The sequence below is a fragment of the Brachyistius frenatus genome, unplaced genomic scaffold, assembly GCF_029030835.1.
Source record: "Brachyistius frenatus isolate BFR_SWC_R1_liver_20210118 unplaced genomic scaffold, ASM2903083v1 Contig_110, whole genome shotgun sequence".
Classification (NCBI taxonomy): Eukaryota; Metazoa; Chordata; class Actinopteri; family Embiotocidae; genus Brachyistius; species Brachyistius frenatus.
The window spans coordinates 1,028,454-1,100,542 of NW_027210709.1; the positions used below are offsets into that span (position 1 = coordinate 1,028,454).

Here is a 72,089-nt window from a genome sequence, read left to right on the forward strand (position 1 = left end):
TCTCCGGTTTCTTCTGGAGGCGCAGGTCGCTGCCCTCACCGCCCGGCTTTTTTTGGTTTTTTTTTTTTGCTCCCTTTATCCAAAGGTGACTTTCTTTTCTTGGACTTCTTCCAACCTTTAAGTTTGTTTTCACTTTTCAAGTGGGAACTCCCCTCATCCAGCACACTGCAGCGAAGCCCCCAGGACAAATCTGTAAAACAAAGCCAAATCTGTGGGACAAAGTCAAACTGTAGCTCCAACAGTTAACTCCAAAACAACATGTTTCCACATTAGCTCAACCAGTAAATAGAGCACAGATTAATCTGCAGCAATTACCTCTTCATCAGAGCATTTCAAAGCTGCATTCCTGCAGGCGTCCCACAGATTTGTTGTCATTCTTCATGCAAACAAATCAGAAAGCAAAGTGGCAGCATATGGCTTGATTAGGGCTGTTATTATGAGGATGAATGGAGGGCGAGCAGAGGAGCAGTGAAACCTCAGAACATCACTCTGACATCGGTCTTATCTGGAGGAAGTTGCTGAAATGATGAATTGTATAACCAAAACCAAAACTTAACCAGTGACAGTTATGTTATCTATAAAGCAACAAGACAACGAAAGCCATAGCAGATCTGAGAGGCTCAAAAACTCCAGAACAAAGTGATCTTGTTGTGAGATTAGATTTTTTTTTTTTTTTTTAGACTTTTATCTAATTCATTGGTTAATCCTGGTCAAAATAAATCAAAAAAGGAGTATTAGAACACAATACAACACTGCCACAGCCACTACAGGCTGCAACTATGACAAATGTAATATTTTTTTGTTTACTTTGATTGAGGTATTGTAAAATGTGCCGAGCCAAACTTGTGTAAAAATGAATTTGTACTGTCCCCTCCTCATACTTCAACCTAAAGACCATGTAGCTGTCTGACACTTACAGATGTCTTGCTACTTGTCTTTGAGTGCTTGTTTGATCTCTTTCCATCTCAGCAGTGCAAACAAACAAAGGTCCCGACAGCTTCTAACAACTCTGTCATCTGTGAAACTTATTCAATTTCAACTGCAGATCTAGAAATAATCAGAGAACAAGTTCAGAAGCGTGACGTGTTCAGTTGTTTTCTATTAGAACATGGCAGGCCCGTAGGTGTGTCACATGCAGAGACAAAAGGTAAACTGGCAGAATGTGGGACACGGTGGGGCAATGTTGTTTTCCTTCATCTCAGCTGACCCTGCACCAAGTAAACAGAAGGGGAGAGAAAATGGTTTCCGAATGGGTGTTTTCTCTCCTTTTTCCAACTCTTTTTACGAGGAGTTTAAATTTCAGGCCCGGAGGTCGTGGCCTCTCCGTTTCAAGCCTTCAGAGAGGAGGTGGGGCGGGGGAACCTGTCGCTGAGAATAAAAGGCCCGTCAGCTGAAGAGGTGCAGCCGTGTTCGTACCCCTGCCTCGCCGGACGTGAACAGGAACGAGCGCCTCCAGTCAGCTGCCTCGGGGAGATCCCAGGTGGCAAATATACTCCTGCTGAGGCGAGCGAGCATTCGATCCCACCCAGCGGAGGTCAGGGAGTCTTTCGAGACGGAGTAGCCAGAGCTCGGTGGTTTAGGTGACCGGCGAGGCGTGACTCGTTGAGGCGGAAAGTTTCTGGCACCCCATTAACAGCAGGATGGGACGGTCCAGAGGGGCTTTAAGGGCCCTCAACGTCTCGTCTCCTTTCACCTCACACCGGCAGCTGGACGGCTCGCTCTCGCTCGTTCTCAGCAACCCTCCTCTGGTTTATAATGATGTTTTGCGGGGCGACGAGAGTTTCAAGGCTGCAGCTGAAAGTCCTGTGTGTGTCAGAGACTTGTTACACACACACACACACACACACACACACACACACACACACACACACACACACACACACACACACACACACACACACACACACACACACACACACGATAGATGGGTCCCTGGTGGCTTTCTGTGAAACATGATCCACATAAGGTGAGAAAAAAGAAATACACAACACGGATGGGAACTGAGCACAAAGTAGAACGAAGGAGAGGTGTGGAGTTCGGGAGACAGCCGAGAGTCAGAGCGACATGGTCGAACACGAGAGAAAAGGAGAGTATGTTGGGGAGGAAGTCGGTGGATGGAGGATTGAAAAATTATTTCCCCTGGGTCTGCAAGTTGGAGATACAGCACGCAGAGCAGCAGAGGAAATCCCCCTCTCCAACGGTGCTCCATCCCATCCCTCCGTCATCTGTGCTGGGCTTCCTGCAGGTTTGGAGCCTCTGAAACAGACTGAAACGCACACAGAATAGCACCTGACGCATATTGCACATAATGAGGCCTCCTCCGCTGTAATAGACACTGAAAGCCACACAGTCAGCAAAAATATCCAAACCACACGCTGGGACAATGACAGAAAGCATAAAGTAGATTAAAAACATCAAAAATATTCACTATAAGTCAGTACAGAAATATTTATATACAATAAGACAAATACAAACAACATGCACAGGCAAAGATCCATTACAAATGTATTTATTGATCTGCAGAAAGTCAGTTATAACTGGTAAAAAAAAAAAAAAAAAAAAAAAAAGAAACAATAACACTTCTGATCACTTTGACTTCCCACTGATGGTGAAATGTTAAAAATAAAAGGTTCATAAATATGATGAACAATACAAGCAAATACATTCTGCTTCATTGTTAACAGGTTAGTAGAAGAGGCGATTTGGGTCCAATCCATTTGAACTCCTCCAGCATTCCCAAAAAAACAAAAGAAAAGTCAAAACCTAAAAAAAACAACCCAGAGAAGGGCTCACTTCAGTGATTGATGTGCCAAGTCTCAAAGCTTTGGAGCTGGTAGGTTGGTGTGTTTTGGCCCAGAGTACAAATAACACATGTTTTACACGGTTAACGAATACTTTCAAAAGATGTAACCTTCCAAGCAGCTGCTGGTTTTTTAACGATCTCAGCACCCTCTTTGTTTGTGGAAGTTCAACACGTAGCTCCTGGGCTAAAACAAAGAAAACCACCAGTCTGAGGCTTCAAGTCTGCCTGGACTGTATATAACACAGGACACGCATGAAATGGACTGGTTCCAAATCACAGAAATGAGGAGCGACCTGTCCTGACCCAGAGGTGAGCCTACAAACTGGATCAGCTGCCGCCACTTCCTGCGTCCGACTCCTCGCCACAGTTTACAGGTGATGAGGTGTAAGGCACTGACAGCACCTCGTGGTAGTGCAATGGTCAGCGGTTCCCTGTACCTTTGCTTTAAAAAACAAAACAAAAAAAACAGGTTCTGGTTTTTCATAAAGTGATCCGTTTCTTCAAAACCAGTGGAACCTTTCTAAAGGGTCGAGAACCCGGCAACGTCTGATGAAACTGATAAAGAAAAATGAGCACGTAGTGGAGCAATGGAACAGATGCAACAACAGCAGCAGCTTACTGATTGAGAGTAATGCAAGTGTGTGTGTGTGTGTGTGTGTGTGTGTACAATGTACAGTAAATACACACTTCTACATAAGAAGTCAAATTAAAGAAGCAACTGTAAAAAAAAAAAAAAAAAAACCCTGCTTTGGTAAAGCAGTATGTAAAAACACTCCATCACTGTATAAAGCTGATTATCGCATTCACATGATAACATGACAAGCAAATGTGACATTTGACATTCTCATACTTTTGTTGTTTTTTGTTGTTTTTTTAAAGGGAGGAAGAAAAAAAAAAGGAGAAGCGAAATGTTTGATTGTGTAATAATTAACACTTTTTATGTTAAAATACTGACAAGCATGTGTCAGAACCTTCGTCTGCAAAGTGCAAAGGCCCGATCAGCACATGGAATAGTTATTTGAGATTGAGCATGGAAACGATCTCCGAGTGGAAAGAAATTTAAATGAATTTCCATGTTGTGTCCTCTGTCACAGAAGAGCACGCGCGGTATGTGTTAACCAACACTGTCAAGAGAACACCGAAATCAAAGAGTTGCAGACATTTAACACAAAGCCAATTTCAAACCGAGTCATCAGTGGACTCAGTCACAACACTGCCTCCGGCACGAACGGGAAAAGGACGACGCGTTCTCTTGAGGAAGAACGCGGCGGCCGAGACCAAATCCTAAAACGCAAACTCTCGTCTGTTACAGAAAGCAGGCCCGCCTGTGACCGAGACGTAGGGACTTTGTAACAAAATAAATAATTAAAATGAACCTAAAAACAAAAATATATATATTTAAATTCTACAATCCAAGATTTCACCATTTACCGAAGAACAAGAAACTCTGGAGGCTGGAAAAAGGGATCCGACGCACAGTCTCCGTTCTCCTCGACCAGGGCGGAGCACGTCACCGCGGCCCGAAGGCTCACAGCTGACGAAGCGATGAAGACAATACTGGGACGTGAATGAAACCAAGAGGAAGAGAGAGAGAGAGAGAGAGACGCAGCGTCCGAGTTATGGTTTGGAATTCACCTGCCAGAGCCGGATACAAAATAAAGTCCTATAATGAATACAAAAGGAAATTAGACTGAGCAGAATAATTAACTTCCTGATTCGTGCTTTCAGTCATCTTTAGCGTCGACTCGTACGAAGCTACAATCATTACCAAAACAAAACCAAAAAAAAAAAGATTCAGAGTTTTAATTATAACTTCACTGCACTTTAACATAATTTATTTGTATTAACATTTATTTTCCTTCTTTTTAGCGACCTCTTACCCGATGCAAGCGGCCACGTGCGGACGATAAGACCGTCCGGATACGGGAGTATATTGCTACCTCTATTCAAGCGCCGTGTCCCACTGAAGTCGCTTCTAGTGAAACTTCGCTCGGACCTCTGCTCCGGGACTCGGATTTTTGAGTAATTGGTACTGACCCCGAAGGCCGAGTGGTTGGGGCGTATTTCTGATGGGTGCAAAAGGAGCGAGTCCGTGGTTCGACGTTTGTGTCGCAAAGTAATACTTGTCTGTGTGTCAGGTGACCCTCACTGATGTCATCTGGCTTAGCAAGCGTTCATTTTGGACCCAGGACAGAAAGTAAAAAAAAATAAATTGAAAAAAAAAAAGAAGAATTTAATGAACGAATGGCAGGTAGGTGATTTTTTTTTGGGGGGGGGTGGGGGGAGGGGAGGGCTGCAGATTGTTAAAAAAGCACAGTAAAAATCTTTGATATTTACACAGGAAAGTGAATTACATTCAGGCAGCAAAAAGGAGAGGCTGATGGCCTCCCCCCCCCCCCCCCCCGTGTACGAGGTACGTTTGGCACTGCTAATACTCAACCCATCCCCACACACACACACTCTCCGTGACAGTCCCGTTTCATCCCTTTGTCTTCTGTCCCTTCATCAGGTTAACCTGCAGGTCAAGATCAACTCTGACTGCTGCAGGTCTACGTGTCACTTCTGCTCATACTATTCATTCATGTGATACTCGGGTGGGGGGGGGTTTGAAGTGGTAAACGTTGAAGCGTGGGGCCAGTGGCGCTTTCCTGCGACTGTCTTTTGATAAGACGGGAACCAGGAAGATCCAGTCCTCCCCGTGCCCGTCCCCCCCGACCCCGTCCCCCCCCCCGTCCCCCCGCCTCAATCAGCAGGAGTCTTTGGTTCACAAGGCACATGTGTGTGCATCTCTCGACAGAAACCCTCCTGTATTTCATCCGATTCTTCTTTTTTTTTTTTTTATCATATTCTCCTTTGATGTGAAAACCCCGGCAGTGCGCAGGCCACTTGAAGTCCGAGTTGGTTTTTTTTTCCCCCTCCACAAGTCAATCCATTTCCCAGCATGCTTCCTGTTTCGTAGTCCTTTGGGAACGGCGGAGGGAGACTAGGTGGGTGTAAACTCAGATGCCGTTGGTCAGATCTGTGATGATGTTGGCCTTCACCAGCTTGCGGAGGAAGTCCTTCTCCTTAGATATGTTGTGCGTCCAAGACTGCGGGAGGATCGGGAGAACAGAATAAAGTCAAAAAGAACGATACAACATCACAGATTAAGCACCTTTTCCAAAAGCACAGTGACGTCCACTAATCTACAAGCCTGTAAGATTAACGGCACACCTGGAATGAACAATTTGCTCCGGGCGATCCGATCACAAGTGACCAGCTTTAAGCCCGGCAGTTTACGGCGTTATTATGCGTCTCAGTTTGTCTCGAGTGACAACTGGTGAGCAGATCTCCCGTCCCCGCTCTAAACGCAAATAAACACGTGCAATCACGAAAATAAAGTAAATTAGCACATTAGTCAAAGCAACAGGCGGTTAACACAAAGAGACATCTTTGCTCACCGGAGGTATAGAGAAATTTACGGCGTATTTCACGCGTGTAAATGTCTGGGAGGTTTAGAATGAACAACCTGGACCGTCAAGTTCGGGGTCCGATTATTTAACGAATCCAGCGGGTTCGAGGGTCGGGGCTCTCGAGCCGCTGCGAATAAATAAACTGCACAAGAGGGCGGCGGCTCTTCCACAGCTGCGGGTCGGATGCGTGTCAGAAACTTGACGAGATAAACTAAAAGAAAGGAGAAAAAAAAAAGCTAAACCCAGAGGAGGGTTGAGTAAAACATGCGTCTCACACAGGCTTGTGTTTCTACCCACTAAACAGCTGCTTTACAGCAACAAGTCTGCAGGTAAGTCGCTCCTGCGTTCCGTACAGCGCAGCCGCGCTCGGCAGAATCACGCAGGAAATAAACGGAACGCATGAAGAGCGGGCGGAGGGTCTTCAGGTGTCCGAGAGGAGGAAAGAAAGCGTCCGGAACCAAATGAACCCGACGTCACGTGACGGTAACACTCGTCAGCACGGGGTCAGATAAAAGCACAGGAACATGGCGACCGGAGCTGCATTCATTTTTTTTAATTGCTCATTCAGCCGAGTAGCTTCTAATGTGACGCGGGACGCGTTGCGTTCACACCGCTGAACGGTGGTCTGAGCAGATGGGATCTCATCCCGGGTGCATTCACACCTGCACTTCCAGCCGACCACGTGCGATCCGATCTCCGCGGACGGATGTTTAATGCCAGGTGCGCGGAGCCTCCCGAGTTAGTTTAGGATTCATATTCCCAGCGTCTGGACACGTGGGTGTTCAAGTGTGCAAATATACATGTGTATATGTTACACCACGCCGGGTCAGTTTTCCTCCCTGCTGTGTTATGAGAGTTCAGTCCAGCGGGCCGACGTGTAACCAGAGCCGGCGGTTCCTGTGTGGTGCTTTGGGATGAAGAGACAAAAGAATGGCCAGGCAGCAAATAAAAGAGGTAACGGGCTGAGAAAGAAAACCGCACAAGGGGGAATAGGAGGAATAGGAGCGGTGCTGTTCAAACAGAAGGGCCGATACAATTCGGCGTCTGCATTTGCAAACATATTTTTTTCTAAGATGTTCAGTTTGCCAAGACTGACAACCTAATTAGCCATTAGCAGTGCACTCCTCCTCCTCAACCCCCCCCCCAGTCAGCTGTTGGTTTAACAGCTTGTTTAGAAAGCCGACGTCCAACACAAGACGAGTCCTGTTCTGATTAAGGAGAAGACGGCATTTGCTGAAAAGCTCACGTGGTTTGTGGCTTCCAAATCATTTTGTGATGAAAATAATCTATTTGTTGGGAAAGAAGAAAAAAAAAAAAACCAAAAAAAACCCCCCCCCGCTGTGACTGGAATGTGCACAGACTGGCGGCAACGTCATGACGCCAAAACCATACATTACTTCATTTTGGGGAAAGATTCTCTTTCCTCAATTAAAAAAAATAAATACAGAACATGTAATTTACAAATTAGATCCGTATGTGGTTCCAGAAGAAAATAGTGCAGGTTGGTGGCAGCGAAAACTAAACTAGCTACGCTGACATGGTATCACCTTTAAAGCTGATGTGGATTACTTATGAGCAAACAGATGGATATTTATATAATGAGCAAACAGGAGGGAGACCGAGCATTATTTTGGGATCATGTCTTGGGCTACCTTCTAAATCAGGGGTGTCAAACTCATTTCAGTTAAGTGGCCACATACGGCCCACTTTGATCTCAAGTGGGCCAGACCAGTAAAATCGTAGCATAATAACGCATACGTAACGACAATATTTCTCTATGTTTAAAATCATTGGTGAAGGTTTTTGGATGATAAACCCTATTTTAAGGTCTTTCTACAATAAACTAGAAACATAAAAGAGCAAAAACTCAGACATCAGCCCGCTGTTTATCTGCCTGGGCTCCCCTCTGCAGATTCCCTCGCTTTGTGACGCGGTTGACGGCCAACGCGTCACAAAGCGAGCAGCGAGCAGCGAGCGCTGCTGCCTCCGGAGCAGACGTCGCATTTACGCCGTTTTTGAAGCAATTACTGGATCGATTAAAAAAAAAAAAAAAATTACAAAACGTTTGTACTCACAAACCTCCGTATTCTCATAGAAATGCAATTTACATCTTTCTGTAATTTTCACACTTAGCAAAGTCATCCGGCGGGCCGAGCCGGACCCCCTGGCGGGCCGTATGTTTGACACCCCTGTTCTAAATACAATCCTTAAATTCACACCTCTATTTCTCTGTTTGGAAGTGAGTGAAAAGTATTAAAAATAGTGAAGTTGCAACCATGAAATCAAAACTGAAGATGAGCTGAAAGATGCCAGCAGCTCCACGGTGTTGGGTGTTTGTCGATGTGTGACATCTTTTCACATTCAAGTAAAAAAATATCGATCATAGTGTATTATTTGATCCTTAATTATGTCATCTCAAAGCGTTGGAATCGATTTAGTCAAACTGCTGTCTAAACTGACCTATCTAACATTTTGTTATTAACTTCTGTATAGTTGCTGTGGTTACATGATTTCCATGGATGATTTCACGGATGTGTGGTTCTAGAAAATGAAAACAACCCCAGGGACGGGCAGTGGTTGAAGTGTTCCAAACAAAAAAAGCCAAAAGTATCCCATTAATTAGCCGTGTGTGGCTGATGATGACAATGTTGATGAAGATGATGATAATAAATGCCAAAGGTTCACTGAGAGTTTAGACGAAGGTTATCATCATACTGAGCTCATGGTTTACACACGTCAGCACATGGGTGACATCTCTGATTCCACTGGGTTTCAGTGTAAACACGGCGAGGAAGACGTGACGGATGGAGCGGAGAGAGATCGGTCACGAGGACGTTTTAAAAAATCAGCGTTCAAACGACACATGTTGCTGCAGTGACTGACCAAAGATCAGCGCCGCTTCGATCTGCCGATCTTACAGATTTCATTTGATGCTGTCATTTTTCAGCATGAACTGAATTTGATATATCACGAAAAAAAAAATTGTTTTGTTTTAGTAGAGTTTTTTCTGTTATTTATTTATTTTTTTAAATCCTTTTTACTGGTGTTTAAATCAAGAATAATCTTTGTTCACCGGTCACTTTTGCTTGCGTGCTTACAATAATATTTCCAGTCAAATATTATTGTCTAAAAGGCCTCTGGCATGGTTACTTGGCAATGATACAAAAACTATACTGGGTAGCAATTTTCTAAATTAGACAAACCATTCACAAATCCTACAAGACAATGCAATTTATATGAACGTTCTGAGTAATGGGAGACAGTCATCAGAGCCGAACAAGAATATTTTAACTAATGGTACAATTATCACCTAGAGTACATTTCGAGGTGATAGTAACACAAATCTTTCCTTCCAACTATACAGATTTAACCGCACCAAAGTGGCTTCCCTTCAACTCTCATATCTGAATAACCACCACTTAGCAGAGTACGAGGAGCTGACTGACAGATCCAATCACTGCACCTCAAAAACTTTTGCCACAATGTTCATGGAACTCCAAAGTGACAGATTTTTGGTCTGAAAGAAAAACGCTGAGAGAAGTTTAACCCCAGCAGAATTCTTGGACTAATATTACCGTCAAGCCAAATTCTGAATGCTTTGTAGTGAATGTATTTTGGCTATCGTCCAGTTCAAATCCCCCCTCGGCCTCCTTCACAGGAGTGGTGGTCTCTCCTCATCAAACACTACACTTATTTTGTTTCTTCATTTCTGCGTGGCCAAAGCGGGCGAGGAAAAGCCTTAATATATTGTTCTCATTAACAGCGAGACAAATGTCATACCCATATTTCATTTAAAAAAATTAAAAAAATAAAATAAAAAAAAACTGCTAGTCTAAGAGCGGCTTGATTATTCGATAAGTTTGTAGTGAATTAAGTGCTCGTGTTTGAACTCTCACCTCTTTAATGGCAGACATCTTGACCGTCTCGTAATAGTGCAGGGGTGCGTGAGGCATGTTCATGTCGTACCCAAAACCAGCCACTGCCACCTCGTCACAGTTATGCAGCGCCATCGTTATCGCGACTGTTCCCAAAGTTGGAATGTTCTGCAGTGAAAACAAACACACACACACACACACACACATATATATACAGAAATAAATAATAAACATATTATATCACAGTAACAGGAATGATTACAGAGAATACAGTATAATTATTGTGAGTCAGTTTTGGAAGTGATCGTGGTCTGTGGCAGTGCTTCAGAGACGGATGCCCTCTCACTCGTGTATCCGTGTCCCTTCCTCCTTTGTGTTTCTGTCTTTGTTCTGCTCCACTGCTGCTAAATGACTTTGAGCTCTTGGTGATTAACTATTACCTTTAAGACGCAACCCTTGCAGACCTCTGCTACGACACAGTGATCTACAGGGTCGAACTGCGCTTCCTAACTGCCCTGGGCTGCCACAGATCTGGGTACAGGGCTGTGTGTGTGTGTGTGTGTGTGTGTGTGTGTGTGTGTGTGTGTGTGTGTGTGTGTGTGTGTGTGTGTGTGTGTGTGTGTGTGTGTGTGTGTGTGTGTGTGTGTGTGTGTGTGTGTGTGTGCGTGTGTGTGTGTTGCTGTACAAGAGTGAAAAAGAGTTTTGCATTGGAAAAAAAATTGCAGGAGCAGAAGAAAGAGTGGAGGGAGGCCCCATTTAAATCATTACCCTGATTTGCAGCCCTCAGGGTAGGTGGAGCTGAACTAGCAGCTGGCCAACCCCCTACTGTGTGTTCTAATACAGATTATTTTACACAAATGCTCCCACACACACACTCAACATAAACACATGTATAACAAATAGACCTCCTCATTAATTTCCATGTACATAAACATACAGTGGGATGGTCAGAGGAGAAACAGCGAAGTGTTCTAAAGGGTCAAATTGTGCCAAATGATACAGCCTGTGTTGTACGAGACGGTGCTGCAAACACACACACACACACACACACACACACACACACACACACACACACACACACACACACACACACACACACACACACACACACACACACACACACACACACACACAGAACCAGATGCCCACATGTTCAGCACATGTTGGAGAGTGGAGTTCATGCAGGGGTGCTCTGGTGGCCCCAGAGGGGAGAGTGAGGGTGATACACTCCCTCATGTCCCCTCCAATTCTCTCACAATATTCCCTCTACTCACCAACACCACACACAAACAGTGTATCCGTACGCAACTGTATACGGAGTGTTTAGCTTCAAATGCTCTGGGGTGTTTAGTTTGCAATTTCTCTGCTCTATGCTTTGTTAAGCGGCGAACAACTATTATTTCCTTTTTTTTTTCCACAAACAAATTGTTCTGTGGTAAAGACCTGAGACGGCAGTCGCAGGTTGCTAAACAAGGTGGGGACATCAACTTCTGAGATCGAATCACAGCACATACAAAACAACAAAATTCAGACTGGTCAGGGTTGCAGCAGCTATTCAACATTTCAGCAATGTAAACAATACAAAATTGTTTGGTATTTCTATTTAATGTGGTTTCTTTATCCGTCTCTGTATTTTGAAAGTGTTGGAGGTGCACTATTGTTGTGCAGTTTTAAATACAAATATACTAAAGTAAAATGCAAGTGAAAAGCAGGTTATATACATCTGCTATGAAAAAAGTGCATTTTGATAAAAAAAATTTAAAAAAATGTATACAACTGTTTCATAATAAGAGCCCTGTTACAACAGTGAAGAATATTAATGAATTGATGAAAAAGTTCTTAAACGACTCCAGAAACGGCAGCTTACGTAACATTTGTATATTTTATTCTATTAGGTAGTTTACAAGCATACTATTGTGCGAGGAGAGCAGTGTAATGTAACTGTAATGATTATGTTTCTCAGCTCAGAAACAAATTCTAAATGCTGGGCTTGTGCCCTTTTTTTTAAATTATTATTATTATTATTATTATAAAGATATTCAACTAAGCAAATTTTGAAAAATTCAGTAAATGAAAAGTCAGTGCATTTTCATCAACTGGAGTTGTTCAAATAACTAACTTACTTGTTTTTGTTCCTTTGGACAAAGAGCCAAATGAATTTGATGAGAAGAAGGAACAATTTATCCAATTCAAATAAAGAGCTTGTATTGCTGTAAATCTGGTCAAATTAAAATAAAAAAAAAAAAGCCATTGTGAATGTGTGTGGGTTTGTGTGTGTCGTACCCCTTTGCCCATTAGGCCGTTGTTGAATGGGAGGCCTATGAAGTGGAAGGCAGCCTCCTGGATGAAGTAGGGGTTGAGGATTCTCATCTCGGTCGGCTCCCTCGGCACATAGTGGGCCACCGACTTCCAGAAACCCTCCGTACCCCTCTGAAGAGATAACACAAACGGAGAAGACAAACAGAAAACATTTTAAGATTAACAATAAACTATGGTTTCATGTATATAACACACATAAACTGACACATGATGACACCTCCTCTGGGAAGAGCCAACTGAAATTGACCTGCCAAACATCAAAGAGAGATTATCCTGTGACATAAAACGCAGAAGCTAACCAGGAGCCAGACTCTTTCTGATTAGGGAAATGGCTTTTGGGCCTTAAATGGATGAAGTAAGGGCGAGGGGTTCGCAGGACATCAGTAATTATGACCCATCAGAAGAAAAGTCTTGCAGGGCCTGTGGGGGTGAGGGAGGGGGTGGGGGCGCAGCTGACCTTTGAATGCCAACAAGGCACTACATTACAGTCCCCCTCTTCAAAGTTTTACTAGTTGTAGAGAAGAAACTTTTGGGAATACAGGTGATAAGATAACCCAGATCTTAGCAGAACACTGGCATTACAGTCATTTGTCTACATTTCGCAAACAAACTCATCTTAATACACATTTAACAGTGTTTCTCAAAGAGACTTCAGTTAATAAGTGCCACTTTAACACCATCTTACTGACAAAAAAAAACCATGACAAGTGAAATATGACACAAGAATGAAGATGATGCTGCCAAAACTGTTACTCAGAGCAAAAGTTTTATATTCAATGGCAGGGACTGGTAGACGTTGGTGTAATATTACTCTTCTAACGGATTACATGGATTTGTATTGAAATGTTGTGGCAAGGTCTGCATTTATCTCTTACAATGATGTGCAGGTCAAGCTCTAAGACTGGATCTCCCGCCAACATCTGTGGTTAAATATGGTATTAAAAAGGAAATGGTTCAAATCACACCTTGACCTGAGGGTGTTCTGCGAGACCTCAGCTCTTTTTACACAAAGCAATCATCATCAGCCGCTACGACAAACTGTCAGACAGGCCGGCAACACCACCTGAATAAAATTACGTAACTCTAATGAAACACATTTGTTCCCTTCAGCGATACCAGAACAGCCACAGGATATTAGGAAACACTCACAAAAAGGTAGCCCTGAAAAAGTAAGTGAATACCCAATACTGAGTCGTTCAAATCTAACCGACACAATTTCACTCCAACAAATCAGTGCTCCTCAAACTATAAACCAAATGGACACACAACACACCAGCGGTGCGTGATTGACTTGCCTGACAATGTGACTTCCTAAAAGGCATGAAGCCAACAGGGTCAGCAGATGTAAATGGGAATCACCTGTTCAAATAGTGAAGCACCCGCCCGGCCACCTTTGATACATCAGTGCATGACTCTGTGTGTGTGCGTGTGTGTTTGTGTGTGTTGGCAAAGGCAGTAGCAACAAGTCTGCTGGCTTTGTGGCTTCGACAGCGGCAGCTCTTTTTGAACGCGGGCCCGGCTCTGAGGCTTCGGCAAGCTGCAACAGGAACGGCAGCTCATCTCTCCTGTCAACACAGCTTGTGTTTGCCAGGAATCTATTTAGCAGGGCTGTTTGGATGTGTGCACGTCTGTGTACGCTGAATAAAGAGAGTGATGCATTTTTTTTCTTTCTTTATTCTTGGAAGGAGAGAAGCTAATAACACACAACATGCACACGCCTTTGCTTTACATAGCAATGACCTGACATGTACATAGACATGAATGTCAAAGGGTGGGGAGCTCTTTGAAGATCTTCAGTCAGTACAGGTGGCTTTGAGAAATGTACAAGCAATTAGTATGTAAGGATTCAGGGCTGTTAAGAGGGAGGGGGTTGTGGGTGCTGTTGTGAGTTTAGGAATGTGGGAAGTTGCTTACATTAAAAGGACCAGTTAGCATGAACAGGACAGGGAAAGTTAAAAACACTCCACCCTCTTTAGACAGCATCCACCAGGGTGCTCTGAGCAAAGTATTTAGCCCTCAAACTATTCCACAAGAGCCGTGAAATGACAGCAATGAAGAATACGTTTATAGGGAGTTATTGGCTGAGTATTGGTAATACTCTGTATTTATTGGTAATAAAAAGTGAGTTTTAATATGTTTTTAATCAAGCCTTGTCTTGGTTGTTAAATAAGTACAGAAAATGTTGAAAATCAGAGGTGAATGCTGCAAAATCAGTCCTCCAAGCTCTTGCAAATAGCCTCAAGGGAACAGGATGTGGCTTCCACTGCGGACTGACCGCTAACCTCTGTGTGAGTGCGTATTAGTTTGTCAAGACAAATCCCTGCAACTGAGCCATTTGAACATGGACAGAACAGGAAACTGCAGAATGGTCCTGCGCCACTTACTCAGCAAGACCTGACACACACACACACACACACACACACACACACACACACACACACACACACACACACACACACACACACACACACACACACACACACACACAAAGGTGAACAGAAGTGTGTTGCTTCATCTGCTTTGGCTGTCGCTGGGCTGTGGTCAGACAGGAAATGACTGTTTCCCTTCTCTTGCGACAGCTTTATGGTTAAATTGGTCAGGATTATTAGATTTAAGTGTGCGCACAAGGCAGTGTGCTCCAATAAAGCACCTGTTAAAACAACCTCCAGCTCAGAGACTTATTATTCGCACTGCAAGGAGATAGACTGTAGAGTAGTCGGCATCAATCAGTCAGAAGAGCTTAAAGTCAGCTGTGTGGTAGTCTGTTTATAGTGCAACTTATCACATTTTATATTTTAGACGGTGAAGTGTCATTATCATCATTCTATCTTTAGCGGCTGATCCTTTATTTGTGTCAAGGAATTTGACACTTTTTAGTATTTTCCTGCCTACATAAGTAATTTGCGCTTTACAGGTGTTGAACATACTGTACCAAGCTAGGGTGAGGAGCTGTAGTGGAGATGAGAGGAAATATTAAAAGGACGGTCCTTGGACTGAAGACTATAACTTATACCCGACACAAAGGGTTGCTTTGAGTTTCAGACTGACGCAATTGTCATTTTCCCGTCAAGCCCTCAGGTTGTTTAAACAGGAAATGTACTTGCACCCATATGCGCGCCCATTGGTGTATTAGTCTTAAAATGAGGTGTGACCTGTAGCTGAAAGTGATTGGCCAAAAAAAAAACCTGGTCCTAAGTCAATGGTGCAGTATTCTACTGCTATTTTAAGGGCTCTGAATTAAGATAGTAACATGCGCCTATATAGGTGGCTGAATCATGAATTATGTAGAAATGCTCTGCTTGTTACACAGTTCACAAACATGCAAAATACTGAAATCAAAAATATGCAAAAGATTATTTTTGTGCACATCAATCAGCTTCATCTGCACACAAGCAGATATATTTCCTCTGCAGAGAAGTATTCTTTCCTGGCAACTTTTCCATTATAATAGAGATTTGTCATGGTGAAAGTGCACCTGGCTTTATAAGTAGACGGTAGATGACACTCTTGATTGGTTTAATTAATAATACAATCAAAACACACCTACGATTATTTAAAAGACAAAGCAACCGGGCACCTTACTTTGTGCTTAGATTGTGCTGCACAACATCAGGAGAATACGTCCTCTTCTCACTCAGAAGGCGGCGCAGGTTCTGGTCCAGGTTCTGGTCATCTCACGTCTGGACTACTGTAACTACCTCCTGGCAGGTCTACCTGTTAGTGCTATCCGACCTCTGCAGCTCATCCAGAATGCAGCAGCTCGACTGGTCTTTAACCTCCTAAATTCACTCACACTACTCCGCTCCTCCGCTCCCTTCACTGGTTACCAGCAGCTGCCCGCATCCGTTTCCAAACATTGGTACTGAGCTGCAAACAGATCGGGTCCAGTCTACATCCAGGACATGGTCCAACCTGACATCCAAGCACTTTGTAGTTTGGCTTTCTTGAAGAAATTGTATTTTCTTGATTCTTGTTGTTCTGGGTTTTGTACCCTCATGGTTGAAATGCACTTATTGTAAGTCGCTTTGGATAAAAGCATCAGCTAAATGAAATGTAATGTAATTATCCCCCGCTAAAATCGCAAAAGTTAATTTGGACATGTTTTTAATGCATTAGCTTTATGATTTTCAGACTCTGTGCTTAGATCATTAAAATAGAACCCTAAGAATCATTGAGGAGGAAATGTACAGAAGCTGTGATGCAGTAAATAAGAGGGAACAAGCAAAGTGGCCACAGTCCCTTACTTTATATATATATATATATATATATATATAAAGCCACACCAAACAATAGGTACTCCCAGTGAGGTTTCCATTAGCAAGCTTAAAATGGAGCAGGTATTTAGTGTGTAGTCCGAGAAAAGGGTGTTCACCAGAGTAACATCAAAGCTCGCAGGTTTTAAAGTAGTGAGCTTCAGAGAAACTGAGTTTAAGACTGGTTGAGTGCATCTAAAAGTGGATTGGAGTCCAAATTTGTGCATTTTCAGTACATCTACTTTATATCTGAGTGGTTATGAACCACAGTAACATTCACAACATTTACTGAAAACCAACTGTAAACATGGTTCCCCAGGCAAAGCAGCGAGCTGAGGAGCCGAGTACATCCGTGTTTCAACATGGTACAATGTCTGATTAAAATTACACAAATAAACATTCATTGTATTTGATAAGGTTGCTGTTGGGAAGTTCAGGGTGTACCGTTAATGCATATGTCAGACAGTAGATGAAAACACTTAATTTGTTCTATGTCAGTGTTGTCATCTCCAGCTAAAGCTTTACAAAGGCTAAGTGTATTTATTCAGTGATTTCATAGCTGTAGGAAAATCACAGCTACACAAACCATCAAAAAAAAAAGAGCTTCAAGCAGTGGATTACAGGAAGACAATGCAACAGGGTGAAAATCTGCTGTAAGCCAGGAGAAGTGAGGGATCAAACAGATGGAAAAAGTGATGTGGACGGAGACACAGAAGGTTAAGAGCAGTGACAAAAGGAAAACTATAACGGAAAAAAAAAAGGTGATGTACATAACTACTAAAAATGTCAGAAAAGTGCGTCTTGGTGAAATTCTTAAATTAGACTGGGCATAAACATGATGGCATGTGACCTTTTTCCCAATGGATAAAATTGAAAATACAGCTCAGTTGCAATTCACTGCACAGATGTAAAAATGCCTAAATAAGAAACAGCTTGGGTTAGAGCCTGACGTTTATAGTTTTCACTGTGGTTTGGTTTCATTGTGGCTTGAAGCACAAGCCAATAAAACTTAGCTCACCTTCAAACTAACATATTTCTGTGTTGAATGAGGCCGATAGCTCGGTTTATAGCTCCTGGAGGACTGAGAGGAAAGCGTAGATGTGCTGAATGGGACTGAAACACGAGGAGTTAGAGAAGGACAGCGCGTTTCACATGACGTGTTACTACAGGTGGCTTTAAAGCCTCTCGGCGTAAATTGACAAACAAACTTCAGCTTCCTGTCGGCCACAATTAGTGAAGCCAGACCATCTTGTCACCAGATACAAAAGATGCAAGTTTTGACCAAATTTTAACAGAAAAATCTCATAATACAGCTGGAATGACACTTCCTTGATGGGCAGCTATCCTGCAATTTGGCTCCATCAGGCTTTTTGAGTCTTGTAAACGGCCGTGTGAGGATGTGGTTGTTTGATGTTTTGTGGAGTGGAGTGGAGTGGACGACTCAGACGAGATGGACTGGATTCCAGAAGGCCAACTTATAGCAATTTAGGGACAAAAACGGCAGCTCCGAACTGCAAACAATCACAATTAAGGTTGTCTGGAGGTCATTACCACCGTGTTCGTGTTGGGGCTTTGAGTTTACTAGTTGCAGCGGCTCACCACATAAGTGCTCCACTGGAGAGGAAACATTTCAGAAGGAATGTTAGGTAGGAGGTAGAAGGTGAAGCGCACACTAGAGCATTGGTACGATCCAGAGAGGTAAAGTTCTGCTTCGGTTATTTTATTCCCTTTTGTTCGCCAGGAATCTGAAACACTCGCCAATTTGTCATTCGCCTCTCTTGACACATACCATGACCTCTGCCCCCACTGAGGTCACAGTGGTCTCCCAGTTCCTGGCCTCTCTGAGGTTATCCGGTGTGTGAAACCCTTGTCTCCACACTCCCATGACGGCAAACGTGGAAACAGTGCCAACACTGTGACCCTGAAGACTTTTATGTGCGGCATGGTCTCTGGGAAAAAAACAGGTGACATTTTGGAAGGTCCCAAGGAATATCATAAAGTCCTGCTGGGACTTTCGAATGACCTATTACGAAATTCTCCTTGAACCTGTGTAAATACTTAATTACCCAAAATAACTAAAGGAACCCAGTGTTCAGGTCTGAGTGTTAATCATAGCAGGCTAGGTAGGTGACTCATTCCTGAAACACAACACTCCTGGTAATCAGTGACATCCGGACACTATGTTAGTCACTTGGTTCATGTTCAAAATCCATGTTTACAAGTATGTAAATGTTTATGGATGCACGTATGCCTACTACTAGGGTGTTATCCACAGATGTTTGGGCTTAAAAAAGGAGCCATATAGCTGCCGAACGTGTATCTTTACTGATAGGGTTACAATGAAGTCTGAAATTACACATCTACAAACCAAGAAATCTGGACTTTACACAGACTGAGCCCAAGACGAGTACAATGTTTTTAAAATACTGGCTTCACAACAATATTTTGATACTTCTCAGAAAGAACCCCTGGCTGTATTTCTATTAAAGGAGAAGTACTCTCTTCCTCAAAATTGTCCGCATCCATCATTTATCTTTCTGCCCTGTAGCGAGCAGGGAAGGCTCCAGTAAACAAACGGGGGAGATAGAACGCCGACACTCCACCTTCAAACCCCGTGTTTACCACCGGCTGTATATCCTTCACTGGCTCTGTTTAAAAATACCCCCACATATACAAACAACTGCGGCTGTGTGTGCATGAACCGTGAGTGCGCGCCGTGCATGAGGGCAAAAATCGAAATGAGACGTGGGGGGAAAAAAAAAAAGAAAGAAGAAAGAATCAACAATCGTGGAAATCATGTTTGAGCACATTCGTAAACAGCATGTAACGCGGCAATCAACCAGGCTGCTGCACATGTGGGGTCAGACTTTCAAGCAAGAGTGATAAAGTTGAGTTGTAATCACGTAAACCTGCGGTAATGAGGGATTAGGGAAGTTGGAAGCCTTGTGATGATGCGGCACTGTGATTGTATATGTAGTCGAGGACAGACACGTTTGTAATGAGAACTGCCTCTGAAAGCCGAAGATCTGATCAGGACCAAGGTCAAATTTGCAAATCTGGATTTAGTCAGAATTTTCCCCAGAGGTGTGCGTGTGTGACAGTGTGCAAAACACTAAAAAAACAGAATGTCAAAATGCCTCGCTAATTTGTATTCTGTTCGGCCCATCCAACACGACACTCTAGGCATTTGAAAAGCCACAAAAGCGCAGGAGAGTCAAACACGCTGACCGCTGGCCAAATGAGTTACTTGCAACTGCACAACTGTGCACCACCCACTAACCTTTTAGAAAACATGAAGAAACAACACTTGCTTTCATAACCGCAGAAGGCGAGTGAAAAGGCTTTGCCTCCCTTCCAGCTGTAAGCGTGCAGGTTACACAAAGGAATCCCCTGCTGGACCGACAGATGTAAAAGTTCCCAAAGTACAACTGTACATGATGTTTCCCTCCAATATGGACAAAATGGATAGAGCTAAAGGAGGAGAGCTTGCTGCTATTCGATGAGGAATTTCTGCTGCATATCCTAAAGTCTGGGGTATCTCTCTCTGTACCAAAAGTCTCTATTAGTTTCATTGGTTCAAATTCCTGTTGTCTAGTAATAAATGAAAAAATAGTAAATAATTAAATAAATCAATTGTTTCCGAGTGACTGCTTTTGGAAATGTGCCCTGACACAGGAGGCACACCTAAATATCTCTTCATGTTTATGTTTCCACTGCATTTGTCTTTGCTGGGTGTGAGTCAGATACAATGAAGATGAGATAACAGCCTTTTAACAGGCCTTCAGTTCTTTTCACATTGTTGCCAAAACTTAAAATCCACTCGTCAATCATTTTTGCATTTACATGGTACTTATTAAGCTACTTGTACATTATATTTACTTACTTAATTTGCGAGAAACCAATTAATGGCTTGCACCTGCACGTGTTCTCCTAAACTAATAATATTTGTGGACCGAGTTCCAATTAAGCCAGTTGGCCATTAGAAGTAGAGTAAATTGTCCAGGAAACATAAACATAGACTGGTACACAGTATTTATAAGATAATAAATCATACACTGCACATGGATAGTGTCTACTAGAGGTCAAAACTGGGTCTTTGCACATCTGTCAGTTCTCTTCTACCATATTATCATCAAGGCCAAAACCAAAAGACACTGATGATTTTTTTTTTTTTTTTTTGTCCCCTGATTATTAACCCATGAGAAACATTCTTCCTTCCTCAGCAGATCAAAGAGGGCCGAGTCAGACGCCAGGGGCCAGATCAATTATCCCAGGCAGCCATTTCCACTATCCTCTCCCTCTGACACACCAGAAAAATCTGGGCCCTATCAAAGGCTGAAGGGGCCATCAGCCAGCCAAGCAAGCTATTTTCCTCTATCGTTACCTTCCACTGCTCATTTTCTTTTCCCCAGCTATTATCCCTTTACCCTATTCCACCTCATCCTTTTCGTTTATCTATTTCTCTTGTCCTTTAATCCACATTCGCACCGTTACTTGGTTTCAGATTGCCATTCTTTGCCCTTATTATAGCTGTAATGTCATTTCCCCTTTTTTTTTTTTTTCATCTCCATTTTCTCACTCATGACTATTTTGACAAATGTCACCTTGTAAAGGTTCCAGCTGGCAGCTGGTCCCTGAAAGTCACACACAGCTGTGTGGGGAAATAAAGCAGGTTTCTCCAATCATTTTCTCATCAGACAGAAGCATCCCGCACAAAAAAAAGTCAAAGGGGAGTTTGGTTACCCTCCATGTGCAGAATATAATTTACAGGCTCACAGGTTTGTCTGCCATGTCCATTACATTTACTACAACTACATATACCAGCAGGCAGTACTGTTTTTATGGTTTACCATCATTTATGGCAGACATAATACTTTATTACTTTATAATATGAAAATCACATTGCAGAGAGCTGAAACTTGTTTGAGAAGCTGTGTGCAAACCACTGGACAGTTTCACTCCCATATCGTGTGTGTTTTAGTGATACTGCTGATGGCAATAAAGAATATTAATATGAAAAAGTGAAAACACAAAAGACCCTGCCCATGCTTTGTAGAAGTGGGTAGCTTGTTCCTTTAAAAATGACTACCTTTATTTTGATAATTCTATGAAGGGCTTTTACTAAATACTCTCTTTGTCCTGGAGCTGAGTCGACTCAATATAATCTCAGTCAAAGAGATACTCCACTCTGTTCTACAAGAACAGAAAGAAAATGCTTATGAAGCTATTTGTGGCAATGAATATGAAGGACACAGGAGCCATAAAAATAGCTGTCCTCTCTAATACTTAAGGAGATATGGTAGAGAAAGTCATGCAGTCTGACCCTTGTGATTAAGAGGCCAATTCATTTCCCTGTGGCAATCATAATGTTCCAGAGGACATGCAAAAGACATATTATAAGTTAAAAGAAAGAAACTAAACTACCTCCTGGCTGTTTTATCCTCATCTCTCCTTTCCATATTAAGCATTTAGAGCATCTAAAACATCCCCACTATACAGCAGCGATGTGTGCTGTCCTTTAACCCCTTTATATGGCTTACAGTTCCACAGGGAGGAATGTACAGAATGTGATCAGAGGTTTGCACCGCTATGTTTCGCTTAAAAACAAAACAAAACGCATAACTCAAAATATTCAGGCACATCTAGAGAACGAGAAGAAGAAATTCTCCACAGCATAATTCACTTGGGTGCTGGTCAAACTCAAGCATAGTGTGAAAGAAAAAACTGCTTAGGTGAATGAGAAAAATGTTAGCGGCAGAAAACACTGTTCTTATTATGGAACAGTTTATATTTCAACACCCTCTTAAAAGTATTTCAGATGTGTCTTCATATCTGAGCCACCATTCCTGTATCTTTCAGTGGCGTGTGTGTTATTAGAAAATTCAAGACTTTAACTTTCATTCCTTTACGATTATTTAAATATATCCTTACCAGTTTCTCCTTGAAGACCATCTGTCTGAGCCACTTAAAATCAAGTGGTTTGAAAGCAGAAAAAACAAAAAGGGAGTCTTTTTCATAGTTTTCGGGCTTCTGGATGGCTCCCTCTGGATAGGTAATCCTCATGGTGGTCTTGGTCCCGACGTCTTTGCCATAACCACTTACTGGGGCTTCATTCAACCTGCCAGCACAAAAGAGATGTTAGTCAGTCAAGTTGGGTTTAAGAAAAACCCATGGCACAGATATTAGGAACCTGGGATTTATTTTAATATTTCACCTCATTAACTACAGCTGTATGCAAGTTTAGGCAAATTACACACAAGTTAATACCACAGCAAATATACATTACAAATGTGTGCTCCTAAAATGTTACTGTACTATTGTTTTTTTGTTGTTGTTTTATTAACTTAAGGGTGCCACTAACTGTGATGTGCAAATATTTTGGGCACTCTCAAAATCCTTAAGTCTCAGAACTCCATTAACTTGTTGGTCCTTAATTCACTCATTAGACTCAAAAATGTCATAATGTATTGTCCCCTTTGACACTTAATAAAATCTCAACCTTTGAGTAACACCCAACATAGTTGGCTCCAGAAAATAGTTGAATGAGGATATTATTATTTATTTTTTTCATTCATTCCAAACTGTGTTTATTTATTTATTTTTATATATTTTTGTGTATATAGTTTGTGTGCGTGCGTGTATTTACTCTAAAATAATATTTTTTTTATCCATCTTATTTCTGATATCTTATACATATTTGTAAATGTTTTCATATTGTGTGCACTTTTTGGTTTTCTTTGCTGCTGTGACGACCAAATTTCCCCACTGTGAGATTAATAAAGTACAATCTAATCTAATTCAATCTAAAAAATGCCACTTTGGAAACACGTGCTGTGGACAGATGAAGTTCAAACAGAGCTCTTTGGCCACAATCACCAAAGATATGTTTGGAGAAGAAGAGGAGCAGCATTGGGGCTGGAAATATCCTGCTTTAGAGTTGTGCGAGTGGCACAGAAATATCAGTAAAATCTGGACACAAATGTCATAGTCAGTCAAGAAAGTAAAACTGAGAAGAGGCAGGTTTCTACAACACAACAATGATCCAAAGCAGACCTCAAAATCCAACATGAACTACTTCATAAACACAGAAGCTGAAGCTTTTGGTGTTTGAAGCGCTCACAGTCCTCTGATCTTAAATGTGTGTGCAAGACAGCCTAAAAACATCTCCGAAGTTCAAGTGTTCAACAGGAAGAGTGGGTGGAAATTTCAAAATTTAGAAAAGAAAAACTCATCGCTACTGACAAAAAGTGTTTGCAAGTTGTGATGTCTGTAAAAAGTAATGTTATCAAGTACTGACAAAGTGGTTTGCTGAGATTTTTGCACAATTACTGTTACGTCTCATGAAATACAAAATAAAAAAAATGCATTAACATTTGAAGATAGGCAAATTTATGTCTATTTGCTTCAAATGGTTTATTTACTACATTCCCTTTAAAAAAAAAAAAAAAAAAAATCAACTAACTAATTTGTCCAGAAATCCTGGCAATTTACATGAATTTTAAAGGTTCTTAAATATCAAAATCTGTACTGATCCAATCCTGATCATACTACATTGCCTCAGAATTGACATGGTCTATACACAATACTGTTGTTTTGAGCGATAAACTGAAGAGATATTCTTAATCACAGCATTTGGTGCCATCTTACCTGACCACAACATCGTAGTCATCTATATGGGAGCCCAGAGACCTGTTGGACAAGATTCCACCGTTCCCCACAATGATGCATCTTTTACAGCTGAAACTGGAAGGCAAGAAAGCCAGAAGTTGAGAACTGATGTACAAACGAAAGAGGACTTCCTGGTGATGCAGGTGAGAGTGTGTGTGTACCTGTCAAGTGCCTCTCCAAGTCCGTAATTTTTTGTGGTAGTTAATATGCTGTCTATTATTCTCTCTGCAGAAGAAAAGAAAAAAAAAACACAAGGAAGAGGAGACATTTGGTCGTCACCAACACTGCACTACAGTATGCAAATATTACAAATTCATTCATCAGAATATTAAGTGTAAATACCTGGGTGAATTTTAATGCCTAGAAGTGTTTGTGTACAAATATATTGATGGATGATTTCTTCCAATGCAATTAATGGAACTACTATTGTCCAACTTCTCTGAGAGGATTGCTCCTCTAAAAGACAAACAGACCGCCGCAGATCTCAACGCACCACTGAAGATAGAGCAATCTAGGTGGTCTCAAGACAGGAGGAGAGAAAACCTCTCCCCGTTTATTCAGTCGCAGATGAGGAGTGACCAATCAACCTTCAGAAATGACGGTGATGGGATTATGGAGGGAAAAAAGCTGTTGTGCTCTAGAGGAGTGAATCTGAGAGAAACAGACATGCAGAGTTGAGGATGGTATGCGTGTGTATGTAGAAACTCTTCCATAAAAGCACTCGGAGAGGAATGCTGTTCTCAAACAAGCACATTCTCCTGGATAAGTGGGCGATGAGCCCGTCTCCTTGCGTGGCGAGCAGCCATCCGATCGCAGGGCGAAACTCGAGGATGTTTAGCCATAGTGTGCATTCCTGCTATGTTCTACGGGGCATTCTGCTGGAGTCATGCTTCCAGCATTAGATATTACATACATTTCTTTCTTCTCCTCACCATGTTGTGGTCGTAAGTCATCTTTTAAAAGTGCCGATTCCATTAAAGTTGCAACTATCTTTGATCCATTTCGCATTTATAGTCGTTTTGAAACACCGCAGAGGGACTACTTAGATTTAATTACTGTAATATTATGAATATATTTCCTTTATTTGCATCATGCATGAAAAAACAGTGCCCCCACACTGCATACTTAAAAAATGTCTGGCATTTTGATTGCCCCCTACTTCACTTCCTATAATCACCATACAGCACACTGTCTACAAAGGGGGGCCAAGAGAAACAGTAAAAGTGAGAGTGAGAAGGAGAGTTTAGACTGGGACGGTCAGGCTTCAGAGCAGTTTGTAAGACATATTATAGCCCATTCACGCCAGCTAACGATCCTAATGATTAACCTGCTGAGGAGAGGCGAGCAGAGCCGCAGCCCATTGTTTGGATGTGGTGTCGATGTCTGGCGTCAAGCATCACCCCGAGCAGCATAAACACGAGGCCGAGGACCACACCTGGATCCGAGCGGGTGAAAAGTGAAAAATCACAATGGGCAGCGCTCTCCTCAAGAGGACGACATGGAAGCTAATTGTTATAAGTACCCACGGTAAACATTTCAGCGAAGTATGTCTGGTGGTAGAGCCAAAGACAAATGACTGTAGGCTGAGACATTAGTCCGACATGGCACTTTTGAAATGACAAAATCTTTACTGGCAACACAGACTAACGGCAGAGGAATCACATAACACATAAACACAGACACAGCGTTGAAGAGAGTGTTGCATAAACAACAGAAAGAATCCTGTGACGAGAGAGTAGTATTTCTTTCGACCTACACTAAGGTAGGCTTGACTTAACATGGACTGTTGTGGTGGCAAAGAAAGGAAAACCATTAATTTATCACAATACGATGATGACTAATTTGACCTATCCTGGGAAAAAAGACAACCTGAAAACTCGTTGTTGTTGACTGTGAATCTGAGGTGTGTCCAAGTCTTTGGCATCAGTCCACTAAGTCTTTCTGGCTGAATAATGCTTCCTCTTCACTATGTGGAAAGTTACATAACGGTGTGTGCGCCTTCATTCGGTGAGCATGTTGGGAATAAAAACAGCACCCAACGGCACAATGATATCACTCATTTATTTGTGAAAGTTGTGAATCAGCCGATGACACAACCTCATTAATTTGCTACGACAGATGCTAGCTATATACACAAGGAGGTTTAACCCACCGCTGTCTCTATAAAAAGCTTTGTTGTGGTCACAATAAGTCAGTTATAGTTTTGATGCTACAGCTCAGGATAAAGTTAAACATAGAAGTCTTATGTCATTGAATGTTTTTCTTGCCACTGGGTCAGTAAGAGCAAAAAAGAAAGAAATGAAATTCCTTTTTACACAGTCAGTACGAGTTGTTTCAAGGACACCTTAACTTCTGATTTCTATAAACCAAACTGGGCAATGATTTGATATTCTGCACAGCATCCAGGTATTATAAACAACTGTATCGCCTACACTAGCTGAGCCAGGTGGTGACAGGCATGGAGATGTACTGTATGAAACACACAGCAGTTGAAACAACTCAACCTCTAAAACAAATTCTGTTTCTCCTCCCGACAGGTTTCCCCAAAATAGAACTCAAGGCCATGCAATTTAAAGGAATTCATAAACGTATCCTTCACACCCTGGCACTGCAAAATTCCCTCACTTTATCAACAGTTGAGTTTATCAATTGAAGTTACGGTAGGTAGCAATGATATTGTACACAACTGTCAGCTTATCAGTAACAAAAAAAACGATAAATGAAAACTACCATGAAACACTACTAAAAGATTTAAACACTAAACATTTTTCCTACAAAGAAAAGAGGAAAGCTGTTCACTTTCGACTGTCGAAAGAATACTGCTTCATTTTAAAATAATATTTAACAATTGAGGCAAAATAAAAGCATTCACAATCAGTGGCTGAGTGGCATCCTGCAGTGCTGACGAGTGTAGTTTTTCTCCGAGACAGAATCAACACGGCTCAACTGTTCTCAGTTTGTGGCTGATGTGTGCCAAAGATACTTCTTGACAGAATAAAAAGTCAAATTAAAACTCCCGCCCACCACCATGTTCTCAATTTGGAATCCTTTGTGGCGTTCTATTCAAGACCCACACGTATCATCTCTCCACATGACTACCGCTAAAAGGGAAACCCCACTGCCACCACAGTCCGTGGAGAAAACAGAAACCAGGTGTAACACTCACACAGGGAGGGCTCTTTTGATAATGACTGTGAGGTACTGTGTGTGTGTGTGTGTGTGTGTGTGTGTGTGTGTGTGTGTGTGTGTGTGTGTGTGTGTGTGTGTGTGTGTGTGTGTGTGTGTGTGTGTGTGTGTGTGTGTGTGTGTGTGTGTGTGTGTGTGTGTGTGTGTGGTGTGTGTGCGTGTTCAAATGACAGCGGAGAACTTGCCAGAGCACAAAAGGTAACATTCGCTGTGCTTTCTGCTTGTAAGTATTGGAAAATATGTGACAGAGCATGTCAATGAAGCCAGATTAACGTTATCTCTTCAGTTCCCATGGTACTGTGTACGGGTTCGATATCTGAAGTGCTGGAGTGTGTTAAGGTCAGGGAACAAGCACAGTGTGTGGAGACATTAACGCTGCAGTGTTGAGAGACATCCATTTCCACAGTCCCAAGATAGAATTCATCCAGCAAACACTGTGCGTCACTTAAAAGGTTAGAATGACAAACAAAGACGCCTACAGGGCCCAGAGAGTAAAAAAAAACGAAAAAAAAAAAACCTGGAATATATTCACATAATAATATTCAGGGTTTTCTTTACACCACAGCACTTAAGCCCTCCAGAAACCTGGAAAAAAAACCTGATATTATAATGTTTTTTTGTTGAGAAAGCAGAAAAACTACAGTTTTTAGTGACAGTCAATGAATGTTCACACGTGATTGATAGGAGAGTTGTCGCGGCTTTAAGAATCAGGGTGCTTTGCCAACCGAGAGTCAGATCTAATATGGAACCAGCCACCCGAACCCACCCAGAAGTCAAACAATAACTGAGCATGACTGATGCGAGATCCAGATTAGGTCATTTCTTGCGTTAAAAACGCTACTGTTTAGTAACTGCTCCTGACATCTCCTAACCGTCCGTTAACAAAATCATCTTTGGAATTTACAAACACTCCCCGGTTGCATTATTATTTGATGACTGCATGAGTCTGGCAAAAACTAAAAGGTGACTAAAAGTACACAGTGATGGATTACATATCTCACAGTGTTGTCACTGAGGACAAGGCAGAGTAACAAACCTGAGGCAAAATAAATCCCAAACCCCCAAAAAAACAAAACGGTAGTTCAGTCTGAATATCAGTCTCCAGAATAACTTCTCATAAAGCATTTTGACAGCTTGTTGATTGGTCCTCCAGGCTACAGCAATGATGCCATAAGTATGAGGAGCCAAATGAAGCCTACAGATAGCTGAAGAATGTTGGCAGGCCTTTCTGCTCATGTCACCACCTCTCCTAAACAAAACTGTATGGCGTCACACCAATATTGAAAACATGCAGAGTTTGTTGGCTTACATTGGAGGTACGAGGCAGTGCAGGCACTAAAGACAACAGCATGTAGTTGCAATCAAGCTCCCAGCAGAAAAATCAAACCCAACAGAAACAGGAGCACGAGAGCTCATGCCCAGTACTGACTTTAAATGGGCACTTCACCAATTTTACACATGGAGTTCAGTTCTCTAATATAAAGTTAAAACTGCAAATAGCTGTATAATGTCATATCTTCTATGGTTCTATATTAAACTTTCAAAGGTCGGACAAAATGTCCCTCATGATGTCTGCTTGAACTTACACAAAAACTTACAAAAAAAAAAAAAACAGCTCCAAAAACTTGGTGTGGAGCTGCAAAGAAGTCAGTATTTAGGTGGATGCAGTGTCTAACAGAAGGAAATGGGATACCTCAACATTTGGGATACCCCAGCCTCTGTTGCTTTGATTTTAACCATTAATTTTAATCTGCCTCTTGTATATTCTCCAACATTATGGAAGTGCAATACTAAATTGTTGGTATACTCTTTTCACCTCCCCCCCCAAAAAAATCTACATGCACCAAATTAAAAAGTATTAATGCTTGTTGTATTTTTATGGACACATGGTTCTACTAATGAACAGTATATGTACACACTGATGGAGAGTAGCTGTAACAAATATTTTTACCTTGTGTTTTGACACCAAATGGAGGTAAGTAATTGTTGACTTTTGCTAGACGTTTGAAGTTCCGATCAAGAAACATGGGCGCTGGTTTCATGAACCTGCAAGAGAAAAAGAAAGAAGGGAGGAACAAGAGTTTTTATTAGCCGAGATAAAACACAAAAAAATACAGCATGTTGTAGTGCCTCCTCCTGTATTGAACCTCCTCTGATTAAGATGTATTTATTCTGCTGTGCATCCCCCCCCCCACTTTACCTTTCCTTCTCTCCATACAGAGCCCTGCTCACTTCACATAATCCTCACTACACCTGGCAGAGTAGTGTTAATGTTCTGGGAAATGTTTATTTCAAAAAGAGGTGATAACTGACTTTGATTGTTCCACTGTCATTAAACTAAAAACATCTGCACCTCCTGCACTGTGTCAAAGCTTCCAAACAAGGCCAGCCTGAACACACGGCAGCAAAGCAGCCAAAAACTGAGCAGCTAAAAGAAACCGAGAGGCGGCTGCAGTGCCTAATCCATCAACATAACCTCTCCACCCGGGCTTAAATCACAGCTGACACACGGTGTTGATAAATCTGCTGATACTTATATGAGAAGGCTTTCTCTCAAATGACCTGGAGCAAGACTGTTTCTACAAACTGAATTAGAGGGGAGGAAGTTTTTCCTCACATTTGCCCCAATTTAGGGAAAACGCACCATGAAACAAAGGCCAAAAATTCCCTGAGGTTTATGCTTAAAATATAACACATGACACACAGTTTAAACTACTGCAGGGAGAAGCCAGTCACATAAAAAAAATAGAGAGTCTGATAGTCGAAAACTTGCCTGTGACAAATGTTTTTAATGTCCCATGAACTGTGACTTCCAGCATCGCCTCTTCCTTATCCTGTGTGTCTATATATGTTTGTGTATGTCCTCCTTTGATTAATAACAGCGCCGAAATCAAAAGAAGCCATTTCCTCTTAGTCACGCCTGTGACCCGAGCACTGTGCTGTGTGCCACTTCTGTGAGTGTGGCTTTGGATGGATGTGTGTTTTTATGACCTGCTGTCAAGCTTGAGGGATGCGAGAGGGGAGGGGAAGGAGACAGGCACTCCTGTTGATGTTTACATGCATGAAACTATGGATACACTTCTACAAGACACAGCAAACATTCTCATGGCAGACCTGAATAATAACACAAACACACCCACAGGAAAGACAATGCTAGGTACCCTAAAGAGATCTATCAACGTGGTGGAGTTTTTTTGTTTTGTTTCGGATTACATTGCAGAGATTGTTGTACTGTCGTCTTACTAAGAACCGGAGCACCAGCAACATAACTGTTGCATCCTGTAGAGGGGCAGATAGTTGTCGCTACCTGATAAATCTCTTTCTCACTCTCACTCTCACTCTCTCACACACACACACACACACACACACACACACACACACACACACACACACACACACACACACACACACACACACACACACACACACACACACAACTGTTCTTTCTCAGCAAGCATAAATTATGGCTCCTACAGCCGACAGACCAGACTAACCAGCAAAGGCATTTTAAACTGTGAAATCAAGAGAGGACACACAAGCATGATCACCCTCCTCCATTTCTTAGCAGGAATCTTGGATAGCGTGTTACCATAACACTGTCATGGCTTCACAAGAAATATGTGGATTCCTGAGACACAATGACCAAACATGGCTGACAGTATTGGGAGACCTTCCGGTTAGCGTCAACCTTTTCAGAGCACCGTAATCAGTCTTTGATACCCTCATTATCCTCCAGCTTTAAAGCATGAGAGTAGAGAGAGACTCAGATGAGGCAGTTATGTGTGGCTTACTCTCCTTCTCACATCACCTGACAGGGAGACACACACACACACACACACACACACACACACACACACACACACACACACACACACACACACACACACACACACACACACACACACACACACACACACACACACACACACAGAGAGAGAGAGACTTCAGTCCTGCCAAAACAAATGGAGATTCATTAAAGCCAAGACTGCTGGGGCCATAAGGGGCTATAAATAACACAGGACCATTACAAGTCACTGAGCCCTGACCAGCAGTCAGTCACTGACATCCTCACAAAGTAGAGAGACAGGGGGCTGCTTGTTGTTAAATAGAAAGTGAGGGCTCCCAAAACAGCCAACAGGCAGGGATGCATTGTGCTCGTTTCCTTTGCTGGGTCCATCTCTCACAGGCAATATTTTCATAACCGTGCCACTTCAAGTTCACTGCCAACACTTGATTTAGGGCTCCAATACAAACAGTTTGGGGTAAAGCAGAGAGGAGGGGAGGTGTCTAAAATAAATTGGATTGTGCAGGGCAAGGGGCATCAGAGAAGACAAACATGGAGGAAGCAGGAGATGATTAGAAGGAGAGCCACAGGACCTTGCTGCTCGAGGTTAAGTAGGTTTTCTCTAACAGCTAAACTGCAGGCCACACCTAAAAAATGTTAACAATAATATTCAAATTGATTTGTTTCTGACTGGTAAACACACAAAGCAGGCAGAAATAAAGAAAACCAATAAATACGATGTTAATTGGTTGACTTCCTCTCACACAGGACACAATAAATCACAACCAAATACATCCCAAATGTGTCCCTTCAACTATACACTAACACTCATGCGCACAAACACAAACATACACACAAACTTGCACTAAGTGGAGCATTAATGGTGCTCATTGACCTGCGTGTGACTGGGTTGAAGGGAGTAGTAATCAGCAGGCTCCCAGGGGTGCTCCGTGTTGTACAGAACTTTGATCCGACACGTGCGGCTGATTAGACGAAGTCATTACAAGACAGGACATTTTTAACACATAGCTTCTAATATAGGTAGAGGGCAGCCTCACAAAAAGTGCTTTGTCTGTCTTGTTAAGCAGCAGTACAATTTATAGCCAACAGTGGAGCTGAGGGTGTTGCTTGAAGCCTTTTGTGTGTGGAGATACACACAGAAAGTCATTCAGTATTTGCTTTATAGTGTAGGTTTTGTGGCATATGGCTTCAATAGACCCACTTAAATACTTTTATATTTTATTTTTGTACATTTTTCTTTAAAAAAAAAAAAAAAAGAAGAAATTTAACCGATATTGGGGCAAAAATACTGCATAGTAAAGGGGCATCAGTTAGGATCCCAAGTCAGGCATGGCTATGGAGTCCACACTTCATTTACCTGCCCTGGGACCTTTGTAGCATGTCACACTCTTCTCTCACTGACTGTGTTTACTTTTTCCTCCACAACATAAACTTTCAAATAAAGGCAACATGTCATTAAATAATCTAAAAATAAAACAAAAGTTTTGTAACATATCACAATTTATTGTTGAGCAGGTATATTTGATTTTTTTTTTCATTATCTAAAGTTTCGTGTTATTGTGCACCTCCAGGCGATAGATAAATCTGGTTCAATACTACAAAATGGGGCTGTCAAATTTGTTCCATAACTTGGTCAAGTGCTCATTGAAGTGCCACTGGCTATTGTTCAGCAATGTGGAAAATTGCCCTTGCTTAGCTTCAAGAATGCTAATGGAACAATGTGCTATAGATCGAGCTGAGATGGGCAGTAAATAAGAGGCCCAGAGAAAAATCAAAAGAGCCAATGACATCAAGAGGGCCATGGAGGACTGAGTGGACTGTGTGGGTTGGGTACCAGAGAGCTCATGATGAGTCAGGACAGGAAGTTGGTTGGTGTGGTTCATAGAGAAAGCCTCTAAGGCGCCGAGATATGACAGGGAAAGATGGGAGACCTTGTACTCGGGTGACAAAGGTTCTTTTGTGTGGCGAAGGGATCACAAGGACACAGGCGGGTTCTTGTGGTGGGGGCGAAGATGATAGAAACATGATTGAAAGTGGGGAAGATTAATAGGAATGTGGGGGTTTCTCTGTTTTCTGACTTAAAACCCTCAAGGCCTACTTGGCTTGAGGACTGACATCATGCATCTTGGTATGCTTGAGTGGCAGCTTTTCTCCTGCACACATGCAATTACAATTATTTGTTTGTGAAGTTCCTGACTGAATATGTGATGGTCTTAAAGCAAGTTTAAAGGTATTGGCCTGCATCCAATGCATCTCTACAAGGTTATATGAAATTATGGGGAAGATCAAGCAATCCTTCTCACTTGGGATAGATGGCTGTCATCTTGGCTGCAGCATATCCTGGCTTGCACACTCCTTCACTGAGGTTGCCATACTTGTATGCCAACTCCGGTGGCCTGTATATTAAAAGAACAGAGAGAGACATGAGTCAAACACATCACGATAACTGATCATCAATTACACTGACAAATTCAAAGCCTCAAAAACCGAGCTTGTCAAACAATCTGCTTGAGAGATAGGGCCACGCATTGCTAGGGAAGTCGGAGAAGTCAGCAACAACTCAGCGCATCACCCGTGTGTGGCAAGACAAAGCAGAGAGGCCTTGCTTAAATAATCACGCTGGCAGTGCTATAAGTAGAACCACCCGATTACTACCATGATCATTAATAATCTGATGAATGCCATGATTCTAGCTCAAATAAACAGGGAGAAAGGAGAGGGGCCCTGGTCTTTGCACGATGTGAGGTCCAAAATACAGAAACAGCTCGACTGGGGCGGTCTTGCAGATAATTTGAAGCTCTTCTGGGCTATTATATTGTATTTTAGTCCTGTTCAAATGCTTGCACTTGCAATTTGGCCTTAGTTGGTCTCCATTGGGTGAGTAATTTGCTGAGGATAAAATCTTAGGAGCACTTTTCCATCGACCAGACCACCAGCAGGACTAAATGACCCAAGTCACAAAACTAATTACTAGCTGAAAGATAAATTGCAATATTGTATGCTTGCGCTGTGATGGTGTAATTAATGAGACAGTAGATATAAAGTAAGATGTAAGACTGAGCCCCTGTGAAATCCACCTTAAAATGTGTGCTGACATGATGCTAACAGTGTGTGGACAGACATGCGCCGTGAGAGGACGGGGGGTGATGGCAGCATATGATTACTGCCTGCATGGTAATGTTAGGGCAGAGAAAGGACCTGACCGTGGCAGTTTAGAGCTAAAGTGTCAAACCAATTCGGCGAATTACACACACATCAACAGACACGCTGAAAGCTGCATAATGATTTATTGTGGCTCGTTCTCACCCTGACAAACCACAGCCACTCTGAAATAAACAGAAAACACTAACTACATTGCCATTCACGCACAAAATTCTGAAATGATTACAAAGACCACCTATTTTAACTGTGCATTTGTCAGCATGTGTATTTATTACGCTAGGTGTTTATTACAAAAAAAAATCAAGTTAAGATTAATTGGCCGAACGTTTACATTTTCATCTTTTGTGTTTCCCCATCGATCAACTGCAACCTGTATGAGTAAGTATTTCATGAAAACAGATGTAAAACAGATCTGAATTAATGGAGAAAAAGTCTAACGGGGAATTGAGCTGTCCTAAATACAGCACAAGTAAGAAACATCTAGCACAGTAATTGCATGTTTACTAGAAAGACATCTACTCACAGTTTTGTGTCCAGCTGCAACAGAAAGCCCTGCTTATCATACACTGGAAAATAAAGACAAAAACAGACACAGAAACGGTCCATTATCACATGGGGCCACAAAGCACATGCATTACAAAGTATGGCATCTTTGGTGACAACCAAACAGTCCCCCAGTTTGCATTACTTCAACTATCAGCTCATTAGCTATAGTTGCAAACAACCTGTGCAGCTTTCACAGGGAAAACAATATGGCAAATGTAAAAGTAAAAGCATTAGGATTAAGGATTTGTGACAAACAAGCGAGGTTAGGGAGATGCCAGCCAAAACAATCTGTTGGGTTTAAAATAAAGTTAGAGAAAAGAAGTTAGAGATCACCTATGGACAACCAAAGGGACAGCCAATAGGTGCCTGGTGAAGCATTGAGGTAGAAGCACAGAAAACGAGGAGGAAAATATTTAAGATGAAATGAGAAGTTCATTTTGAACTACGTCATTTGAGTTTTACAATGATGCTTACAGGATTCACAAAACACATACTGTATTACCGTTTTCTGTAAAATGCTGTTTAAATTAGCGTGACAAAGGACTAGCTTTAACATGAGTATTAGTTGAAAAGAGGAATAGAGCGGAATTACTCCTGTTGTTGTAGATCTTGTCTTCACAAAGAAGCTGGAGAACAAAGAGAAAGAAAAGGGCAATGGGAAAGCGTGACGACTGGTTAGGGAAGGATCCAAGCACTGCGCTGGAGGATGGGAACTTTGCCACAGAAGCCAAGATGAGTGAGTGTGTGTAGCATTATGTTTCTGTCAAGAAGCATAAAGCAGCCAGAAGGGCCAAGTCGAGGCAACTTGGGAGAAATTAAAGCTGCAGGTTCATACCGGCAAAAAAAAGAAAAAAAAAAAAGAAAAAAAAAGAAGCTGGTTTTATGGGAGTTTTACAGAATTATGCACCAAAACTCCTGCAGACTGCTCACTGCCGTTTGTTACCGAGCCGAGACAACAGAGGGCAGTGTTGTATAACACTGAAGCTTCATGGAGGATGATGACTGGGAAGATGTTCACTTCCCAGAAGTTCAAGTTACAGTAACAGGATAGTCATGACAACCAGTGATCATGACTATGTATTACTGTAACTTGAATTTACTTTGGAAAAAAATTTAATACATTTTTCTTCCCTTTTAGGCATAAATTGTATTAACAAAGATGGCTGACATTTTTCTTTTCTTTTTTATCTTGACAGTTTCCAAACCCAAACGGAGCAGCTCAAGTATTCCAGGATTAAAACAGGTTCTGCCATTTTCTTATAAATGGTGGAGGGACAACAAGGATGGTTAGGGGTTCAGCTGGTGGGCCTGCAGATGTACCTGAGCCTACTATTCGTCCCACGGTGATGTCCGTTTCCAACTCTGAAACACAAAAGGCTCTGTTAGCACCACTTTTAGGTCAGCCCGTTAAGGGCCGTATTGGACTTGAAAAATAAAGCCAACTGCAAATGTCAGACATTACGGAGTAAGAAGAACAGGAGGAGGAGGAGGATAAGGAGAGGTTAGTGGTTTCAATCCCAGTTGACTGAATTATAAGTCTCATTCTCAATCTTTATTCAAAGACAGAAAGCCCAATGAACCAGAAAATTAACTGCAAGAGGCACCCATTGTGTTTATGCGATTATTATGACAGTGGTATATCGAGAGGCACCCATTGAATGAGCACAAACATTTTTGGTGAGAACAAAAAGTAAATGACAGTCAATATGACATTAAATATGGAAAGCTTAATGTTGAGTTAGCAGATTTATATTCCACGGGGGAGGGGGGGAAACTCAGCCCAGTCTAACACCCGCTTCACAACAATCACCCAGTAAAAACGGGCAGCGTCCGAAGCCTCTACCTGTAATTCTTTTCACTTCAGCACCTTTAGTCACGACTACAGTCGTCTCCTCTGCATCCCTCTCTGTAAACAAAAGGGGGTTAACATGCTGAAGTAAGATCATCATGAGTGTGGAGCTGTGAAAGCAACTATTAACCATAAATTGAATAACCAGGACCAAAAATATATCAGCTTCAGCAAAACACAGACAGCGGCTGCACACAAAATAAACAGATGCACACAAACAATGGGCAGAGACAGAGACAAAAAGAAACCAGTGCCATAAGTATATTCTTGATCCTCCCATGTCTGTTTCCAGTCAAACTAGCAGCATACATACAATACAGTAACAATGCTGACCGAATTATAGAGTCCTACAACAGAACCACAGTCAATGATTGAGACTTGAAGCCACATTTATCACACTTTTTAGAGTTTGGCAAATGTAGCAGATTTCCATTTCCATTTCATTTCCCCTTTCAGATGAATCATTATAATTTCTGGTACAAAACAGAATTTAAAAAAAAATTATGTCATTGAATTATCAAGGTTTCCTTTAAACAAAAAGGCCAAGACGGTCTCTTCTCTATCAAAACAACCAGAGGACAGCTGCCATGTCACGTCATGCCAAGGATTAACGAAGTTACAAAGCTCTCTCCAACCACAAGGACACAAAAAAAATGTCCTTGTGACAAAAAGGCAGCATATAATTCTGCATACGGCTGGGCTATGTCTACCAAACTGGCAAATGACAATGCCTACTATGAACCAGTCACTTTTTCTTTACATTTTAAGTGTTGGCTTGTTTGTCAGTATCCATTCACAATTGCAATTTCTTAACACTTAAATAATTAAAAGATTCAAACAGTGTCCTGCTTCTTGCTCCACAGCTGGTTAGAGGCATCATGGTACCGGGCTCCCATCATGACTGTCAGCAATCTGCAATAGATGATGCCATCATCCATCAGCCCAACTCTAACTCTGCAAATGTAATTGCTGTCCAAAATGTGTTCTTTCACATTCGACCGACAACCCAACCCAGCCGTTCCCTGTGAGGGCTTCTGGCAGATCAAATTCTCCAATTAGTAAACCTCGAACTCTGTTCCAGTTGAAACTGTGTAGGTGTATCACTACAGCTCCAAGACAAGAGAAGGCGATCCTTGATGTTGAAAACCAAGATGGTGTCAAGAATATCTACAGCGTGATCCTTGAGCAGCTGCTGACATCAATGCTAATGAAGTAGTGGAAATGACAGGGGGGAAAGAAATCCTATTATCCTAGATATATATATATCGTTATAGATTTCTGAATTTAAAAAAAAAAAGTTTAAAAACATTCCTCTGAAAGGCAGACACTGAGAATCACTAATTAAGATATTAATTAATATATATATATATATATAGAGAGAGAGAGAGAGAGAGAGAGAGAGAGAGAGATATTAATTAATATCTTAATTAGTGATTCTCGGTGTCTGCCTTTCAGAGGAATGTTTTTAAACTTTATATATATACATATATATATATATATCGATATCTAGATAGATCTATCTATCTATCTATCTATCTTTCTATCTATCCATCTATCCATCGTTCGTTATAGATTTATGAAAAAAATTAAAAAAGTTTAAAACCATTCCTCTGAAAGGCAGACACCGAGAATCACTAATTAACAAGTGGACTGATCTCATGACAGCATTTTCATGAGCTACATCAGTGTTTCTATTCAAGAAACGTGGTTTAAGGCTTGAATTAAACTGGGTTAAAAGTTCTGGCTTGTTGGCCACTGCAAATAGAGGATAAAATGTTAGCAGCTCAGCTGGTGGCGCACATTCTTTTCTCACCCTGCAGGCGCTAATTTCATATGCGATTTAACACCGAGAGGATGCTCCTGTTACTAGCAAAGCAAACCAATTAGAAGTGACCCCACAGTTAGTATGGATGGCAGAAACAGTGCTAGTAGTACCTCAAAAGTAATTGGAATAAACAAAAAAAAGTCACTACTGACCATGCCAAAAGAGTTAAAAAGAAAAGTTTTGAGTGAGGAAAAGAAGGGTTCAATTCTGGTTTTACTGGCAGAGGGATACAGTGAGCGTTGGGTTGCTTCCGTCCTTAAAATTTCAAAGACGGCGGTTCATAAGAACGAGGTCAAGCAGCAGACATTAGGGACAACAAAGCTGCAGACCGGCAGAGGACGAAAACGACTCTCCACTCACCGGGATGACCGCCAACTCAGTGGAATGTCACTCAACAACCGTAGGATGACATCAAATGACCTCCAAAAAGAATGGCAAAGGGCAGCTGGGGTGAAGTGCACGGCGAGGACGGTTAGAAACAAGCTCCTAGGGGCGGGGCTGAAGTCGTGCAACGTTAGAAAAAAGCCCTTCATCAACGAGAAGCAAAGAGCCAGGCTGAGGTTTGCAAAAGACCATAAGGATTGGACCATAGAGGACTGGAGGAAGGTCATCTTCTCTGATGAGTCCAATTTTCAGCTTTGCCCAACACCTGGTCATCTAATGGTTAGACGGAGACCTGGAGAGGCCTACAAGCCACAGTGTCTCGCAACTACTGTGAAATTTGCTGGAGGATCAGTGATGATCTGGGGGTGCTTCAGCAAGGCTAAAATCGGGCACATTTGTCTTTGTGAAGGACGCATGAATCAAGCCAAGTACAAAGTTGTCCTGGATGAAAACTTGCTTCCTTCTGCTCTGACAATGTTCCCCAACTCTGAGGAGTGTTTTTCCCAGCAGGACAATGCTCCATGTCACACAGCCAGGTCAGTGAAGGTGTGGATGAAGGACCACCAGATCAGGACCCTGTCATGGCCAGCCCAATCTCCAGACCTGAATCCCATTGAAAACCTCTGGAATGTGATCAAGAGGAAGATGGACGGTCACAAGCCATCAAACAGAGCCGAGCTGCTTGAATTTTTGCGGCAGGAGTGTCATAAAGTCCCCGGACAGCAATGTGAAAGACGGTAGGAGAGCACGCCAAGACGCATGAAAGCTGTGATTATAAATCAAGGTTATTCCACCAAATATTGATTTCTGAACTCTTCCCAAGTTAAAACATTAGTATTGTGTTGTTTAAAAATGAATATGAACTTGTGTTCTTTGTATTATTTGAGATCTGAAAACACTGCATCTTTTTTTGATATTTTGACCGGTTGTCATTTTCTGCAAATAAATGCTCTAAATGACAATATTTTTTTTAAATTTGGGGGAAAAAATGTATCAGTAGTTTATAGAATAAAACAAATGTTAATTTTACTCAAACAGGTACCAATAAATCGTAAAACCAGAGAAACTGATAATTTTGAAGTGGTCTCAATTTTTTCCAGAGGTGTATGTGTCAATAGAAACTGAATTTTAAACATTTATATTTGAATTACAAAACTTGAATACTTGCTTTAAAAATTTGAATTGCTCAACTTGAAATAGAATTTTTAGTTTGAAACTGAACTTGAAACTGAATGTTTAATTCTGAATTTGAATTAATTTGCTTTGAAACCGCATTTAAATATCACTGAAAATTCAACTCTCTAAACTCAATTCTCACATTTGAAATTCAGTTCAAGAAATTCAGATTCAGTTACTTTCTCACACATCAGGCCCACTGAGGAAGAGCAATTGAGTGCAGATTTACAGAAACAGAAATTTGACAGAAAAAGGAAACCCATTTATCCTCTTATTCTGTCAGCTGGACAGCAAAATTGTTGACCGTAAAAGGTTTATTAATCACCATGGAAATATTAAAAAAATGATGGTGATGGGTGTGCAGAGAGTTTGTCTCATTAACAGCACGAGTGCCTGATCGTGTCTGTACAAGCACATGTCAATGTGCACATTACTTGTGCAGCTGTATAATAAGTTCACACAAAGCATCCTGTTGAGGCTTCAACAGAGCTGTGTGAACTTATTACATCATCGCGTCACAGGCTACGACGGTGCTTCCTGACTTGAATGAGATAGAAGCAAACTGCCAGAGATACCACAGAGGCTGACAAGCCCTTGTATGCATTGTACGCACTCTGATTTCTAATCATGTTCACCGAGAGCATGACTGAAGCAGCTACAATGAATGTAACGACACCCATTGTTGAAAGACCCCAGGTAAAGTGGACAAGCGTCCAACAGCCACTCCAGCTGACATGGGAATGACAATTCTCTGAAATTGACACTCCAAGGTCGCCAGCAGAACTGTGTCAAAGGCAGTGTAAAACAAATGGCCACTGGAAATGCTGCCTTTGGCTATTGTTGGAAAAACAGACAAAAATCCAACAGAAACGGAAGAAAAACAGGAACAGAATTCAGCTCTGAGCTGATCAATAACTACAGGCATTATTGCTTAAACAGTTCAGGATACTTGGATCATAAAATAGAGGCTAAATGGTAAAACAGAAGGGCACAAATCTTCTGGATGAGGTGACCATCTGGTGGATCTGCATAAAGCAGCTTGTCAAACCCAGCTCCTGTCACAACCCACTGCCCCCCCCCACACACACACACACACTTTACAATAAGCCAGCTTGTCTGAACAAGCATGCTGAAAATTAAAAAAAAAAAAAAAGGCCTGACTCTTAACCAGTAAGGCTCAAGGTTTTCTTTTATTCACAAATCTTCAACAGTAATGATGTGACATCATCATAACATCATATCTCAGTGCATTTTAGATCACTGCATTTTTGCAAGAAGATAAGAGTACTTTATGTATCCACGAGTGCTATCAAGCACTGAATCCATGAACCAAAAAAAAGGTACAGATTAAAACTACAGAGATGCTTTTTATGATGTATATGTTCAGCAAGTCATAAGTCTCTATATTCCATTTGTCCCTGGAGCAGTGAGTATATAGCACTATAAATCAAGAACGACAGAGAGAGATTATTCTGATTTGATCTCCTCAGTGAGACAGCATAGCTTAGCTGACCAGGGCAGAGGGCAGGAGAGACCTTCCACATGTTCATCTTTCTCCTTTGACCCTCTTAAAGCCAAACATCTGGCACCACAGTGCTGCAGAAAGCCAATATTTTTGCTCTGCAATCAAAGCTCCCCTCCTTTTTGTTTTTTTTACTTTTTACACGTGTTGTGGAAAAAAATAATCTCTATTGTTTTCACTCGCTTCACGTCATGCTGTTTTAAATGCAGTATTAAAACACATACGTAGGTTAAATCCCACACAGGTTGACAGTACCATCCTGAAAGCGCTCGATTCCAAAGCATAGATTTATGAGGGCGAACACTGCAACAGAGAACTAGAGTCTTGTTACACAGAGACCTTCCCTTTGAGAAAATGCTGTGAAGCCAAGTTCCTCTGTTGATCAAGCGTTCAAGCCAGTGATGCAACACACAAAAAGAGTTTGTTTTTAGCAGTACTGTCCCACAGAGACCTGGCTGCAGCAGGAAGAATATGTCAGTGTTAATGAAGCAACTCCTCCCAGTCACATTAATGATCATATTCCTCGAGATTCGGGCCGAGGAGGAGGAGTGGCAGCAATCAAAAAAACTCAAGCTTATCAATTAACCCGAGAGCCTAAACTTAGTCTCTCACACCCAAATTGGAAAACACAAAAAACGATTCTATTTGTTGTTGTTTATCGCCCATATGGTCCGTATTCAAAGTTTCTAACAGAATTCTCAGACTTTTTATCTGATTTAGTGCCGAGTTCAGATAAAGTGATAATAGTGGGTGACTAACATTCATATGGACAACGACAGCCTCAGTTCTACACTCAGTTCATTATTAGACTCCATTAGCTTTTCTCAACATGTAAATAAACCCACTTGTTGTAGTAACCACATCCTCCATCTGGTTCTCTCGAATGGCATGGAAACTAAAAATGTTATCACATTTCCTCAAAACTCTCTTTTGTCAGGCCACTTTTTAATAACATTTGAAGTTACAATAATGGACTACACAGCATGTGGGAATAAATTCCATTACAGTAGATGTTTGTTAGATACTGATGTGTCCAAGTTTAAGGAAGCGATTACATGTTTATCTTTTTCAATGCCGTGTGCCAAAGCAGTGGAAGACAGCTACGTTGACTTTACTCACACATAAGTGGATCATCTTATAGAAAACACTGCAGCCTCTCTGCGTACAACTCTTTCAATGTCGCCCCTCTGAAGAGAGTAACAAACCAGAGGAGGCGTCTCCTTGGTAAAACTCACAATTACACTCTGTTAAGCAGGCAACGCCAAAACTGGAAAGGAAGTGACGTTCCACTAATTTAGAAGAATTTCACCTGGCCTGGAAGGATAGTCTAATATCATATAAGAAAGCTCTTTGTAAGGCCAGAACTGCATATTAGTCATTATTAATAGAGGAAAAAAAGAACAACACCAGGTTTCTTTTCAGCACTGTAGCCAGGCTGATAAAGAGTCACAGCTCGGTTGAGCTGTCTATTCTTTCAGCTCTCAGCAGTAATGACTTCATCAACTTCTTCACTAATAAAATTGTTACCATTAGGGAATGAATTGGGCCGACCCTTCCTGCCACGGTCACTGATATGTTGCTAAGCACAGCAGCCCTGGAAGCAACCGGTGGACCAGATTTATACTTTGAACATTTCTCTCCTGTTGAGCTCTACGAGTTAACTGCAATTATTTCCTCATCTGGATCATCTAGCCTATCTCTTGGACCCCATCCCAACTAAATTCCTCAAGGAAGTCTTCCCTTTAATTCGTACTTCCATATTAGATCAGATCAACCTATCTATTGTAACCGGCTATGTACCGCAGCCTTTTAAAGTGGCTGTAATTAAACTTTTACTTAAAAAGCAGACTCTTGATCCAGCTGTTTTAGGAAACGACAGACCAATTTCCAACCTGACGTTTATTTCTAAAATCCTTGAAGAAGTTGTTGCAAATCAACTTCGTGATTTTTTTTTTTTTTTTTTACAGAGAAATGATCTGTTTGAAGATTTTCAGTCAGGCTTTAGGGTTCATCATAGCACAGAAACAGCTCTGGTGAAAGTTACTAACGATCTTCTAATAGACTCAGATAATGGACTCGTGTCTGTACTTGTTCTTCTGGACCTCAGTGCTGCTTTTGATACAATTGATCATATGATCTTATTACAGAGATTAGAAGACGTTACGAGGATCAAAGGAACTGCATTAGACTGATTCAAATCCTACTTATCAGATAGATTCCATTTTTTTCATATCAACAATGAGTCTTCCAGACAAAAAAGAGTTAGTTATGGAGTTCCACAATGCTCAGTGTTCGGCCCAATACTTTTTACTTTGTACATGCTTCCATTGGGAGATGTCATCAGGAAACACTGCATAAACTTCCATTGTTATACAGATGACAGGCAGCTATATTGGTCTATAAAACCAGATGAAACTAATCAGTTAGTAAAACTTGAAGCCTTTCTAAAAGACATAAAGGCCTGGATGACCAAAAACTTCCTGCTTCTAAATTCAGACAAAACGGAAGTTATTGTACTTGGTCCTAAACACTTCAGAAACTCTTTCTGTAATCACTTAGTTACTCTGGATGACGTCGTCTTGGCCTCCAGCAAAACTGTGAGGAACCTTGGAGTCATCTCTGATGAGGATTTGTCCTTCAGACACCAGATAAAGCAAGTATCCAGGATTGCCTTCTTTCATCTATGAAATATTAATAAAATCAGGAAAATCCTTCCTCAGCGTAATGCAGAAAAACTCATTCATGCATTTGTTACTTCCAGGCTGGATTATTGTAATTCCTTGTTGTTAGGATGTCCAAATTACTCATTAAAAACCCTGCAGTTGATCCAAAATGCTGCAGCAAGAATACTGACAGGATTTAGCAAGAGAGATCATATTTCTCCTGCTTTAGCTTCTCTTCATTGGCTTCCTGTTAAATCAAGACTAGAATTTAAAATTCTCCTGCTGACTTACAAGCCTCTTCATGAGCCGGCTCCATCTTATCTCAGAGAGCTTATTGACCCAGATCATCCTGACAGAGCACTTTGCTCTCAGACCTCTGGCCTGCTTGTGGTTCCGAGAGTTTACAGAAGTAGAATAGGAGGCAGAGCCTTCAGTTTTCAGGCTCCTCTGCTGTGGAACCAACCAGCTCCCAGTTTGTGTTCGAGGGGCAGAAACCCTCTCTAGCTTTAAGATTAGACTCAAAACGTTCCTTTTTGATAAAGCTTATTGTTGGAGCTGCTCAGGTGGCCCTGAACCATCCCTTAGTTATGCTGTTATAGGCTGAGGCTGCTGGGGGGACCTCGTTATGCACCAAGCTTCTTTCCTTGCACTCTTTCACTCTCTATACACTCATATCTCACCATTACATCTCATCTAACTTCATAGTTTTTACTTATTATCTGTTGCCTCTCCATACATTTCCCTCGCTCCCGTAGTTTCTGCTATTTCTTTTGCTGATGTCTCGGCCATGGAGCTGCATGTCTCTGTGATTGTCAGCCCCACCAACAGTTCTTCTCTTGTATACCTATGCTGTCCTTTTCTCTCTCTGCTCTCCTCTCACCCCAACCCGTCGAGGCAGATGGCCGCCCACCTCTGAGCCTGATTCTGTCGGAGGTTTCTTCCTGTTCAGAGGGAGTTTTTCCTTTCCTGCGTTGGAGGTTTTTCTCCCTTAAAGAGGAGTTTTTCCCTCCTAACTTATGTGGCAAATGTTGAATTGTTGGGTTTCTCTGTATAATGTTGTAAAGTTCTGCTGTAAGGACTTGAATGTGTCAAGTGCCATGAAATAATCTGTGTTGTGATTTGGCGCTATATAAATAAAATAAAATTGAACAAAAAGAGTTTGTTTTTAGCAATACTAAAGCGAAATCTTTAGCTTAGGAAGTTCAGTTATGTGAGCAAATGAAGAAACTCCCAGAATAAAACAATGCAACCTGCAGTACATATCAATTTACAGCAACATTTATGGATTTATATCAAGCAGTTTGCCACTGCCACCAGAAAATGGACAAACTGCAACAATACATCACATACTATAACGCAGATGGGCAGAGAAACATCAGGTTCAACATTATAAGACCATTAAAATGCCAAAGTAGAGAATGATTCATGCACATTGGAACTGACACTTTGATTGTGAGCCTGCTGGTGTTGCAAGACCAGAAAAACTTGTCACATTTCCTCCTGAAAAATTTCACTTCAAGATTTACTCTGAAAAGACCAGCAGCAAAGATCTTACACACAAGTTCATTCTGTTCTGGTCAATAGTCCAGTAGATAGAGCAAATAGCAGATAGGTAAAGCTCCATGGTCAAATATACACATTAATACTTTAACAAGTAGAAAATCAATGCTTACAACAATGTACGGCTGGGCAATATATCCATGTTATATTAATATTGTGATACAAGACAAGATATAGTCCTTGATTTTTGGATATTGTTATATTGTGATATGGCATAATTGTTGTCTTTTTCTGGTTTTAAAAGCTCAAACACAGTACATTTTCTGTTCTAGCTGTTCTATTGTTTGACTTTACCCACATTACTGATGATTATTTGTCAAATATCTCTTTGTATAAATATTCTGTGAAAGCAACACCAATCCTCGCTACAATATTGTGGCTCTAGTAATCGCAGTATTTGGTGAAAATGATTGTTATTTTTGATTTTGTCCAAATCGCTCAGCCCTACAACAATGGCACATGGAGTAGAAGACAAGAGAACTCTGAAGCCCTTTTCTCCTCACCCATTCCCATTGCTCTTGGGAGCAATGCTGAAGAACAGCGATGAGTTAAAAAGAAATCAGAACACCAAAGAAAAGAAGAGCATTCTCAACTCTCTGACGTGCTTCCCTAGTGATGCTGTTATGTTGCAGTATAAAAGCCATCTCAACGGCTTAAACATTTAGGGAGATAAAAGGAGCTTAAATCATTAACTATCTTGATGGTGATTGAAAAAGCAGAATCAGCTGCTGATAACCGGTGCCGAGGGTAGAGAGCAGTGAACTGTTTGGTCAACACAGGCAGCAGTTGGGAAGAAAGTGGGACTTGACAGGAATATTACATTACAGCAAATAAGGACACACCAAAGGAGAGATGAACATTTTTCCCGAAGATTTATCCTTTAAACTTTATGTTGTCCCTCTTTAATCTGCTTCAAATCATTAGCAATTGTGTTTCTGTGCTAAATAAAGTCCCTAGTAATATTTTCCTTACAATACCGTCTGTAGGAGGCAAGGGTAAAAAAAAAAAAAAAAGGTTTAAATTCTTAAAGAGAAATCTTCTAGCCCCCTCTGCTGGACCTTAACATCTGTTTCAGGGAGGCCACACAAAGTGACACAACTTTGCCAGATCCATCACCAGTTGAACAAGTTGATTCTCAAAACCTTACTGAGACTTTTCTTACCGAGCGAAATGTGAACAGTCTACAACCCGGGATGCTCATCACAAATACTCAGGATATCCAACTTACAAGGAAATCACGTCATGACTAACACCCACACACATCAGCGGTATTTTAAAGTAGGAAGGGGAATTCGTGCCTTCTCAGCATGTAATAATGGGCATAGTGAAACTCCTTTTCAGTTTGGGTGTTTGAGTTTCATCTCAGCAGGGAAATCTGCAAATGTCATTTCCTCTTAACTATAAAAGTAGATAAGAAAATAATTTTTTTTTTTTAAAAAGTGGTTTGTAGCAGAGTCTGAAAAAGCTTTACTCTTTTTGGCTTACACAAACACTAGCCTAGGTAGACGGCTGTCAATAGGTTTCCATCTGTGAGACAATGTGATTAAACTCTCCACACCACATCCGGTCCCCGGGTGAAATGAATGAAACACTAAATTACCTATCAGAGGCAAACAGGTTTTGAGACACCAACACACAGCTTGACATACTAGCTGCTGAGCAGAATGTCTATACAGTCAAATAAAATTCAAAAAGCACATTGAAATAGACGGACAGGTGACTGGCAGTCAGAACAGAGAAGCAGACAGCAAAACGGAGACAGATTTCAAACAGACTCGTTCAATAAAAACAGATAAAACATGCTAGGTTTCAAAAAGTAGTATGACAGATGGATGATGAGGTGAGGAATAAATGTCAGACTGGAGATGTCACTTACGAGGCTTCTGGCCCCATACGTGGAGATGCAGCTTCCCAGAAGAGTAGTAAATAAAGCCCAGGACCAGCATGGGGCACAGGACGAACAGCAGCTTGTGTGTGGGCTTCATGGTCTTCAGTCATTCACATGGCACCATCAAGGTCATCACCTGTTGTGAGAAGAGAGAGAGTGGGATGTTTCATTCACACATCACCAGAGAGGAAATCATCTGTCGGCAACAGAAAAATAGAACTAACAAAAACAGGAAGGCGAGAGGGGAAAGAAGGAGTCACAAATAAAGACAGGTTGGAGATAAAAGCATGATTAAGATAGCTATGCAAATAGAAGATTTAATACTTTGTAGGTTAAACGTGGGATGGAAAGTAGCTTTAGCAAGATTGTCTTTAGTCTGACTCCACCAAGGTTCAATCTCATCTCAGATCTCCTCCCTTGGCCACATACACCGTCCTACCTCCCTCAGGACTGAGCAAGCCTGTTTGGAGGATAGCACTCAAAGGCAATTACACAATTACAAAAAGATTATTTCAACATCCGCTGAATCTGCTTTTTTTTTATATTTTTGTGGGGAAACCTGATCCAAGTAGGGGAAGCAAAAAAAGGAAAACAGCATTCTGTGGTCTCTTGTTTTTTTACAGTTACGGTAGCGATGACAGCAACACCTCGCTACTGATCAGTTCTCTCAGCATCCTTTGAAGACCCATTTACAAAAGCAGATCTAGTTTCCAGGAAGCCACACCCAAACTGCTCTAGACTGCATGACAATGACAAGTTAGAAGCAACTATCACTGTTGAGGTTAACAGTAAAACTTAGTTAATGATATTTTTAGTGAATATTACATCTCAGTCAAATTTAACCAACATGTTTCATGCAAACAAGATCCGGATATCACCAGTCCAGACTATACCGGACATATTACATCAGCAACATTTGCCACACACATCCAGTATAGATGTCATCTGACAGAAGACACAACAACCCATTCGTCATCGGTCGGTCGGTGTGTGTGTGTGTGTGTGTGTGTGTGTGTGTGTGTGTGTGTGTGTGTGTGTGTGTGTGTGTGTGTGTGTGTGTGTGTGTGTGTGTGTGTGGGTCTGGATCTGTTTTTGTGGTTGTTGTTTTTTCTTACTGTAATTACTCGTCTACTGGACTGTAACAGAGCACCATGCAGTGCCTTTCAACCCTCGACACTTCTTCATTTTTGGCATAATGTACAATCCTCAGGACCTTGCCGAAACACAACATGCTGTGCAGAATTTTTCAGATGTGGCATGCTTGAAAATATTTGCATCAAATACTATCTGGGGCATCTTTGTTTCGTCCCGAGAACTGCTGGAGGCAAATGAAGGACTGTAAAGCCTCAGCACAGAGAGGTGTCTGATCAGAGTTGAGCTCAGATTAGACCGTAATACCTCTGCAAAAACCCTGTATTTTCAAAAGTTCATAATCCACATGAGGCAACATTGGAAATTCAAAATACCAACTTGCACAGCATGTGTATGGGCTATCTTACATAAATTCAACCATTGTATAGGTTGAGTAAAGTAATTGCAAAACTGTTGATTAAGAAAAGCTTCTTGACAAATTGTTCACTGTCTTTCCAATATAAATGTGAATAATAACAGCTGAAAAGCATCTACCTGTGGCACTGATTCAACAGCACACTATAATCTGTACAGATGTACACCAGCATGCGGCTGCACCGGTCCCAAGTCCAGTGAAAACAAACTATGAATTTGAATAGCTGCAGCGTTTCTACATTACGACACGACATAATATTACCTCACTCACTGGAAATGGAAATTACAGTATTTCCGCGACGAGAAAACACAAAACAATGTCATTTGTTTAAACCCACATCAGTTGTAGGCAACAAGCCGCATCAGCGTGTAACGGGATTCAGTAGCAGAAGTGACTGTCACCTCACCTCACACAACGTTTCGTCATTTCTTACGCACAATCCCGAAAGCCTCGTATTTCAGGCCATGTCGGAGGAGTTAGGGATCCACTTTAACTTCCACGTCGTGCGATCGGCCTACTTTATACTTCACGGGGCTGGTTTACATCAAACGAAGTTCCGCAGCTAAGCTCGGAGGAGGAGTAATAATTAAAAAAAAAAACATAACGGAACTTTACGGTCCAGTAGTTCACCGCTAACTTGTGGTTTAAAGGTTTACCTGGGAGGTCGTCTCGGGTTTTTTTTTTTTTTTTAAAGTCTCGGTTTACGTTGTCGTAGCGAAACTACGAACGTAACCACATAGAAATGTACAAATAGGGAGTTTTAGTGAGCGCCGCAGGAAAAGAGGAGATATCCAGTCGCCCAACTGTTATCGTTAGCTTAGGGGTTAGCCAGTCGCTATGCTAACACCGCTACGTTGGCATAGTGGGATATTTGTGCATTGATCCCGTCGCCGGGCCTGCAGCGCTGCTTCGTACATTCATTTATTTTTTTATTTTTTTTTGCAGCCAGACATGAGCTTTAAGTACAGCAGCAAGCGCAATAGGTGGGCATAAAAAAATAATAATAATAAAAAAAAAAAAAAAGTCGTAGGATGTAAAATGGTTTGTAACGACAACGAGCGTAAAAGTCCAGAGACGAAACACGGAGGATCTGGAGGATCTGGACCACCGGTTCACTCACATGAACCACAACGAGCACCGACGATTTAATAATAATTAAAAAAATAAAAAATAAAAACACGTAACGCTGCGACGTCTCGCTGCCGTTTCAAAAACAAAAAACAACAAAAAGGGGGAATCGAGATCATTGCGAGGCTTTTTACCTTTTCGTTTCCGTTTTGAGTACTCGGGTCAGAAAATAATACCGGGCTTTAGATCAGTCGGTAAAACGACCGCGGTCTCCCTCCTCTCCGAGCCATCTTGACGAAACCTGTGAAAGTCTGCGGCTCCGTCAGCACAACACGACCAGCTCGTCTGCGTGTTTCCACTTCTGTCTCACCAGCTCCAGTTTTCATCCAGACTGGCTGAAGGGGAAAAAAAAAAAAAAAAAGCGCGCCTCCCCTCCCGACCACCCCCACCTCTTCATCTACATGATGATCAGCAGCATCTTACTAGTCGACAGCAACACAGTTTAGTCGCCGACAATCACGAGCTGTCCCGGATGCCCCTTCCTGTTTTTGGCACAGCTGAGATGAATGCACCTTTTCATCTGGTTCTTCACGTGGTGCTTCTCTCTGCTCGTCAGCTGTTAACACTGTCTGTCGCTGCCTTTGCTTATGCATTTATAGCCAACAGACGCGTCAACCCCTCTATCCAACTGAAGCAGTCCTTGCTCAGCAGCAATAATAGAGGTGCGGTAATGTGTGGGCCTAGTTGACCCCCCCCCCCCCCACACACACACACACACACACACACACCCACACACACTATAATGGTATGTGCTTTGGCCAGCACTGTTATTTTTGATTGACCAGGTGGGAGGCATGCTTTTTAGGTTATTAGTGTAAAAGCAGTGATAAATATTCAGCAAAACAGCCTCACCTGGATTGAAGCCCAGTTTGTATGTCTTTGGGGTAATTTGGCAGCAAGTCATTGAGGTAAAAACTTTTCTTCAGACAATCCTTCCTGTCTTGTTTAGACCAATATTTGTCTAAATCAATATCCTAGAAATCTTTCATTAGATTGCCAATCAATGTCTAAATATGGAACACACCCCTATCCAATCATTAGTGGCTGCCTCCTGGTTTGGGATGCTTTTCCTAATTTGTTTAGTGTTATTACCAAGGATGTTATGTTTTCATAGCAGTTTGATTATCTGTTTGTCCAGATTACAGAGAAACTACTGTCCCGATTTTCATAAAACGAGGTGAAAGGGTGTAGCTGTGGCCAAAGAATCACTGATTTAATTTAGGAGAGGAGATCTGAATCATGGGGCAGCATTTGGCCTACTAAATGCCATACATCCTAAAATCCAGAAGATGGTAGTGAATTTCAATTGTGTCAAAAATATTGGCAATGATAGAAAAACAATGACTCCATATTATAATCCACATTCACAGGTACCAGTAATCCTCTGGGATACACATGTATTTGCTCAAAGTTAATATAGCAAGCAGTCGTTATGGAGCACCAGAGGTACACTGGGAAAGAATTTCAATTTATCACTGGGACCAGCAGCATGTACTCATGTGCACTCTGAATGACAGGCACACAGAGGGGACTGGTAAAAACTTTAAGGATGCAGAATCCTACTGGGATTAGTCCTGGTATGAGACTCTGGGATAACGGTTTTATTTGAAGAAGCGGAGACGGTATAATTGTAACTTCGCTCCAAATTAACTCCAAATAAATTTAGGCTTGTACAGTGGTTGTGGTTGCTGGTTTTAATTTCATAGAACAGTGGACTCTATTGACCTCAATGCAGAGTGCCCTTCCAAAGTTATCTTTTCGCTTCACCCGAAACTCACCTGTGCCTAATGATCCTTTCTCTTTAGTCTGTGTTCCCCTGTGTTTGTCCTCATACCCAGTATCAAGTGTTCCAGTCTTTAGTTCTAGTCTGATCTCAGCTTGTTTTTCTGGACCTTTGTTTGCTCTTTGCCTGATTTTTGACTGACTACCTGCACACACTGACTTTTTCTAAAGTAAAGCCTGTTATTTTTCTGATCCAGATGCTGTCCTTGAGTCATTCTCTGCCTGTTTTTACTGCAATTATTACATCTAAGAGTAGAGGGACTGATTTAAAGAAGAGAATAACTGATACTTATTGCTTTGACTGAAAGTCACAGGTGACTGAAATAATCCAAGCTACGAAGTTTAATAAATATGGCCCCTGCAGATTTTGTATGTTATCCTTAATCCCAGTTGGGTTTTTACACTATCATGTGGCAGCAGATCCATAGTCCTGTCCATCACAACTGCTCGGGTTACTCTCTTTATTCAGTTTTCCTTTTGGATCTTGTGTCTTTATTTGTGCCCTGATGTTCACAAGGCCTCGTATTCTACATAAGCAGTTGCTGGGCTAAATGCCAAGGTCGGGGAGGGTGAGAGGGGGGCAGTCTTCCGTTTTTGCCCCAGCAAAGAGTGTGGCGGTGTAGCATACCGATCTATTAATATTGAATCAAGCAGGAAATAGAATCTGTTCTCTCACTGTTCTCCAGCTGGGGTCAGGAGAATAGAAATGCACAATACACCACGTCATGAGCACACGCGCGCGCGCGCGCACACACACACACACACACACACACACACACACTGTCCCAAGATCACAGGCTTTTTCGGACTTCCTGGTGGGATTGGCAGCACTTCATGGCCTTTGACACATGGGTCATTCATTTGCATCCCACTTAAAAACTTAATGATCAATGACCAGACAAAACAAGGCAAGGACATGATTTTTTTTTTTCCGATGTGTAACAAGGTCTGGGAAACACACCGTCATTTATTTGTCTGCTTGTAAGGAGCTATGTTCCCAAAATGAAATGCACCAATCGTTGTATACATCTGTCTATCCTGAGTCCAATTGCCAAGATAAAACCACATCCGAAATAATTAGATCCTTTGGGGCTTGAAATGTGACTCAATACTTTTACAACTGTGGTTTTCCTGCTTCTCAACCGGTGTGCCCCATTGCTCCGATTGCTCTAATTATTTTCAGATTGGCAAACGTACAAATAACAGAGCAGCCCAGTGTTGACTGGCAGGTCTGTCATGATAACAGAAATACACGCTCCTATAAAAATGAAACCCTTCTTCGAGTGTGTACTGTAGAAGCACTACTCCAAGCAGTGATAGCATCAGTTCACTGAAATTAACATTTTATTTTCTCGGAGTGTAGCGCAGATAGTTTCTGCTGTGGTCAGGCTCCCACTTAAACCCACCCGAGGAGCTTAAAGGTATCACAGGCCAGGGGGTGATGGAAACAGTGAAATCATGTGTCGGAAAACGTGATCCTACACAAGTACAGCCAAACTTAACTGTGGCAAAATAAATAATTAATTGATCCATCATCTAAATCATAGATGAAGTGTCTGCTCAATGGTGAGGCTCTGTGGTGGGAAGGCAGCAGTAAATAAACCTGCTAAAAGGAAATTAAAAGATCCCATACTGTACATACAGGGGCAGAGTAATTGTGTCGGAATGATCAACACTTTTCGCTCCTATAGTATTTTATTTCTTTTGCATGTTGTACAACAGTTCGATTGCATCCACTTACAATATTTAGCATTTCCTTATAGTAGTTCCTCAATGAGAATTACAAATATTCCTTTATAATATGGCGCTCTAAAGATGGCGCCACGCTAGCGGCAGCCTGTTGCGGCAGCTCCCCTCCCCTTGTTATTAGTATTATTAGTATTTTTTAAGCCTTTCTCCTCTTCGGAGTTGTTGTTTGTTTGTTTCTCTCGTGTTAAGTTAACGGTCCGAAATGGACCGTAATTTGTCCAGGTTTCTGGCTGGGGGCACTGTTATTGTTTACTCTTGTGATCAGCTGATCGTGCTGAGTAGCCCTCTACTGCTGCTGCCCGGAGCGAGGCCTGAGATCCCCGTTGAACTTCGGAGAAGACGGCGGGGTTGCAGAGCCGGAGCTAAGCTAAAGGCGGAAAGGAGGAAATATAAACCATCGGTACCGGCGATCTTAATGGGGAACGTGAGGTCGTTGGCCAACAAGACAGATGAGCTTGGCACGCTGGTAAAGACCCAGAGGGAGTACCGGGAGTGCAGCATCATGTGTTTCACCGAGACATGGCTGCACTCACATCTCCCGGACCACAGCGCGGCCGTACCCGGCTTCAGGACTGTTCGGGCGGACAGAGACGTTGTTCGGAGCGGCAAGAAGAAAGGTGGAGGGATTGCAGTCTATGTGAACGAGAGGTGGTGCAATCCCGACCACGTGTGTGTGAAGGAACGTTTCTGTAGCCCGGACATTGAACTTCTAGCCGTGGGGATGCGCCCTTATTACTTGCCGAGGGAGTTCACGTCCGCCATCGTTATCGCTGTGTACGTTCCTCCATCAGCTGACGCAGAGGCAGCAGTGGACACCATCCACTCCACGGTGGCTAAACTACAGACTCAGCATCCCGGTGCATTTTTGGCAGTTACTGGAGACTTTAACCACACCAGTCTGGATAAAGTACTGCCAACTTTGCACCAGTATGTGAACTGCCCCACAAGGAACAATAAAACTCTGGACTTACTGTATGCTAATGCCATGGATGCATACAGTACTACTGCCCTTCCCCCCCTTGGTAGATCAGACCACAACCTGGTCCTGCAGAGGCAGCCTGTGACCACCAGGACTGTGAGGAGGTGGACACAGGAGGCTAAAGATGCCCTGCAGGACTGCTTTGGGTCCACGGACTGGAATGTGCTGTTTGGACCACATGGGGAGGACATCAACAGCATGACGGACTGTATCACAGAATACATCAAATTCTGTGAACACACCACCGTACCATCCCAGACTGTAAAATGCTTCCCCAACAACAAGCTGTGGATCACCAGTGACCTGAAAGTTCTTCTTAATAAGAAGAAAGCAGCCTTCAGGTCTGGGGACAGGGAGGAGCTCAGGAGAGTGCAGCGCCACCTGAAGGAGAAGATGAGGGAGTGCAAGGACTCCTACAGGAGGACGCTGGAGGCCAAACTCCAGCAGAACAACGTGAGGGAGGTGTGGACCGGTATGAAGGAGATTACTGGGTTCAAGGGGAGAGAGAGAGACAACCAGGGGGAACCTGGAGAGGAACAACCAGGGGGAACCTGGAGAGGAACAATGAGCTAAACTGTTTCTTCAACAGGTTTAGTTCACCACCCTCATCTGTCTCCTCCACACCTTACACCTCCAAAACACCTCTGCTGCCTCCCCCCTCTGCGCCCCCTGGTGAACTGCATAGAGCCCTCAATCTCAAAGGGCTCTTCCTCCATCCATGACGACTGGCCAGGTTAGGAGACAGCTGGAGAGAATCCACCAGCGCAAGGCTGCAGGACCTGACGGCATCAGCCCTGTGGTCCTGAAGACCTGCGCCGTCCAGCTGGCTGAGGTCCTACAACACCTCTTCAACCTGAGCCTGAAGCAGGAGGAGGTCCCGGTGCTGTGGAAGACGTCCTGTCTGGTTCCTGTCCCCAAGAAGACGTCTCCATCTGGCCTCAACGACTACCGACCGGTTGCCCTCACATCTCATGTGATGAAGGTGCTGGAGAGGCTGGTCTTGGCCCACCTCAGGCCGCTGGTGAAATCTTCTCTGGACCCTCTGCAATTTGCGTACCAGCCTCGTGTGGGAGTGGACGACGCCATCATCTACCTGCTGCAACGAGCTCAGTCTCACCTGGATGGAACCGGTGACTCTGTGAGAATCACCTTCTTTGATTTCTCCAGTGCATTCAACACCATCCAACCACTGCTACTGAGTGAGAAGCTGCGGGTGGTGGGGGTGGACGCGCCCACCGTCTCCTGGATCAATGACTACTTGACAGGCAGACCACAGTTTGTCCGTCTGGGCAGTGTGCTGTCGGATACGGTGGTCAGTGGTACTGGAGCTCCTCAGGGAACTGTTCTGTCCCCCTTCCTGTTCACCTTGTACACAACTGACTTCCAGTACAACTCAGTGTCCTGCCATCTGCAGAAGTTCTCTGATGACTCTGCAGTGGTAGGATGTATAAGGGATGGACAGGAGGATGAGTACAGGGCAGTAGTGGAGGACTTTGTGGAGTGGGCGGGAAGGAATCACCTGCTCCTGAACGTGGCCAAGACCAGAGAGATGGTGGTCGACTTCAGGAGGAAGACAACAGCTCCACAACCGCTGAGAGTTCTGGGAGAGGAGGTGGACATGGTTGAGGAGTACAAGTACCTGGGTGTGTCCATCGACAACAGACTGAAATGGAAGACCAACATCAATGCTGTCTACAAGAAGGTGATGAGTCGACTCTTTTTCTTGAGGAAACTTCGATCCTTCAATGTGTGCAGCGAGATGTTGGAGATGTTCTACCAGTCTGTTGTGGCCAGTGCTTTGTACTTCGCTGGGGTCTGCTGGGGGAGCAGCATTGGAGCCGGTGACACCAACAGACTTAACAAACTGGTTAAGAAGGCCGGCTCCATCATCGGCTACAAACTAGATAGTCTGGAAAAGGTGGTGGAGAGGAGGACGCTGAACAAACTATTGTCCATCTTGGATAATCCTGTCCACCCTCTCAACCACCTGCTGCAGGGACAGCGGAGCACTTTCTCTAAAAGGTTCCTCCAGCTCCGCTGTCACAAGGACAGATACAGGAGATCATTCCTGCCCACTGCAATAAGACTTTACAATAACTCACCTCTGGCAAAATCCATCACAGTACAATAACACTGTTGACTGTGTTTCTTGGTTGCTTGTATATTATATATATAGATATATACTGTACTGTATGTATATATATACATATATATATATATATATATGTATATATATATGTTGACTGTGTTTATTGGTTTGTTGTATATAATATAGATATATAATGTACTGTATATATACTGTATATACTGTGCATTTTATATTTTATATTTATATTTTTACTGCTATTTACTGCTATTTTATTTTATTGCTTTTCTATTATATTATTCTATTCTATTATTTTATTCTATTGTTTCTATTGCTTCTGTATGTATGCTGCTGTGGCGAAAAAATTTCCCCTCAGGGATTAATAAAGTATATACCTACCTACCTACCTACCTAATGTTGCAACAATTTAGGTCCAGGCCTCTCAAATAAATATTTTTTATTAGTATCCCTTTTCTTTAATGGAGTTATCTGACAGTCCCATCAACACTGCTGATGATCACCATGTCCAGAAACTTGGGACTTTTTTTTTAAAAAGGAGCTTAACATCAAATCAGAAATATATCTAAAAATTATGCAAATTAATATCCAGAAATTGAGGTTACACAGTGCAATCCAGTGCTTAAGGAATAGTTAGACAGCATGGGAAATGTCCTCATGCTAAATTATAGTTCCGTTTTTGTACAAATGAAACAAACGCTAATTATTGAGCTTTGGCAGTACTAGTGTGCAGTTTTTGTTACTGTTGGACGGACTGTATCCATTCAAACACTCCTTCTCACATGCATAACCTCATTAAATGATGTACCTCTTCAAATTTCCAATTAAAGTAAGCAGGACAAGGCAAGGATTGTCGTTTTACAGTTATGACTAAACAGATCAAATCTGTTTGGAATATATTAAGATCTAATTTATTTCTTGGTCTGTTTATAAATAGTGCATTCATTTAGGGAGATCAGCTTCATGTTTTTTTCCCAAGAGTTAGATCAGAAGATTAGTACCACTTTTATGTGGTAAATAAGACGCTACAGCAGGGAGATGGTTAGTTTAGCTTATCTTAAAGACCCGATGGATGATGAAATAGCTAACTTGGCTCAAAAATTAAACAAATCTGACTACCAGCTTCCCTCAAGCTGACAACAACTGCTGGATATTTGCAAATTGTAATATGTAATGCATAAAAACCAAAGCATACTTGGTTTTCTTGTGGACGTTGCAGTTTACAGAGTCAATTTCTACCTTCCTGAAGTACACCAGGGAGGCTATTTTAAGATCCACTGGGCCAAGGTCATGGATTAGTTCTTGGCCTACAAATAATTCTGTTGTTTGTTTCGATCCTCTATCTACGGTGGTGCAGGCAATATGAAAATAAAAAACTTCCCATACAAGAGAAACAATTTAGCTTTCCATGCAGGACATAATTTGTTGTCAGATGTAATGTGCATCATTTGGGTTTTTAAAATGTTTTCATGTTTTTCATCTTGATATTATCTGACAGTGAAAGACTGTGTTAAGATATCAGCTGAACTGTGCCTCCGGGTTGAGGATGTCCTCTCTATGTTGCTTCCTTAGACAGCGACATCACTCTACTTTTGAAGTTTAGCTTGTGTAACATCATTTGTTTTTGTAAAATAATATTAATCCAGACTAATGAAATATTTCTGTTTTATGATATTTATTTAAGGTAGAAAGAGCCATTACCTTTTCAGCTGCAGATGTCAAGTTCCTATTAGTATCAACCAGATAAACCTGGATTTCCAAAAGAGAGAGGCAACACCTACACATTTTGATTTGCTTACTGTCCTTTCAGCACTCTGCAAACATTAGTTAACCAATAACAGGAAGTATTTAGATAACAAAAAAAATGGGCCACAGATAATCCCAGTAAAATACGAGCAGCTCAGTACCGTTGTCCTGCCTGTAAATATTTGTAAATCAATGAAAAGGTGGGTAAGAAACTCTTTTTAGCCATTAAACATATAGCAAAATATTCTGACACAGCATGTAAAGAATTAACTCTTATCTGGATATCTGATTATATTTCATTATACTGTACGTCTGTGGGATGGATGTAGTACAAAATGAAAAACAGATAAAAGGAGAAGTTCAATATGACCTTTGTACCAACGGTTAGCAAACATACTGGAAGCTTGTTGAAATCAGCTCATGTTGTGACGGATATATGTTGGAATTTGGATCCTTCGTACAGTTACTGGCATATTAAACTAAACAACAGGTTGTTTCAAAAAACAGCAACAAAAAATAACTAAAAACTGGAGAAATAACTGAGAACTTACAAAACTATAAAATGCTCTTTGAGAGTCCAGTGTATTGTGTTACCATTCTATCCTTTTATCTGTAATGTATTGGATTAGATGACTTGGCAGTATACGTGTATTTATAAACTTTACAGCTTGTCCGCAAGGGTCTACATGGGTCCACATGATGTAAATTTTTTCATCTAACCAAATATGTATGCATCCGCGTAAACATCTCTGATGATGTTCATGTGCAATCTTCACAAGCCAAAGTGTGCACAGCAGGACAGCAACATTTTGTCTAAGCAAGCCCGAAGGTTTGAAAGAGTGAAAGACGCCATCTGCGTCAAACCGGAACGACAATCGCTAAATAGAGGATGTGGTCTACGACATCACTTATCAGTTACTTTAAACGCAGGCCTGAGATCCCTCCCCAGGGAGCTCCAAAAACCTTTCAGAATCACATGATGGCAACCAAACAATGGACCAAGATCCATTCATACTGCGCCTCATGTGACCATAACAACTCATATGATGAGGGTCAACAACTCGCATATGACCTCCACGGCTTTCAAAGTTTTATTGACCCCACAAGAAGTTAAAAGCCTGAGACTACCCACCAGTCAGGTAGAACTGAAAAAGGTTTGGGTTGAGAGGAAAAACTTCTTGAAGAAACTCCAGCAAGTCCAGTCACCTTTAGATAACACTTGGGCCAACCCAAAGACAGCTTTAAACTCGTGGAAAAAAACACTCTCTTTGAATATTTCACTCAACACTTTCACGACTATGGGCCTCACATGCAGCTATGAAAACAAAGGAGAAGATCCGTTTGCAATGGAAGAAGTCGCTGCCGGACTTTGGAGGTGCTTTAAATTATACAAGCTTTACATCGATGGCACCCAAACAAACACGAAATCCAGCGCTATATCTGTCCAACTAGAGGCTACAAATTTTGTCTCAGTCGTAGCAGTGCATGTCCATGTCCAAAGTCTGCATCACTCAGCGCACACCAATGCGTATGCATGACATTTGCAGTATATTTACTTCCTAACCCTGACTCTACAATGCCTCAAGCATAATAGTAAACTTGAGGTCAAAGTTCCAGTTCACCCACAACACATTTTAACCATATTAGTTTCTACATGACTTTAAAATCCTTAAATGAAAACTTCTTGTTTCAGCATGTTTCAAACCACGTCCAAATTTGAGCATTTCCTTTTTTTAAAGAAGTATCACACAGTACATTTCCTGCTGCGCCAGACTGGTGGCTCTGCAACTATGAAAGATTGCATGCATGCAGACACAAGATTGTTCAGACGATTATGGCCTCGATCCATCATGTGATAAAGGGGGGGCGTAAGTAGAGCCTTGGGGAAACCTATAGGCTTAGATTGCTGCAGTCTGCTGCTTAATGAAGTGGCAACAACAGGAATTCCCATTAAAATGAAGCAGAAATACTGCTGTGCATGATCTCAGTAGCAGCACATAATATCAGCGTAGTTTGTGTGACAACACAAGATCACAGGATGCTTCCACAGAATCGTGAGCCGTGAACAATGTGTGTGTGTGTGTGTGTATGTGTGTACATACACAAACTTAACGTTTGATGTCTCTGCTCTGCTGCTCTGTAGGACTGCAGGAGATCAGAATAGAAACTGCAGAAACGTCGCTAGCCTTTTTGTATGTGAAGGGAGGGGTTTGCAAGAAATGGGATGTGTCATTTCACGAGCAGGACGGTTGTGGCAAGTGTTGGGCATACATCATACAACAGATAATGACAGGTGATTTGCTGAAGGTCAAGTTAACGTTTCTAAAACTAGCCACTCAGCATCCCGTTTTTAACTCATTCATTGTACCAGAAATCTTATTTCACTAAAATGTTAATAAGACGTTCACCAGTCTTGTTGGTACTCTAGCTGTCCCTACAAATCCTGTGTATATTATTTACGCTTTCAGCACATAGATTATTCAATATTACGATTCACTTGGAGCTACATCGAAGCTTTAATTATGCATTTCTTTGCTCCTGTGAAAATTTCAATAATGAGAAGTAAGGCAGCATAAACCAAGCTTTTCTGAAACTCTTCACAAAGGAAGGGAGACAGCAAGTCGTACGTTTACGCACAGAGGGTGACAGTTATACCCGTGTGCACTGACCTGCGGTAGGGCTGTGTAACCATGACAGTGGTCTCGCAGCCCTTATTCAAGCTCAGCTGTCAACCGCGTTAAATTGCGAGGTGTGAAATAGCCTGTCAATGGACAAGAGGCTTAAGTCTGACTTTCAGCTCACGCAGAGCTTTGAGTAGAAAAGTCCTCTGTCTCTGACATGGAAATTATTAATGAGTGAAAGTACATTTTACAAGTAGAGAGAGCAGATCCTCAGTGTGAATGATTAAGTAATATCTACAATGGACTTTGTTAGGTGGATTAAGAAGGAAAATACTGTATAGGTACAGTACTACCTTGTATTAAACAGTAAGAAAGCTAAATGTTTACAGTTTGTTTTCTACTACATGGTGCATGACAGATGGATGTTTGATCACAGAGTTCTTACACTGAAAGCAAAAGATACAACAGAGCAGACTCCTAATTCCATTACAAACAACATTATAATGCACCCTACCCTTAAATCAGTTTCAGAGAGGAAGGATCATGTTTCCTGTTTATACAAGCCATACATCTTATGACAGTGTTGTAGCATAAGCACGAAAACTGTATTCTATTTCTGTGGTGGTGGTTCTTATCTGATCTTCCATCAGCTTGAGGAGTGATAGAATATTTTTTTTACAACAATGGGCTTGATGGTTAGATGTGACATCACATACGCCAGTGTTAGGAAAAATAGTAACTCAATTGTCAGTGTGTAAATTAAGTTACTGTTATGTGTGTAAAGTTTCCGTTAGTCTATGCATAAAACTTTCGATGAAATGTCTCGTACTGCATGCACATTCCACGAGTTCCTCTCTTGCAGTATATGGCCCCTCGGGGGGGGGGGGAGGAACTCGTTTATCTAGTTTAGCACACACATAGGTTAAAAGCAAACATATCCATATCGGATGCAAAGAGCATTGAACCCCTACGCACTCACCTTACACAACATGTATTCTTATTCTATCAGCGCTATGTTATGGTTCTGAACCTAACAGCCAGTGGTAGGAATTCAAAAAAACCTGAAGGTGTCAAGAGTGCTTAATCTCACCAGCATAGCCTGACATTTGCATGTTCATTTCACAAATACCCACAAGTCTCCAAGCATGTCTCATGTAACTACCGGTCTGCACACATCTCTCCCATTTCAGCTAAACAAGTACAGGAAAAATCGGCACATCAAGTATAAAATGTATTAAATCACTACACACAGCTAGAAAAGACAGGGGGAGGCTATCAGCCAAGTCAAACACAAAACTACATGCATTTGGTAGGTTATGCAGTCAGTTAAAAACTAAAAACAGTGTGTAAAAAGAGATACGTTTCGCTCCTTTCCTTTAACCTCCAATCAGTGTGTAAAATTATAACTCTCTTTTGGAGAGGCTTTTTTGGCTTTCGCATGCCTTCATATCTCACAGCTGAGACTCAGGTGTTGTCTGTTTTCTCAATCACATTTTCAAAGTTTTGCTCATCCATCCGTGATGGTGATTAATGATGTGAATGTGTCCAGGTAACACACCGTACACCCAAGTTTTAAGCTAGACAGCTAGGGCCAATAATGAAACAAAACAAGCTGCTGCATTGGCATTTGCATTTTTAAGAACAGGATAAAGCCAATTTAGTAAGCTGAAACTAGTATTTTAAGATAACTTCTCACACAGTCCTTTGACTGAGATTAAAGGCAAAGCCTAAAGCTTTATGTCTCTCAAACACAAGATTTGTATTCTTTAAATAACAGCATTATTTGTTAATTACTCAGTTATATTTTTGACTTTATTTTGAACTGCCTTTGTCTTATAAGGGTGTATCACATGCAATTCATATTAATGTAAACTATTAAATACAATTGCTACCTCAATTATACAAGACGTCCCAATGTGTCAGGTTTACAAGTGAAATCCCCATTGGTACAATTATGAAGATTTACACTAGATCTGCATAAACCTGTGTTTCATTATTTATTGCAGTGAATTTAAGTAGGTCAATATTTTATTCCACAGGATCTCCGATGGATGCAAACTCTCTGGCACATGGAGAAAACAGGACAAAGCAATGAGCCTTGTTTTGTGGTATTTAAACAGCTTTTTGACTTCTATACTTCTGTACTTATGTTCAGGCTATGTCGGTGTGGTTCTGTTTGTTTTCATTGGTACTTTTTCTCATTTTATGAAAGTATGTTGACTCATGCATCTAATGTCACTGCCCAAGTACTGTACTGGTATTGCTTTTTTTTGTATATGCATCTCCAACTATGTGAGATATGTGAAGACAGGAAGTTGTTGTGGTTGTGTGTTGTGTGGTTTTCTTGTGGTATTTTTAGGTCTGATGTCTTGAGATGTCACACCTTAATAGTATGTTATGCATCTGTACACTTTTCTAAGCTTGAAAATATTCACTCATTTGGCTCACTGGGACCACATAAAGATAAATACTGTTGATCAAAGCCACTAAATGTTCATTACTACATAACTTTTGCACACTAAAGTTATTGTCTGTTGGCAAAGACAGTCAAATACTTGTACTGGTGCTGCGTTTGGGAAACTACTCTGAAAATGTACTTTATTAGCACCCCCCCTCGCCTCCCCCGACAGGGTACAAGCTCTTAAGTTGTTTGTGTATTCAAATAAAATGTGCACCGTCAGTTTAAGTGACGAATGTCATTCGGTGGTGGGTACTCTACAAATGCCATAAAAAAAAAACCCCAGGTCATGCCAACCCACAAAGGCTTGAAACCAAAGCAGGGGAAATAACTCCGACACGTCACGAAGGCTTTTCTCATCACAGGCCATTCGGGGGAAAGAACAGTTCGGGCAAAAAAGAAAAGAAAAAAGTGACAGAAAGTGAGAATGGCAGAATGTTGGTATTCATTTCTCATTACCAGCCAACAAGGGAGCGACCACATTCAACCTTTCAACACTTCTATTGAAGAGAATTTTAAGGTTACACCGACGTAAGCAGTTGAGAAATTCCACACGGCATTTCTCTGAAAGCCATCCTCTCTCTCAACTACTTGTTTCCTTGGCACTCAAAGCATTAATGCCGTACAAACATGCTGAAAAAAAAAAAACCCACAATGGCTCTTTCAAGCAGTTTGATGAGAGACAACTGCTTTACAATCTAATCAGTGCAAGTACTCAATGTTTAAATTGATAATAAAAAATGTTATAAATCAAACTAAATGTTTATACATTTATTTAGCGATTATAGGCATATACGATTATACGTCTTTGTTAACAACTCTCCCTGTGAAGCATCTAAAATAAATAATACACGACTGATAACACATAATGTATTTGTAATTTAATAAGTCTTATTGTATACAGATATTAAAGATGATAAACCATTTTATTGTATTATATTTTCAATAATGTAGTATGTATTAATAAATACTGTAATAGCAATAAAGTAACTCTAATGAAGACCATTAGATGCAGCTGAAAAATCTAGTAAGTGGACCTTGAGCACTGGTGTAACTTGGTGCAACTGGAACAGTGATGACTGGGCCGGCGCAAGAATTTCGAGGCCCCTCAATGTAACATTACAATGGATTTGTGATAGCGACTGTATATACACCACCTTCCTACTTTGTGTAAAACACTTATAGCTTTAAGTAATAGGCTATTTTATTCATCTTTATTTGAATGAATTGAAATGTTCAGAAATGAAACAGGTTTTCTTTCTACCCATCGCTCGGGGCTAATCAATTTGGTTGCTTTCCTATCAAAAGTTACGCAGACAGAAGGTGTGCTGGGAAATGGTGAAAAAGTTTTCTCAACTGTTCAACCTTTTAACAAGAAGGCTCTTTAGCAAATGGAAAATAAGTTAGCAGCACAGGCTAAATGCGTGCGTGCACATGAAACAGAATTATGTTAGGCTGCAGACCTTTAGTGAGTCTTTCTATTGGGAAGAGTGAATTCTCAAGCTCAGAATGAAAACTCATAAGGACATGTGTTTCAACCCCACATGTGAAAGATACATAATGCATAAGCAGTTAATACATGTTTTATAAACACCAAATATGATTGTAGCTATTGCAAGCCTGCTATAGATATAGCTCTCATAGTACTAAAAAGTACTCTTACACTGTATGTGATTACAGCTGCATTATAGTGGTTAATAAGTCACTATCACTGCCTATATACTGTTTACATGTGCCACATTTTACAGTTTAAAATGGTTTAGTGATTCACTCAAGATGTTAAGAGTTTTTTAGTTCAATAGTATTCAATATACTTACTTTTAAATAGGAACCAAAAGCTCCTTCCCTAATAGGGAAAAGTGCAATACCAGCAAAATGAAACATATCGATGGTGCCTGGAAGCCAGGCAGCAAGCGATGAAGTGACAGAATCCATAAATCAATGTGTGTCTATTCTATCCTATTCCGTTACATCACACCCCTTAAGACAGTTCACTATATCCATGAGTTTACATACGAGCGGTTTAGAGAAGCTTCACACCCTTTAGTATGCAGTTGCTTTATCCAAAGGTGCAGCAAACATTATTATAGGGTGTTGCGTTTGATTTAATTGAATGTGAAATTTGACGCAACGGGTGGCGGGGCACTTTACAGAACTTCTCTCCACCATGACAAATTCTGCCGTTTTAGAAAGTTGTCTCCAAATAGTTGCTGGTTTTATTCGCTTCTAGTTATAGTTTGTACCAGATGAAAGTTTCTGATACAAACTTTAACTGGGGCTTTAACTAGGAATTTTTTTCTTTACCAGCTTCGAATCTTGACCAAGTTTTCAACCCATACTGTTGCAACACCCACAGAGGCCCACCAGGCAAATGCTGCACATTGCAAACATGTTTAGATATTGTAAGTTCATTGATATTAGGATTGCGTCTATTTGTAATGTTGGCAGTGAAATTTGTTACGCAAACCTCAACTCAGAAATAAAACCAGTATATATAGAGTTAAAGCTTTTGGTGCTAAGATTTGAAACCCCGTCATGCAGAATTAACAAAGGCATGTGAACCAAAGTGATTACACTACCGAGCCTTTTTTTGTGTGTGACTTCTGTGCTTCATTGATGTGATCTGATGCAAACCCAGAGTAATAACACCCGAAGCTACAGCTGTGTGTTGTTTTTCATTTTGGGAGATAACCCTCAGTTACATGACCTGTTTTTTCCCCCATGTGATCGACTAACGAAGCTTGTGGTTATCAAATATCGCTTTTGTCAGCAATTCGAAAAAGACGAGTAAAAGAGGCGTGCAGAGCTGCTAAGTCGCAAAGGATTGTTGGTGCGGTTACGTTTCTGGCTTCATTGTAATTTCGATTTCGATAAGCTTTTGTGAAATGGATATTTGCCTTTTTCTTTTTACATGGAAACAACCAAGTTGGAGGCTGCGAGTTTGTACAAGCCAGGTCACGATCATGTTACGGTCTGAAGTCAGGCTACATCCAACACAGCAATAAGGAATTATGAAGTGCTAAACCTGACACAGCTCACTACCTGGAGTTCACAGAGGCTGTGAAGAATGTAGTGAGTCGTAGAGCGCTGATCTCCCACAGTGATCTCCGCCTCCGGAGGAGCTCAAAAACAAGAGAAAGAGGGGGGCGAAAAAAATTGCTGATGACAGCAGGTTACAAAACTGTGATAACAGAAATATTGCCTGAATCTCAGCGCTTTGATCTGCTATTTTGTAAGTGTGGAGAAAGTCAATTATACAAGGTTCTCTTCTTCTTTTTTTTTTTTAGCCCAAACTTTACTCAAACAGTCGACGTTTACAAAGAGTGTACAGATTTAATGCTGCCTTGAAGACAGACCCAAAGGAAACCAAAGAGACAACAGTAGCCATGAAATGTGCGTAACTAAGATGTGTCTGCATACTTTGTCCTACTGAGAGACCCGAGATTTTTCATACACAAGACTAATTTAAAAGCAGAAACAAGGAAGTCAACAGGAAAGAAAACTTGCTAAAATCTGAAAACCCTCCTCCTACTGTGTTTTTGTGTATTAGGGAACAAACTATGACCTGAAACTACAATCCCTGGAGCTATTTTTTTTTAGTAGAAACACAAAAGTCTAAACTTAGTTGAGGCCGTGAGTCTGGAAAACGCAAAATCCTGTGAAAGGAGGAAACAGTAAGGGCTTCTACTTTAAGAGGAACTTGAGCCAAATCGTTCTCGCCTTCCAAAAAGCTAGCCTCGAAATTTAAAACGGCTCGTCTGAAAACCTATCAATATAATAAATATAAATACATCTGAGGTTTTCTACAGATTGGGAAAAAGGGCATGACAAAAATAGCTTTGTTTTCAAACTTAATGCACACGCATAAATAAAGTAATAATACTATTAATTACAATAGTTCTAATAACAACAAGAAAAACCAAAGTAAGCTTGGCCCTTTGAAATGTAAGGCTTGGGCCTATAAAACTTGTCTAGCCTTCCCCCGTCTTCACAGTGGATGCACGATGACACACCGCGGCACAGGTGAACGACAACTCCCATCTCAACCACATAATGCAACGCATGGAGTGAAAACTACAGTAAGGACTTGTTAAAAAAAAAAAAAAAAAGTGAGCTTGGATTGTTTCAATTCTTTGAGGGTGCAAATTAACACACTTCTTCATTGATTGAGCTGATGAGTCAAATAAAAAAAAAATGTAGTTGACAGCTAGATGGCTCAAAGTTTACTGTTAAAATGCATGAGGGAAAAAAAAAACAGACTGGATAATCGTTCCTTTAAAATGTCCCTCTCAATTTTCCTGCAGGTAAAATATTACTGTGATACATTATTATTAAAGTAACATGAGTCTGCAAGTCAAAAGTAATGGGTCATTTCTAAAAGAAATATTAGCGTTTGTTTGTTTCCCAAATACATCTCGCAACGCATCAGAAAACTGTCCATCGGCAGATGCTATATGTGGTGACAAAGAAAAAGAAATAATTTTGCCCCAGAGAGACACCCCAACCTTTTCCATATTTAATAATTCATTGATGGCTTCTTCCTGAGAAACAGAAAAAACGTAATAATGAAATAGAGGAAGAAAATCTACAGAGTGTGATGACAAATGAAGGTCTAACAATACTATTCAATGCACACAAAAGTCATTTAAAGTCCCAGCCGTAGTTTATAAATATGGAGCCCGACAGGCCGTGGAAGAACAGGAGAAGGGGGGTGGTGGTGGTGGTGGTCGTTCCTATTAGCAGTAGCCAGAAACGGACAAGCCGAGAAATATGGAACTGGAGCTCTCTGGTGAGTTGAAGAGGCGGCAAGCAGAAGAAAGCAACGGACGTCACTCCATGATGGCTCGGTAGATGACGGGCTCGATGTAGTCCTCTCTGTATCGAGAGTTGATGACTCGTTGCCTTTTGGAGTGCTGCTTGACGTCGTTCTGTGCGAAGATCTCGAAACGCATGTCCGACGCCACCGACTGAGGGGGGGAAAAAAAAACTCAACATTAGATACAGAAATAACAGTTTGGTGTTGCTACAGATGAGACGCAAACAACCTACTTGTCCGATATCACACTTTTTCTCAGCATAAAAGATTTTGAGTTTACCATTCGTGACTTGACTCTTTTGGGCAGATCCTCGTCGAGAGTGTAGATGTCGTCTCGCTTCACTGAGATTTGTGATCCATCCTCAAACTCTACCTGAAAGCACAACACACACACACACAAGCACGGGGTAAGTGCTTAATATAAGCGTCGATTTAAATCTTTCTTTTTTTTTTTTTTTTAATTTTCTGATCTGTCTTTTAACAGAACACAACATTCTTAGAAAAAAAAAAAAAAAACATCCACACCGAGCAGATGAATGCACTTCAGTGTAAAATATCCCAACTGATAAACAAACATCCATTGTTGACGGTGTCAAAATATTTTGTATTATTACCCACACAGATCCGTTCACATCTTGAGGCGGAGCCGCATAACCCAACATCTCATGTGTTCATGTGCTTTGAACTAACGGGAGTCTATACAGCTCACGCATGTCGGAGCCAGACAGAGAGTGACAGATAAGGGGAGGTTTACCAGGTACATGGGGATGGAGTGTGACGCTACAAACTTGGCTCCATAGATCAGCCCATCTGTCCATCGCACTTGAACGGCATCACCTTCGGAGGGCGGCCCGTTACGGACACAGTCACGGTTCTGCAAACACATCACGGCAAATATTGAACTCATCGTTGGGGTTAAATATGAAATTAATCTGGAAAAGGAAACTGAACAGAAAAGTGTAGCTGTCATGGCTTAGATCTATCATTTCAGTTCCACCAAGTTTATGCGAGTTACTTCATTGTGCAAACAGTTGCCAAATGGATATTTTTAAGACGTTTTGTAGTTTTATTAACCTCAATATCCTCAGGAAGGAGGTTGTCGCTGTATGACCCATCGTCGAACACCACTTCGTAGAACGTAGCCGTAGTCAGCTCCATCACTTCGCTCTGGTAGTAGCGGCCGTTTTTGTATTTACAGATCACCCTCTGGCCCACTGCCAATGCCCGCATCGAAGCCTTGTTGCGCTAAAGGAGGGAAATGGAGTGTCATTCCTCAAAACTTTATCACTCCACAGCACTAACGGCCACATGAGAGATAAAACAGTAGTTGGAAAGTAAACAGCACGAGTCTATAAAGATAACTCTGCGAGAATTAGTTTAACACAACAGTTGTCAGCCATGTGTACCCAAGAAATTGGTGCTGTTCACTCTGCTACATCTGAGGACTTAAGACAAACGGGGCCAGACTTGTCGGCACTTAGCTCAATACCACAGAGAGAGAGAGAGAGAGAGAGAGAGAGAGAGAGAGAGAGAGAGAGAGAGAGAGAGAGAGAGAGAGAGAGAGAGAGAGAGAGGAAACCTTCAGAGGCAAGTTCATTGGCTTGACAAGATTGGGTTGTTGCTGCACATCATTTGACAGAACTGTGCAAATGTGTGTCTCCCCCCAACGGGTGAGTCAAAGTAAGAATCCCAGTGGCCATTTCTATTACTGTGCCGCACGGCTGACTAAACTGGTGCTACTCAGACAGTCCTCCCTTTTTAAAAGCGCCCTGGCACAAAGACTCTCTTTATCAACAGATAACAGTACCACGAAAAGAAAAGAAGACATGGCACAAAGACAAGTGTGTTTATCGCCCTCTGAAATGGAAAAAAGAAAAGAAAAAGAGATTTATATTTACACGAGAAGGTGTCAGGAAATGATACCGACCAGTCACATTCAGAATGGCACAATAACAAATTACAACACAGTTGTTAAGTAAACAAGTTTCAATTAGGACTTAACTGTGAGAAAACAGCTCAAAAATGACAAATTAAGCAGAGAGAGTAACTGGCTGTCTGTGGACATGGTGTTGGACCGAGTTTGCGTAGGCCTGCTGATACTGAAACATGGTAAATGGACGGCACCAGTACAGCACCTTTATAGCTTTTAGTTTTGCCACTCTTACACAAATATTCCCACACCAATGTCAGGGAGCTGCCATGGAAGCTGCTCCCCCGCCAACATGAGCAACCTGGGGTTCAGCGTCTTGCCCAAAGACACGTGGACTGACTGCACCACCTACCCCGAGTTTAGTGGACATCCAGCTCCACCATCTGAGCCACAGCCGTCCATGCTCAGATTACAGTGACCATATGCAGCATAACTAATACCAGGGTCGACCTTGAGTGGATAATGTAGGCAGAACTTGCTTTTTTTTTTAACTGGTGCTGCTACACATTAAGTTTTAAAATATGAAAGGCGCTCACAGAAGTCAGGTTAGGACTTTTTATGGAATGGGGTAATCGATTCATGCTGTAGCTGTCCTTGTTTGTTTTTTTTTAATGTGGGAAATATATTTTATTTATGAAATTATGATGTTTTTCTGGATGACATGTTATCATCTGGACTTTGGGTTTCCACCCACGAATAAAAGCAATCAAAGGCTGGCTCCCTGAAGTCTTGATAACACAGGTGGAAACTTTCCTCACAGTGAGAAAGTCTTGGCAGTGGAAAAAAAAATGATATACAGTAGGAGCATCAAGAAGGAACTCATGAGGGAGGTGCTCTCTTTTTGGCAGACAAAAGCACTTTTCTACAGTTAAGTTAGGATACACACAACATGCATGTCAGTTCTCAAAATAGAGGAGTGTTTGTGGGAAAATGAGTTCGTGCCAAATTTGTAGCTGCTCTTTCAACTAAACCACCTAATTAGGCAGAAAGCACCAAGTGAGTTTGTATGAGCGGACTGACTTTTTGTTTCCTCGAGTTAATCCCAAAATGTAAACACAACTTCACAAGATGATGTACGCACAATCGATGGGACCACTTGCTTTTAGCCTGACTGTAAATCTGCTGGGTTACCTCGGGTATGACGGGCGTTCTGTGTCTGTGGCAGGTGATGAAGACTATAAATGGCCAGTCGTCTGGGTGCATGAGGATACCAGCTGCCTGAGCGCAGGTGGGGTGAAATGCCGTGGAGCACCGCCCGTGGGAGCACTGGACGCAGCAGCCCGTCACCTCCCTCTTCATCCGTTTCCTGCAGTATGCACACTTCTACCAGGGT

The 72,089-nt window shown here is 41.6% G+C and overlaps 2 protein-coding genes across 11 annotated transcripts in view; both read right to left on the minus strand.

The window, feature by feature from the left end:
* Positions 1-2,493: 2,493 nt before the first annotated feature.
* On the minus strand, positions 2,494-58,945 carry st3gal3b (ST3 beta-galactoside alpha-2,3-sialyltransferase 3b). Of its 7 annotated transcripts, none has more exons than XM_069712486.1 (14): positions 50,706-50,904; positions 49,850-50,005; positions 47,925-48,072; positions 36,913-36,975; positions 36,390-36,431; positions 35,047-35,089; positions 33,665-33,757; positions 29,508-29,602; positions 24,532-24,595; positions 24,350-24,445; positions 22,634-22,820; positions 12,414-12,560; positions 10,152-10,298; positions 2,494-5,892 (listed from the first exon to the last, which is right to left on the minus strand). In XM_069712486.1, the coding sequence occupies exons 3-14, from the start codon at positions 48,031-48,033 to the stop codon at positions 5,803-5,805; spliced, it is 1,176 nt and encodes a 391-aa protein (XP_069568587.1). In that variant the 5' UTR covers positions 48,034-48,072; positions 49,850-50,005; positions 50,706-50,904; the 3' UTR covers positions 2,494-5,802. The 7 variants fall into 7 exon arrangements, with proteins under 7 accessions (XP_069568587.1, XP_069568586.1, XP_069568588.1 ...); XM_069712485.1 differs by lacking the exon at positions 50,706-50,904 and adding an exon at positions 50,100-50,441; XM_069712487.1 differs by lacking the exons at positions 49,850-50,005; positions 50,706-50,904 and adding an exon at positions 58,887-58,945.
* Positions 58,946-68,210: 9,265 nt separating this feature from the next.
* Positions 68,211-72,089, minus strand: part of kdm4ab (lysine (K)-specific demethylase 4A, genome duplicate b) — an 18,537-nt gene continuing 14,658 nt past the window's right edge. For all 4 annotated transcript variants that reach the window (XM_069712441.1, XM_069712440.1, XM_069712439.1 and 1 more), the window contains 5 exons: positions 71,888-72,079; positions 69,901-70,071; positions 69,581-69,700; positions 69,107-69,199; positions 68,211-68,977 (listed from right to left, as the gene is read on the minus strand). In XM_069712441.1, coding sequence (XP_069568542.1) covers positions 68,840-68,977; positions 69,107-69,199; positions 69,581-69,700; positions 69,901-70,071; positions 71,888-72,079 — 714 coding nt within the window. In that variant the 3' untranslated portion in view covers positions 68,211-68,839. The remainder of the gene's footprint in view (positions 68,978-69,106; positions 69,200-69,580; positions 69,701-69,900; positions 70,072-71,887; positions 72,080-72,089) is intronic.

Coding starts and splice junctions, on each gene's coding strand:
- st3gal3b (XM_069712487.1), bottom strand. CDS start 48,033: ATGAAGCCCACACACAAGCTGCTGTTCGTCCTGTGCCCCATGCTGGTC. Junction 36,976..47,924: donor CGTATGGGGCCAGAAGCCTC/GTAAGTGACATC, acceptor TTTTGTTTACAG/AGAGGGATGCAGAGGAGACG. Junction 33,758..35,046: donor TTGCAGCTGGACACAAAACT/GTGAGTAGATGT, acceptor TTTAATATACAG/GCCACCGGAGTTGGCATACA.